The sequence below is a fragment of the Leptidea sinapis genome, chromosome 2, assembly GCF_905404315.1.
Source record: "Leptidea sinapis chromosome 2, ilLepSina1.1, whole genome shotgun sequence".
NCBI classification, from domain to species: Eukaryota; Metazoa; Arthropoda; class Insecta; order Lepidoptera; family Pieridae; genus Leptidea; species Leptidea sinapis.
Window position 1 is genome coordinate 24,418,789 of NC_066266.1, and position 72,089 is coordinate 24,490,877.

The 72,089-nt window shown below is 34.6% G+C and overlaps 2 protein-coding genes and 1 pseudogene across 2 annotated transcripts; 1 reads left to right on the plus strand and 2 right to left on the minus strand.

Moving 5' to 3' along the window:
• Positions 1–20,068: 20,068 nt before the first annotated feature.
• Positions 20,069–38,135, plus strand: LOC126973946 (gelsolin-like). The gene is made up of 9 exons (XM_050821314.1): positions 20,069–20,074; positions 25,644–25,833; positions 26,609–26,724; positions 30,671–30,848; positions 32,487–32,587; positions 34,051–34,167; positions 35,565–35,630; positions 35,767–35,829; positions 37,695–38,135. Exons 1-9 carry the CDS (start codon positions 20,069–20,071, stop codon positions 37,764–37,766), a joined length of 909 nt encoding a protein of 302 aa, XP_050677271.1. The 3' UTR covers positions 37,767–38,135.
• LOC126975041 (inactive peptidyl-prolyl cis-trans isomerase shutdown-like) lies at positions 34,185–41,905 on the minus strand. Its single transcript, XM_050822829.1, has one exon. The coding sequence runs from the start codon at positions 41,873–41,875 to the stop codon at positions 41,138–41,140; it is 738 nt and encodes a 245-aa protein (XP_050678786.1). The 5' UTR covers positions 41,876–41,905; the 3' UTR covers positions 34,185–41,137.
• Positions 41,906–65,294: 23,389 nt separating this feature from the next.
• The window catches only part of LOC126973961 (importin subunit alpha-1-like), a 14,507-nt pseudogene continuing 7,712 nt past the window's right edge, over positions 65,295–72,089 (minus strand).

A 72,089-nucleotide genomic window follows, 5' to 3' on the forward strand; every position in this document is an offset into this window, starting at 1 on the left:
CATCAAAAAAATATATTTACAAAGTAATATTGTACAATTAATTAATTTAATAGCCTGAGTGCGGTCGCTCCATTCCCAATGTGTGGTATCATTAAGAAAGTCATTTATGGTATATATATAGTAACCTTTACCACGCAAACGTTTTTTAACCATTTTTTTTGAATAACGTAATACTTTTGTTTTGAACATTTTCTGGGATCTTGTTGTAAAAGCATATACATCGCCCCACAAAAGACGTACTAACTCGACTTAGCCGAGTAGTATGCATCATAAGTTTATGTCTGTTCCTGGTGTTAACATGTAATAATTATGACAGTTTCTGCCAAATTCACTTATGTGTCTATGAACATACATTACAATAATTATTATTGCGACGATGTATAATCCGGCTATGTTTGAAATTCAACAGTTGCTTAAAACGTGGATTTCGGCTATCTCCGTTTTTCACAAGATTATAGCCGTCATCTGTCAATCTATCAATGACTACACGTTTCATACAATCGAGTGAATCGCTTATTCTTAGAGTTCTCCGAATTGGTACTTACAACTTATTTTTTTTATATTGACGGAACAGCGTTTGTCGGTATAATAAAAAGTTTCAACAAAACTTTATTTTAATTTGTAGTTGCGCCATCTATGAGAACACAGGAAAATGATGTGTGTCGCTCGTGTCTGCCACTGCACTACATTTTGTAGTTTGAAATTAAATTGAGTACAGTTCTTGATGCAAACTGTAAATGTACAAGTACCACTAAAGTTGACGAGATGGCGCTGTACAATATATTATAATACCACAAAGTAGGGATGGGAACTCATGTATTAAATAATTATTGAAATTATTAGTATATTAAATAACTTTATTATGGTTTAATTAGACGTTGTTTTAATTTAAAAAAAATTATGACATGATAACGCTTGAAGCGCCGCCGTTAAACCCAAAAGAAGCAGCCGGGTACTAATTTTAATCATTTTCATTTCTACGCAGTGAAATTCGTAGGATATTTATCTTTAATCATATTGTTATACTATATCTATTAATCTATATAAAGGTTAGGTAAGTGGTTTAGGCGTGAAAGAGCCTCAAACAAAGACCATTTTCATTACATATAGGTATATAGATTACATACTAAATTACAAATATTTATTTATTTGATGTGTTGACGATGGGAATATTTTTTGTTTGTAAACCAATAAAATAATAATTTTCATCGTCAAAACAACAATTAGTAATTACATAAAATATCACTTATTATAAATAAATCTAAACTTAAATGTTATTGAACTTACAGACATAATAAGAAATACTTACATTAAATTTTAATTACAATACTGTAAAATTTAAATTCATTATAATTTATAAAAATAATTTTATCAACAACATAACATAAGAAGAATACAATCATGTGTAATAAAATTATAAAACCAAAGAGGTTTTTATTTGTATGACACGCTAATGTTTGTATCCCCAGATAATTTATACGTAGACTAACGGCCGTTCCCAATATACTATCTACAGATAGAGATAAATTACTACCTTGTACTGTCAGTAATTAGCTGTCAATAATCTGAAACTGTCCCATTAAACCCGATAAGTCATTCTTATGCGCCTTATATTGGGACGCGTGAATTGCAATTTCCATATAAACTGTTGTTGTCCCATTGACAGACAGCGTGTACGAATAAGGTGAGTTACCGTCCATTAGTTTATTGGGATAGAAAAGTCAACGATAGTTACGATTTTTATCTCAAGTAAAATATAGACTTAATATTGGGAACGGCCGTAAGTAGTGGACCCGACAGACGATTTCCTGTACACACATCTTAAATGTGAAAAATCAGTCCAGCCGTTAGGAGGAGTTCACTAACATACACATGAGCAGGAGAATTATATTTTATGGACGGAATTGGGAATCTAAGCCAATCTCAAATTCATTGGAACACACAAAAAAAATCATCAAAATAGGTCCAACCGTTTACTTTTTTTTTTACCAGGAGGTAATTGAACCGTGAATCTAAACCATTCTCGAATCCACCTGAAGACACACATAAAGTTTTACGCAATCCCGTATACTGTCAGCCGCATTTTTGACGCAGCATTCAAATGAGTGTATCAAAGTTTTCTAGTCCATTAAAAAAAAACTGTTGTTGGAGTACTGTCAAACTAAAAATATTTTAATTAATATTTTAGGCCTCGAGTGGTTTTGACTGATCACGTGATCAAAGTACTGCGAGTACCTTACCTCGAAAACGCCAGTGCTCACAGTAGAATATGGCAGCGATTATTGATGTCATATATTTCCCTAAGGTACCGCGGCAGTATACTAGCAGTCCATAACGGAACGAATTTTTCTACAGTGCTCGCAGTGCATATCGGAACACACCCTAAGAGTATCTAGAGTGAGTCATTCTAGATTCTCTCAGTGGTTCCCAACCTTTTATTGGCCATGGACCACTTCCATTTTTTTATTGTTAGCAGGGACCACCATGTACAAGGAATATAAACTGATTCAATCCGAAAATAAACTATAATCAAAGGGTAGAATTTAAAAGCATTTAGAAAGAGTCTTCGAAGCTAACGCCTGACGGTGTATGATGCAATGCCAATTGTTGTTGCTTTAGGATTCTTCTGTTTTACGAACGTTGCAAGACCGGTGCATGATCCCAACATTGCTGGCCAGAGCGCCATCCGTATAGAAACCAACGAGTTTCTCTCAGCTAATGTTATGTTTCTGAAAATATTCCGATATCGTGTTCATGACGTCGATCCCATTTGAAGTTGCTTCCAATTCTCGTGAAATTGGTTCGCGGTCCTCGAACCATATTCTGACGCCTGCTGACCACTGGTGGTACGTGGACTACTGGTTAGGAACCACTAGATGTGTGCGTGACAAGCTACGTTTTACACTCGCGATTTGTATGACACTTTGTATACGTGTGCGTGAATTTCTCAAAATAGATGTTAGTTCTAATGTATGTTTATATATATATATAAAAGATCTAAGGTGGGGATGGTATACTTTATTTGTGGCGTGGCAGGAATCAGGTGAAACAGTTCTTCGGAACACTCCCCGTGATAAATGCGGTAGAAGGCACAATAAGTGACCTCTGTACGCAATGCCAATTAAGTTGGTTAAGGTGCAATTATGCGGGTACTTACAAAATAAGATTTTCCTTGAACATAGAGGAAGGAAGGAGGAAGTTACATTATTCGCTTATTTAAATTCATCATTTTAATAGTTACTGTCTTTTATTTGTATATTTTGAAAGGTTGCAGAAATCGAAAGAGCTTACCAATTAGTATGAAATTTTTCTATAATTAGTACCTCAGATCTCCGTCCTTTGCGAAATGATTTGGATTTTTTTCACTGGAATGAGGGCATGCGTCAAGTGTACTAGCATCTATCAAAAGTGAAAACTTTTTAAACAACAATATTTTTCGTTTTATTTAGGCATATGTCAGAATGATGAATGATTAATACTGCCATAAAATTTTATTTAAAGCACTATTTAACATTAAAATAATGATTTTTGGGTATAGAATACCAAAAACATAACAATTGTATAAAATTAAATCAATTGGATGTTCATAATTGTTTACTGTGCTATCTATCCATATGTCGATCCACAGATAGGCATATCGTGATCAATTTATATCTTAGTTCATACATTTGAAGTTAACTTACTAAGTTAATACTTAGTGCAGTTAATACTTAGGTATGACAAATTTCTTGTTTTAAGGGATTTTTCATTTACAAATAACATGAAACGCAGTCGGTAATTTTAGTTTTTAAATAACTATTATTTTTGTATGTGAACTAATTGGAATGATTTTAACACTAGCTAAATGTTACGACAAGTATATCGCAATTGGAACGCTAAAATATCGATTAATTTCCATATTTAAGCTAAATTTACGCAGACACAGTCGCGCAGCCGTACCTATCTTGTAATACAAGCTTTGGAGTAATTTAAATTAGATTTTAACATATAAAACTATTTTCGGAACCGAAAACCAGATTCTACATAAAAAAAGACGTGAAGCGCGACCGATCTTGGCAATGATATTTTTCCTGCAAAAAGTTTGTTGCAGTGCAAATGTTATTTCGGAAATAAATTGATACGGCTAGATGAGTCCTTTGCGCCTTTCAATATTTAATGCAATTTCACCTTTAAATTGACGAATCCTATGGCCCAGTGGTTAGTGATCCTGTTAGTGAACCAGAGCCAGAGGTCCCGGGTTCGAATCCCGGTATGTGCAAACACTTATATGACGAATATGAATGTTTGTTTCCGAATCATGGATGTTTATTAGTATTTGTAAATAATATTGTGACTATATCGTTTTATTTGTAAAGTAAATTATAAATCTATCGTTGTCCCAAGCCCATAGTACAGGCTATGCCTAGTTTGGGATAAGATAATTTGTGTAGAAGTGTGTCAATGTTATAAATAGGAAACATTTGAGTTTTCGTAAGTATGCTTGTAATGTTTTCACACAAAAACTACTGGACCGATTTAAAAAATTCTTTGACCATTAGAAAGCTGCATCTTCACTGAGTGACATAGGCTATATTACATTAAAAAAAATAGGGGTTCCTAATAAAAATGCACAACCCAAGGTGTGAAAAAAAAAGACGGACAACGCGGGCAGCAGCTAGTTATAAATATTTTTTTACGCAATCGCCATAACACTACAGCGCATCGGTATCAGCATAAGCGGTGTACATGCCTGTTGCGCAGGGTTCGGGCTAGCCCCAATGGTATTCTGACAGCATTTACGTACAGGTTCGATTGTAACAAATCGTTGCTGTCCTAGGTTACGAGTAGGAAGGTGTATATTTTAAGATATCTTATAGTAACACTAGATTTTAAGTTACATTGCTACTAACACATTATGATCCTTTGTAGGTCGAAATAAAGAATGTATTATTAAATTCGAATTGTCGGATCCAGTGCTTTGTGAACTGTTTAATCGCATTGTGTAGAGACGTCATTATGTGTCTTGAATAAAATAAAAAAAAAATACTAAAATTGAAAATGATAAATAATTTATTTTCTATTTTTGATCCTTCAACTAATTTATTTAACTTATCATTTAATTGAATTAGAACTTTTTTAGGATTATTATTTATCCCTTTATCATTTTGATTAATCCCTAATCGACATATCATTATATGAAAATTTATAATAATTAAATTAAATAATTTTAATTTAATAATAATAAAATTTAAAATATTAATTAACCAAAGTAATAATAATAATAATAAATATATAATAATAATATATAAATTTCATAATTCGATCCACGGAGCTATTTGACTTGATTATCTGCAGAATTCCAGTATCGGACCACTCGCCATAAGCTGAAATATCATCCGTACTATAGATTTAAAGTATACTAGCTAGAGAAAAAATACTATACGAGGAGAAGACCATCTCTATCGGAGTGTATTTCAAGATAGAAATATGAAAGCAAATAAATTGTTACTGCAACTGATTATTATTGACAAGGCTTAAACAGTCAGCCGCTTGGAAAAAAGTGTGTGTGTATGCACTTATGTATGCACGCAAGATGTTATACTTCTTTGGCCTCGTTAGGCCAAAAAAGTAAAATGACTTATTTCTTGTGCTATTCTAAGTTTTTAGTAAGATCAATTTTGTAAAAATCTTGCAAAGATGGCTTTAACAATTAATTATTAAGTAATGAATACGGCTGCATGGGCTTGAACCCTTTGCCTGTCCTTTCAGGTCATCTTTACCCTAGTATATTATAAGTCTATGATGCTCACCATCAGGATTTTGTAGCTTTCCTCCACAGTGCAGTTTTAAACGAACTTTCTTATTAATAAACCAGTTGGAGGCACCTTTGCATAGGATATATATATATATATATTGTTTCGGTCAAAAGGGCGCCGTAGCCAGTGAAATTACTGGGCAAATGAGACTTAACATCTTATGTCTCAAGGTGACAAGCGCAATTGTAGTGCCGCTCAGAATTTTTTGTTTTAAGAATCCTGAGCGGGACTGCATTCTAATGGGTAGGGCGTATCAATTACCATCAGCTGAACGTGCTGCTCGTCGCCTCCCTTATTTTCATAAAAAATATATTAAATATATAATATTTAGGCTTAACAACTAGATACACGAATTAACATGTATGAATAATATTAAAGTCATTATGAGTATTACTTTTTACATGTCGAACTTAAGGATATCTTTCTAAACAACGATTATATAATAATATACTAGCATAGATCAAGGATTGGCCGCTGCGCTCCAACTAGATACCACAGGCGTAGTCGCAAAGTGCGGCAACTAATACTACGCCCAGCTGGGCGTACTCGTGCCAGTCTCAAACAATGTGTAACGTCGACGTGCCACATGTTCTGTTAAACCTTGCTAATTATTGAAACAAGAATGTCAGGTTGCGTAGTAAAACTTGGTAAAAATAAAACTACAAGAAATAATAAAGACACTGAGATCACATACAATCAGTAAGTATTTTGTGTTTTATTAATTTCAATGTAAAATAACACGAAGCGTATAATATAAGTTACAAAAATTTGAAAGATGCCATTGAGTGTTAAGCCAATACCCACTACAGTATAACGTTGCCGTAATAAAAAAGCTTTTGTTCTTAGGTAGTCAATAATCTAAGATACATAATATGATTTATTTACTCATTCACAATTAATTTTGTATGCCACTGCTCGTTGGCCGTGAGATAAGGCAATTATCTATATTTAGACAAATTAGCGACTGCCTTATTATCAAAGTTTACCCGCAACACAAACAAAATGAGTCATGCCTCACAACATTTATTCGCGTTCAGTTTACGACTGAGAGTCATCCGCAGAGGACAACATGTAAGTAAACAATTTTATTTATACAAGAACAATATCGACTATTTTCGTTATTTTCAAATGCATTCTTGTGCCAAAAGAAATCAATTGAAAGTATTGTTTATTTATACAGATATTGTGTCATGTTTTAGTTAAGTGTCAACATCTTTGTACAACAAATAGAAAATAAAAAGAATACATATTTAAAACATATAGGAAAATGTATAAACAATGAATGTAATTATTATTGTACCTAATTAAAACTAATTGGTATTTTAACAAGGCTATGGTATGGTATTATGAGTAGAGACAAGAAAATTTCGCAATTAATACCAATATTTAGTATTTTTAACCGACTTCAAAAGGAGAATGTTATCAATTCGATGGGTATTTTTTTTATGTATGTACACCGATTACTCTGAGATTTATGATCCGATTTACGTAATTTTTAGTTCGATGCAGAATAGATGCCATTTGGTCCCATAAAAATTTTACATAGTTTGGCCCAGTAGTTTTCATTTTATGAAAATTTTTGTTTACCTCGATAATTAGTCGAGTAATAAGCCTTCAGTACTTAATTATGTACCTACTTGTTAATAACCTAGCTGTAAGTTTTACTGAAAGAATAAAAACATCCCTATTATCACGGACTAGTAAAAAAATAAGGACTCCGTGTCACCTTACATAACAGTGAGGCAACAAAACAAGCCGATTAACGTGTAGATACATAGCGCCACGCATACACTTACACTACTACAGGCCGATAGGCGGCCATTATGAGAATGCGTTGTGAAAAAATGTAAAAACGATACTATATAAGTATTTGTGGCCACATATGATTATTTAAGGGAGAAAAAATTGTGTAACTAGTATCCCCCGTAACTGCACACACACTAGCATAAAGGTGCTTCACTTGCTAATATCACGGCGCGGAGTCCTTCTTTTTTTACTCGTCCGTGCCTATTATATGTCTTGTTCCCTAGTATGCACGACTAGGTTTGTAAGGCGTGGTAAGTTTAGATCAATATCACCCTAACCTTGATACGACCTTCAGGGAACACTTATGGAGCACTTACTAACATAACATTTACACCGAATACAGAGTTATTAACTGTATAACTATTAACAACTTTTATAACAGATATGTTTGAAACTTTATTTATTTTAAATTTAATAAAACACTTTTAACTTATTGATTTATTATCTTATAATTTTTAACGGCTTTTCAAATAAAATTGATATATAGTTATAACTAATTATAAACCAAGAAAATGCAAAATGTTTACAAATAGACATTTCGCTTACGAATGGTTTGTTCGGACGTATAACGTTTCCCGCGTTTATTTGCAAGGCAGCTTGTCATTCGGAAAACTTCAGAATTATAAATGTATTGACAGTGTTGTCAACGATATTGTAAACATTTTGCATATTCTTTGTTTATCATCAGTTATAACTTTATACCACGTTTATTTGTTTATGTTTAAAATTATTTATGTACGTTTATAAGAATTTATGTATGTTTAAGTAAGTATATTGTATTAAATATATCATTGTCTTGTAACCCATAACTCAGGCTATATATGCTTAACTTGGGTCAAGATAATTTGTGTAAAAAGTGTGTCAATATTATTATTATTATTATTTGTAAGGCCGTAACAGTTTGTTGGCAAGTTAATGCTCTTAAAAACATTTAATTATATGTACATACTTAACTACTAATTACTTTAAACTAAACTATTAAGACTTAAAACTAAACATTATTAGAATTATGACTATTGGACAAAAGAAAAGATTAACCTAAGCTATCCTTAAATTAGCATATAGCATTGTTGTGTAAAATTTAACAACAGTTATTCAATGTTATTCAACAGCGAATTTTTCATTTTAAATTTAACTGCTATTTTATTTAGTTTGGGAACACTTCTCAGCCACGCTATCTCGTTGCATATGAATGGCACCACATGTTCGTTTAATATATAAAATTACCTTGACTGTCCCACGGCACTATTATTGATTGAGGCAGCCGTATTATTAATAGGAAAACGTTGAGTCCTTGAGTACCCTCAACACGCACAAATTATGGTCAACATTTTAGTTTATATCGCATTTGTTCTCTGTATAATGAAGTCTGTCAGAAGGTAGACATATTCAATTAGTCAGTCCCTAGGTTCAGAAGACTTCTGCTAGAAAAAGCGGATTACTGGCTTGGGGACTGTGGGGTTGAATTGTGTTAATGTTTTTAGTTTTATATAAAATCTGGAACACATTTAAAAGCATTCTGTGTTCACTTCCAGAAGAAGGCACTCGCCCCTACATGTTAACATATTTTTTTGTTTTATACAACATTAAGAGTGTATCCCGTTTAGTGAACCTAATTTAAAAAAAAATCTTTTGCCGTAGTAATTTTTTATCTTTGGAACCATTAACTATTCCCGCCTCTCGCTTCTGGAGTTATATTTATTTGTTATTAGCTAACCCGACAGACGTTGTTCTGTACGTAATAAAAATAAAAAAAACTGCGTTCAGAGAAACCGACTTCAAAAACCCCAAAAGTATAAAATAAATTAACAGAGATTTAATTTAATACACCTCTTATGGAAATCTTATACCTAATATTAATAAATTTGTATGTGCTACCTATTGATAGGCTTTTAGTCTATAATATACATAGAAAAAAATACAAATAAATAAAAATTCTAATAAGTTATTCATAGTAAACTATTCTTTCAATTTGATTTCTGAACGACGGGGTACACAATGAAATCCAAAATTGTTGTTTCTATTTAATCCCCAGCATTTTTTTATTTATTCACCTTTTAAACCATATCTGGGCTTCCACAAACAATTCAAGACCAAAATTAGCAAAATCGGTCCAGTCGTTCTCGAGTTTTAGCGAGACTAACGAACAGCAATTCATTTTTATATATATAGATAGATATATATACTAGCTGACCCGGCAGACTTCGTACTGCCTCAAGCAAACGCTACTTCCCGCAATTTTTAAATCTGTAATATCTTCGAAAGTTTTTTTAAATTTTTTAAAATTTAAATCATATGCTGTAAAGGGCCATATAGATCTATATTAAATCAACAATGTATTTAATTAGATGAATAATAATAATTAGAAAGTAAATGACAAAAAAATGTTATTATAATATATGGGATATCCATAGATAGACATATACCATAGAGGAGTTTTCTGTAGACCTTTTCAATGTGTACAATACTTACGTACATTATTTTGATAAATCTCGTAGGGTTTGACGTGCGTTTGCAATGTAAACGTAAAAATGTAATTATTTACAACATCAGAAACCTCAAAAATAACAGTATTTCTCCACTATTTAATGGATGTTATTATATATATAAACCTTCCTCTTCAATCACTCTATCTATTAAAAAAAACCGCATCAAAATCCGTTGCTTAGTTTTAAAGATTTAAGTATACATAGGGATATAATTCAAATTCAAAAACACTTTATTTATGTAGGTCACGGAAATGACACTTATTAATGTCAAAAAAAAATTAAAATTATTGTTTCTTATTGAATTTACCGCTACTTCGTAAAGGGTTGAGCTAATGAGAAGAAGTAGCAAGAAAGTCACTGCCACTCTTTTAAGTCAAGATTTACATTTTAATTGTTTTACAAATCATTTCAATTACAATATATGCAAAGTGACGCAACAAAAAAACTCAAATGTCAAAAACTGAAAGGCTTACAGGAGTAAGTCGAAAATAGAAAAAAAAAGTAAATTAATACTTATAAACACAAGAGTTATTGAGTATAGTAGATGCATCAATCCACACATACCGTAAATAAATAGAGGCATTATGTGAGCATTTCACACACACACACACACACACACATACTCACGCCTTATTCCCGTCGGGGTAGGCAGAGACAATAGAATGCCATTTGCTTCTATCCTTACAAACCTCACGCGCTTCCTCTACATTCATTACTCTTTTCATACATGCTCGCCGGTTGCGGGTGCTTCGGACCTCTCCTTTTCTCAAAACGTCCCCAATTTGATCGACGAATGTTCTACGAGGTTTCCCGCGACCGACTTGCCCACATACACTTGCCTTATATATTTGATGCGTCATTCTTTCTTCACTCATTCGCTCCACGTGTGCAAACCATTTAAGCGTGAACCATGTGAGCATTTCATAAATTATAATATAGGGAGAGAGAAAGAGACTTTGTTTTATACGAAGTAGTGATAGGAACTTTCAAACTATCATTATAAATCTATTGCTGTTTGGAATTTGGTTTAAAATCAACAGTAGTTTAGTTACTTGCTGTTACGGCACCCTTCATGGGCGCGTCCGACTGGCATTTGGCCGCTTTTTAGTATTATTTTAGTTAAACCGACGTTTCGTAACCTTTCCAGATCGCAGACCACTGATAATGTGATCTAGAAAATGCATCAAACAAAGTACTATGTATATTAATTGTAAATAGTTATTGGAATAGTACTTGAGAATAATCTAATACCCACATACTCAAAGTAGGTACTTCACTGTGTTCTACTAACAATGTAAATTAACTGTTTTTTGTTACAAAGACATTTGTAACACAGATTTCATATTAAAAATTATCAAAAACATCAAATTATAGATAAAACATTCTTATTCATTTAAAAAAAATCTTTCCCGGCAATATACTTCGGCTATTCAAACGCGCCATTTTGCGCGGGGTTTCTGTGACGTCAGAGTCTATCACAAGAATCTATATTGTACTAATAAATGTATGGCCGGTTTTTTCCTTCGGTTATACTGCGAAAACTACTGAACCGATCAGAATAATTCTTGTACCATTAGAGGCAGCGTGTTTCGGAGAAGATTTTTGTATATAATATATTGGTGATTACTTATTTAGAACCTATTTTTTTACCTAGAAATGATTCATATATCGTGCGTATTTATTGCACTTTTGTATATTTAATATTTATTATTCAGCACAAATTTAATAAAAAAAAAACTATTTAAGATAAAATAAATAATAATCAGATTAGAAACAATAATATTTCAACTAAATATAAGTTATATGCATATATGGTGGATGGTAGAGATACTAAAATTCTGAGCGGCGGCACTACAACTGTGCTCGTCACCTTGAGACATAAGATGCTATCTCTTTTTCCCAGTAATTTCACTAGCTACGGCGCCCTTCAGACCAAAACACAGCAATGTTTACCCATTACTGCTTCACGGCAGAAATAGGCGCCGATGTGGTACCCATAATCTAGCTGGCATCCCGAGCAAAAGAGCCTCCCACTGTTTTGTTACAAAGACTAACAGATTTTTGATACTTTTTATTAAGTAAATACTAACTGATTCACGCGACTTCGTTTGCGTACACATAATATGAATGAGGACATAGCGCTTTTCAAAATATTCGTTGTAAGTTTATATCAAATGAAGATATCGCATTTTTTTTATAGAGGCGGTGTCAAACGGCCGTTCCCAATATTCTGTCTATCTCTTACTTGAGATAAAAATCGTGACTATCGTTGACTTTTCTGTCCCAATGAACTTATCGACGGTAACTCACCTTATTATGTGTCTGTCAATGGGACGACGCGTAGCTTACCAGCGATAGAAGTTTGTATGGAAATTGCAATTCACGGGTCCCAATATAAGGCGATAAGAATGACTTATTTTGACTGACAGACAGCGTGTACGGATAAGGTGAGTTACCGTCGATAAGTTTATTGGGACAGAAAAGTCAACGATAGTTACGAATTTTTATGTCAAGTAGGCCACAGCTGGATATATACTGAATATTGGGAACGGCCCTTAAACGGCCCGTCGTCTTATTGACAGAGAGGGTGTACGGATAAGGTGAATTACCGTCGATAAGTTTATTGAGACAGAAAAGTCAACTATAGTTACGATTTTTATCTCAAGTAAGTGAACTGAATATTGGGAACAGCCGTTAGTTAGCATATTTAATATTACATCACTAGCTTACGCATATTTTGACAAATAAATTATGGTCTCAGGTTGTCTACACTTTAACATTTTACAACTAAGAAATTATAATTCGCTTGAGTAGGCAATTCTCGTTAAGGTTTTATTATAGTAATGTACATAAAAGTCCTTTATTGTAATAGTCAGATAGCGATCAGTAATTATGTGCACATTGATAACATTACTCACGGTGCGGTTCGATAAAAAAAATGGCGGACAAATGCGCGGGAAAATCAACTTACGTTCTTGAAATTTTTTATTTACTACACGGCTAGATTATTATTATTTTTCTTTAATTATTTAGGAGCTTTTATATGTATGTACATGTCAGCTCAATTATAATCTAAGTACATTAACACTAAAACAAAAGAAAAACAAAAATGTGAACTTAACAAACTAAAAAAAAGTTGATAAAAGGAAAAGTAAGTTACCTATACAGTCTTCAACAAATAAGACGTATGGATTCAAACAGACTTATATACAAGACGGGCAAGTATATTTACAAACATGCCCGTATCAAATCTGTTCAAACCCATAAGTCCTACAATTTCATCTCTATTAGACTGAAATCGGACACATTAATTTAATAAGTGTTCAACATCCACAATTCTTCCACATAAATCACATAGAGGTGACTCCGTAATTTTCATGAAAAATTTAAACTTATTCAAAGGCATGTGTCCGGATCTCAGTCTGTGAGCAATAACAATCAACCTCCTTTTAATCTTTACATTAAAAAACCACGGTATATGAGGAGGCTGAGACTGTTCAAAGTTCTATACCAAGGTCTGTGGACCTCGCAAAACAATATATAATAGTACCTACAAGTACAGAAGTTTCTCTGCAATATCAATTAAAGAAATAGGGACTCTTGCGGTCGTACAATAAGGTGTAATTCAGATCACACAGCGCTACTAACATACATTTTTATTTACCTAGAAATTGCCTCTCTTTCTACGCGTGGCTCTTACCTATTCTGACGACATTAGGGTTGTCTTCTTTAGCCAAAACTGTTCCTACCTAGTATAAGGTCATCTTTTAAAATTTGCTTAGTTTCTTTACAATAGAAATAGGTATGTAATCGTAAATTTAAAAGCTAGCTATCATGAATAATTTCATTACAGTACTAATCACTTTCAATTAGTTTGTTTCAGGGTCTTTAGGAAACTTTAGGAAATTAACACATGACCCTGAACATGCTCTATTTTTTTATGTTTACCGATTTTTAACAGATCGGTTGGACCGGTAAATAGGTAACAACAGAGCTCGCGCGTGCATCACTGCTCGCTCGTGAGTCCCTACTGACTGGCCTACTCTGTAGAGGCCGCCGCACGTACTTACGTTGTCGATACCTACACGGGGAGTGAGGTAGGCCGGACCTCGCTGGAAAGTGAAGCCCCTTCCCTTTTCTCCTTTCATTCCCCCCCCCCCCCCCCGCGCTCGTCCTGTTGAGGTTTCCATTTTCATTGCCGTTAGGTACATGCCGTGATATTTTCGTACTATCACTGCTTTGTTTTTGAAGTGTTTATTTTACGTTTTGACTCTTATTGTTAATAGTTATGTAATTTCTGTTGTTCTGTGTCGCTATAATAGTAGTACGACTGCATAAATACTTTTTTTTACATAACCCAAGGAATCTGGGTTCATTCATTTTTCATCATATAATAATAATAATCAGAAATTGTGTTGTGAACACAACACCTTTACAGCAATCTATTATAACTACAAAATAAATCGTTATTTATTTATCTATTTAAATAAAAATGAATTGCTGTTCGTTAGTCTCGCTAAAACTCGAGAACGGCTGGACTGATTTGGCTAATTTTGGTCTTTGAATTATTTGTGGAAGTCCAGAGAAGGTTTAAAAGGTGAATAAATATGAAAATGCTCGAAATCAAATTAATTTAACAAATTTGTTTTTCCTTTGATGCGTAACCCGTCGAATTTATTGACGCAACGGTTTGACAGTTATGCTGTGAAACAATTTCATTGCAACAACAGGGTGCATTTTTACGAAGCAATTATTGATGTTATGAAATATTACTGACAAATTCATAAAAAAAAATATTTTCTTTATTATATACAGAACAACGTCTGTCTGGTCAGCGAGTCTATATAAAAAAATGTATTGCTCTCCGTTAGTCTCGCTAAAACTCGGGAACGGCTAGACTGATTTGACTAATTTTTGTCTTGAATTATTTGTTGAAGTCCAGAGAAGGTTTAAAACGTGAATAAATATGAAAATGCTCGGAATTAAATAAAAACAACGATTTTGATTTTTCTTTGATGTGTCCCCCGTCGTTCAGAAATCAAATTTAAATAATAGTTTAAAATGAAAAACTAATTAGAATTTTTAATTCTTTCTAACTTTCTCAGGAGGTAAAAATTAATTTAATTTTAGGTAACTGTAGTAGGTAGATTAACTACAGTTGTTAACTATATATCAGATTATTTTTATGTAGATTGATAAATCTTAAGTTTTGTCCAAAAATAAAATTTCTGAACCTAACCGCACCAACAAACAAAATGTTTATCAGAAAGCTTTGAATTGATTAACAGACTGTATCATAACTGTGTGTGTCTATCAATATCAAATTGAAACCTTATAAATAGTCAGTATTTCAGGAAAACTCTGTTTTGTAAGTAAACAACATCATGTGTAAGTAATCGAAAATAATAATAAAATTTAAATAATACCGAGCATTCCTTTTATTTGTTTTAATAAAAAAGGATTCCTTTTGTTTGTTTTAAGTTTATTCTATACAAAAGTTTAGGTATTTTATTTATCGATTGAGGCAGTACGAAGTCTGCCGGGTCAGCTAGTTTATAATAATATTCTAGTGATGCTTGTTTTGGACACCGTAACATAGCGACGATGTGACGTCATCGACGTCAGAACCAGATAATGTAAGCGGGTATTAATTATTATGTACACATTGATAACATCACTCACGGTCAGTTCGATAGAAAAATGGCGGACAGTTGCGCGGGAAAATGAGCGCGTGTTCTTGGAATTTTTTATTTATTTTCTTCAATGTCAGTCACGCCTTAGGGAAATATGTAACATTTATGTAGAAATACTGTTTTTACAGTTAGTTCAATTACATTGACAATGACGCGGTATTAAAATACAAATTCAAATATTTTTATTCAAAATAGAATATGATATCATTTATTGAAAGTCAGAAACTACCAACCATTCGAAACTCAGCGGGTTGCTTTTTTTTTGCATAAAAATATAGTTACAAAGTAATATCGTACCATAATCTTATTATGTACCTAATGTCTAAGGGTGGTCGCTCCATTCCCAATCTGTGATATCATTAAGAAATTCATTTAAGTTATAGTAACCACACAAACGTTTTTTAACAATAATTTGAATTTCGAAATAACTACATTTGTTTTGAATATTTTCTGGGTTCTTGTTGTAAAAGAATATCATAATATTCTTGGTTTATTCTCAGGTATAACTTAATCCAAATTTGTAAGGCTTATTGTGTAATATTTCCAGAATGCCGGAAGCGCATCCCGCCTTTGTCAACTCTGGAAAGAAAGCTGGACTGGAAATCTGGAGAGTAGAGGTATGTACTGAATTTACACCGATACCCCGCGACGTCGTTCGCGTACTTTTTGTTACACCTTGGGTTACATTACTGGACTTTTATTAGGGATCCCTATTTTTTTTTTAATGTAATATAGCCTATAACACTCGGGGTCAATGTAGCTTCCCAGCAGTGAAAGAATTATTCAAATCGGTTCTGTAGTTGCGGAGCCTATTCAATGCAAACAAACAAACAATCAAAATTTTTCCTCTTTATAATAGTTGTATAGATAATGGATGGGAGTATGCTCTTTTCTTGAAGGTCCCTAAGTCGTATCGGTTCAGGGAAACAGCAGCCGGTACTTGATTCTACAAACTGCACAAGGCACTTTTTTCAAATAACAAGTTATTGCCCAGAACGTTAGGGAACACCTTATAATAAAAAACATAGAAATTACAAAACCATCGATATAATTTTAATACACAATTCACATACAACAGTTAAAAAAATAGCATAGCCTTATCAGTTACGATTGATTTAATACTAGTTTCTCCCACCGATTCTTCTGTGTTCAAGATAATAAATAACCTTTATCTAAACCTATGCTTTACATCATTACAGATTCTACAACAGTTAGCTTATTGCCAACATTAAAACACATAATGTCCTAATAACCATTATATCATCCAAGCGAGTGTTGTAATGAAATTCAGTACAACATCCATTTTCATAATAACACTCTTTTAGATGATAGTATGGTTACTAGGACTGGCTTTTTTAATGTTAGCAGTAAGCTAACTGTTTCAGAATCTTTTATAGAGGTTTCATATTATGGGCGTAGATAAAGTCTTGTATGCAACTGTTGAATAACTATTACAGTAAGGTAAACAAAGTGTTGTCAATTTACCACCTCAACTAAATGCAAGCTTATCTTGAAAGAGTGGTTACAGAAATTGGAATAACCTCCACTGAAAACCTTCTACACTGATTGTAACTGAGAGTATAGTATACTCACACACACACAATTTTGAGATTCAATAAGTGATTTTAAATCATATTTTGCACTGACATCTACTATATACCACTGGACGCGGCTGTCAAAGTGCTTTTGTGCCTGTTTGATATTCGCCATTTTGGCGCTGTTGGCCATGTAGCGAGAGTCTGCGGAACTAAAACTAGTGATGACAACCTCAGAAAACATCGATAGATGGTGGGAAACAATTTACAAAAATAAATGGAGTCCTTTATTACGTTGATTCTTGAAATTGAACAAAAAATTTGCTGTCAAACATATAGAACAGCCTGTCCAGTGGTATTTATACAGGTCAGTGCTATTTTGTATAGAAATATTTGAATAACATCGATTGTCTTTGTCGTTTGTTTACAATTTTGAGTTTTACAAGCCTTCAATTACACTCATGTCAAAATTTGTCTCTCTGGTAGTTTTTAATTACAGCGCTTTACGCAGCATTTACCTTAAATTAAAGATTGGTCTCCGCTGCGCTCCAACTAGATACCGCACTACCTAAGAACAATAGCTTTATATTAAAATATTATATTTTAATATTATTGCAATTATTAGATGCTTGTGTGGATACGTCTTGACGCTCGAATCTTTCAAATTTTGTAACGTACGCTTCGTGTTATTTTACATTGAAATTAATAAAATACAAAATACTTACTGATGATATGTGATCCCAGTGTCTTTCTTATATCTTGAAGTATTATTTTTACAAAGTTCTACTACGCAACCCGGCATTTAAGCTTCAATTATCAGCGAAATTTAACATGTGGCAAGTCAACGTCACACGTTGTTCGAGACTGGCTCAATACGCCCACTTGGGCGAAGTTGCCGCACTTTGCGACTACGCCTGCGGTATCTAGTTGGAGCGCAGCGGAGACCAATCATTTAACTAAGTGCTCAACGTTGAATATTCCAACTATAGCAACGCTTCACACAATCGAGTACTCTAAAAAGCAGTATTTTTTTTGAATAATGCGTGCTATTTATACTAACTCAAACAATTCACATTGTTAAAACACTTGTTTTCCTTAAGTTAGCATTGATCGAAATTTTATATATATATATTATCATTAGTAATATTGTTTATTGTTGAAAATATATTCAAAGATTTCGTTTCATCGTAGTTTTTTGGAAAAAATAGAAGTTAATTCAGACTGCGATAAAAATAAATATAAGTATAGATGAAGGTATAAACTTTGACTATTTTTTTATATTCCACATCTATATATAAATTAAATGGCTCTGTCGTAAATCCTTATACTCCACAGTTGAATATCTAAGTGAACCCACAGCCTGGGACTAGATTATGATTATTTTATATAGCAATGACAGTACGATATTATATATTTTAAGTAAAAAGAGCGCAAAATAACGGAATGCTGGGAGAGTTTCTTGCGCCGCTATTCTCTCTCAGAGCGCCATTTGTTTTCGAAGAGGTAGTAGTGTCTAGTATATTAGAAATGACATCAAAAAGAATTCTAAAAGAATTAATTTTGAGAAAATAAATGCCTTTTATGTCTTTATGCCTCCATGCAGGCTCTGCAAAGTGGACTGTATATTAAACAGATGCTTGTTAAAAGGGCCGTGACCCGTTAATACATGAGTTATTTTACATAACTTTGGTCGTGGGAGTTTTAACAGTTTACCAGAGAGCTTGGAGTCTATTTAAGGCAGAGATGCTTTTTCTTGTCTACACCCACTCACTTCCATCCAGAATTTAGTAGTTCCTTAAACTTAGTTGCAGACCATCTATAGGGGAGAGGGAACTATAATAGTATCCCGGTTATCTAATACCTCATGCGAACATCTCCCAATGCACTATCGTTATATTTATGATCGCAGTACAAAGGAAATTCCTTCAACATTTATTTCCAGCTTTATGTATGACACAGATACGGAAATAAACACACTGTCTGTTGCTGTACAGATTTAACAAGGTACCGAAGTATCTGAAATGTTTACGTTAGAATTATGTACTGGACTCAATCGAACATATCAATAAATTTCAATTGAACGAAAACATATATAATATTGTAGCGCGTGAGTCATCCCTCACACTCGGGATTGTTCTATAATAAAACAATCTTCTTCTTTAAAATCTTAATATATATAAATAACGTGACACGTTATTTGTCCGCGATGGACTCCTAAACTAATAAACGGATTTAAACGGGGATTACTTCACGGAGTGCAGTTTGGTCCAACTTGAGAGATAGGATAGTTTTTATTTCGATTTGAGACCCATAATTATTTTTAATTTCAATATTTGTTTTGTATATATGTCCACATATATTTTTTCTATGAGAGAATTTATTGACGCACTGTTTGACTGTTCTGCTGTGAAACAATTTCATTATAACAACAGGAAGCGTATTTTACGAAATAATTCTTGTTGTTATGAAATATTATTGACAAATTCATAAAAAAAAAAAAAAAAAATTTATTAAGCTAGTATAAAAATATATAATTATTTATACATTCACTTTCTATTATATATTGGACGAAGGCCGACCGTTCTTACTTAGTTCGCTCTCTTTTCTCTTTTATTCGATTATTTTCTCATCCGCGTCACTATTTAAATTTAAAATAAAATATTCTTTAACTTAAGGCCAACCTTATATTAAAAAGTTCTTATGTACGGATAAGAACTCCTTGTTACATCATCTTCATGGGGAGGGGGACGATGGAAGTATTTTATATTAAATAATGTAATGTAATATATTAAAAGATAATAGAAGAATATACGTATTAAAAGAAGATTGTTTTATTTTGCAACGATCTCGCGTGTGAGCGAAGATACACGCGCTCCAATATAAATGTTGTTATTATGTGCATGAGAAGACCTTCGCACGACACGCCACAAGTTAGGATATCATCCCCAACATCTGGATGTGTGGCGGTCCTCCACAGTGCGATTTTCAAGGAGCTTTCTTCCACTTAGTACAAAGATGTGGAATGAGCTTCCTTGTGCGGTGTTTCCGGGACGATACCACATGGGTACCTTCAAAAACAGCGCGTACACCTTCCTTAAAGGCCGGAAACGCTCTTGTGATTCCTCTGGTGTTGCAAGAGAATGTGGGTGGCGGTGATCACTTAACACCAGGTGACCCGTACGCTCGTTTGTCCTCCTATTCCATTAAAAAAAAAGAAATAAAGAAATTCATTATTTTATCATTGAAGTTTTTATGCGCGATTTCCAAAGAGAATATAAGTAATATGTAATCTATTGGGGACTAAAATTTTTGAATAATATCAGTATTGCTTCAAGATAAATACTTATTGACTAGTATACTTTAGTTATTTTCATAGTATTATCTAATATATAAAATTCTCATGTCACGGTGTTTGTAGTTAGACTCCTTCGAAACAGCTTGACCGATTCTCATGAAATTTTGAGTGCATATTGGGTAGGTCTGAGAATCGGACAACATCTATTTTTCAGACATATTTTTAAATTTGTTTGATTATGAGTCAGCGTTAAAAAATACATACAACTTCATTTTTTTTACCCACCTACGATCAACAGTTACTTTTGTATCGCGATTTTAATATCGGCAATACAACGTTTGCTGGGTCAGCTAGTGTCCTAATAGTAGATATATTGTTATGGGGCAGTGCGGCCGATATTAATACAATATTTGTGCTGCAGAAGAGGGCTGTTCGCGCTATTTATAATCTAGGTCCTAAAGAATCATTAAGAGAAAAAATTTAAAGCAATAATAATTTTTACTGTTGCTTCTCAATATATTCTTGATAATGTTCTATATGTTCATAAGCACATTGAGGAATTTGCTAGGAACTGTGACATTCATGATGTTAACACGAGGAACAAACATAAACTTGTTATGCCTACTACTGTGTTAAGTTGGTTTAGTAAGTCTTTTATTGGGCGATGTATATGCTTCTACAATATGATCCCAGAAAATGTACAAAACAAATGTGTTGCGAAATTTAAAAGACTTGTTAAATAACGAGTTTCTTGCGCCCATTCTTCTCAGGTCTGAGGCAGTCTCTTTAGAATGGGTGGAGTTTTTGATGTTCAATAAGTGATTTTGAATAAAAATATTTGAATTTGAATTGAAAGTCATAAACTACCATCTATTCGAAAAAGTATGCCTTAGACCTGAGAAGAACATGTGCTAGAAACTCAGCGGGCTTCTTTTTTCAATAAAAAATCGATAAAATCATAATTATAATTTAAATAGCCTGACGATGGTCGCTCTATGGTATTATTAAGAAAGTCATTTATGTTATAGTAACGTTTACCACACAAACGTTTTTCAACAATTCTTTTGAATTTCGTAACACATTTGTTTTGAACATTTTCTGGGGTCTTGTTGTAAAAGTATATACAACGCCACACAAAAGAGCTACTAACTCGACTTGGCCGAGTAGTAGGCATAAAAAGTTTGTTTATTGCTGGTGTTAACATTATGATTATGACAGTTTCTAGAAAATTCAGTTATGTGTCTATTTAGATTATATTATTTGCCGAGAGGCGCCGAGAATGTACAGTGTACTCTCTAAGTATCTACGCGCCTCAATAGCAAACCCAAGCACTGGCAGCTTGTCAGTCAACGGATCAGCCTAGCTATCCAACGTGGAAATGCTGCCAGTATTATTGGTACGCTCCCACGTAATGATAGATTTAATTCAATGTAATCATAGAATTGTAATAACCAATGTATTGTTGTAACCAAAGTTACCGACATAGTCCAAATGATTGCGAAACTGAAGTGGCAGTGGTCAGGGCACATAGTTCGACGGACAAATGGCCTTTGGGGCAGTAAAGTCCTCGAATGGCGACCACGTACCGGAAGACGTAATGTTGGTAGACCCCCCACAAGATGGACCGACGATCTGGTCAAGATCGCCGGAACACGTTGGATGAGGGCAGCGCAAGACCGATTGTCGTGGAAATCTTTGGGGGAGGACATTGTCCAGCTGTGGACGTCATCCGGCTGATGCTGATGATAATAGTATTGTAAATATAATTATAAAAATTGTTTTATTGTCAAGAAAATTTAATAAATATATCACTTTTCAGGATTTTGAACCTGTTCCGGTTCCCTCTTATCAATATGGCAACTTTTACTCAGGAGATTCTTACATTGTACTAAAGGTTTGTATGAACACTTTGATTGATTTGAGAATTAAGCCAAGCATAAGTCGCGTGGAATAAACCGAATTAATAATTTATTATGATAAGTATTATTATAAACTAGGATGCCGCAAATTCAAGGCTTGATATACCGGTATTTATGGGAACCGATACCAGTGATCTTAAGCGATACCTGTATCAGACAATTTTTAAATTACTAGTACCGGTACTAACCAAATACTTCAAAGTCAGAGTGAGAAATCAGATTTAGTGAAAAAGATGACGAAAATAACTTCATCAGTCTTAATCACTCGGACAACATCAACGCGTATTGTCATATATCGTGTAATTAAGTGTTGAGGCACCGGTTGTATTTTTTATATCTACTGTTGATTGAAAATGAGTAAAGTTATGTGTGTTTTGATCTATTTATGCTGAATTTTTACAACATGCTGATTAAGTAACACAAAACCTCTTAATTGGTGATAGTACTCATGTATTATGTATTTACGATCAACTTTTAATATGACGCCAACTCTGTATCTCGAAAAATAATCAGCTGTTTTATACATTTCAATCGAATAGGCATTGACGATTTGAATGAAATATTTCATATTATTTTGAGATACAAAGTTAGTAAAAGTTGATCTTGTTTGTGAGTACTATCACCACCTAAGAGGTTTTGTGTTATTCAATTAACACGTTGTATACCTACACAAATTTAAATTACCCGAGAACTTTGAAGGATTATTCCAACCATGAATATGAACAACAACAACGACGGGCGGCCCGGAATCGCTCGTTGTACCGCTTCGCTGCGGCGTATATTGGAGCGAAGCGAGGTAAACTAAGTCTGTGTACAAAAACAAAACAAAAGTCATCAAGCAAGATTTGATCAATCGGCTCAATTTTTATATAAATATAAATAGCGCGTGCTAGTTTAGAATAATTTGTAAATCATGTTTGTTTTTAAATTAAATAATTGAATCAAGTCTAAATTCATATTTCTGTCTCGACAATAACCTAGAATATTTAGAAAGGTTTCTATGATTTCAATTTTTTTTTTTAAATCGGTCCATAAATGGCCGAGAAACAATTTAACACAGAAATCAATTGGAGTCACACGGTGGGAGCTTCGCTTCGCTCAATTAAGTTAATATTACTTTTATAATATATATTATTTAATATTTGTACTTACTTGTATTCTAAGAAAATATTATGCAGATAATATCACACACGCTACTAGCGCCCCCATTTGATCTCCGTTTGAGACTAGACAAGGTTTCAAACCTTATTATTTATCTCATTATCTCAAGTTTAATTGCATATTTATAACATGCTAACACGAAACGGAAACCATTTTTGTCTATACAGATTAAATTTGTAACCAACATTTATGAACGATGCGGAAATCGAACCCACACCTCTCGGGTTACGTCCAAGTGCTCTTACCAACTGAGCCAACCGTGCAAGTGACGCTTGGTTCGTAAATCTTGGTATGTCCTGTCCAACTCTCGCGTTGTGGCTCCATCTACAGGATCTACTTTACGGTTGATAATCTCCTCAAGCCCATATCATGAAGCTGCATATCAAGAAGTTGACTTGAGATATAGCTTTTTCAAATCTAAACAATTTGTTATTTTAATGTGATATCCCTCACTTCAGGGATTAATATTATACAAATTGATAATTTGTACAGTTCAGTTGGTAACAAGTTTATTTTATAACAAATACCCATCTAATAACAATTGACGTTCGATCTTGTTACAAGAATACGCATCATACGATTCCCCTAAATCGTGTCGTAAGTTCCGCTCAGAATTTTTGGGTTTTTCAAGAATCCTGATCGGCACTGCAATGTAATGGACAGGGCGAATCAATTACCATCAGCTGAACGTCCTGCTTGTCTCATCCCTAATTGTCATAAAAAAAAGTTCATCACAAGTGGAGCTGAACCGTCAACTTTTTGACATTAGGTCGCTTTGACTCTATTATCATTTTGATACGAGAATAGGGGTACAGACCAATTATTGGATTAAACTTTTCAGTTGGTACGAGGACTTAGTTGTGATATTCGTATTCACACTTGTCCACTTTTTTGTTAATTAGCGCGATCCTATGAAGCACAACAACAAATTAAAGGACGATAGGCGTCAAGCCTTATCCCCAGCTTATTAGCTGACATTGACAATCAAACGTCAAATACGAAACAGTTGACCGACGTCGGCCATCTTGTTATCGGGTCCGTAGGTGTATGCTTTCCAGTGATAGACCAAGTATTTGTAACTAGACATCGGTTTGACGTGGCCTATATGAGACAGATAATACCCTATATATACAGTTACATAATATAACACAAGTGTTCTTTCACTATCACTTTTACATCGTAAAACACAACATCGCACCATATTTCCTTCGATTCTACCTAAAATTGTCACTGATGTTGAATAAATAGTGGATATTTCACACGTTTCACAACAATAATAGCTAATTTTTATAGACGCAAATAAAAGTAAACAAAATATCTGTGCAGCGCTGTCGAGTTTGTTTAGCACACTGGGTGTGCTGACCTTGAAAAAACCGACACGTATGGCGAAACAAAAAATCTAAACACTCTATCTCATTTCTTTACATAAGACTCGCTATAAGGTTTTCTTTTTCACGTGTGAGTGAGACGGAAGTCATCAATTAGTCTAGTTACTATACTTGGTCTATGTTTCTAGATGGTTCCTACTTCCTAGCTTCTATTGGTCACGTGCAGCCATGCGAAACACTATAAGAAAAAAGGGATTCACTCGATTATATGAAACGTGTAGTCATTGATAGAAGACGGCTATAATCTTGTGAAAAACAGAGATAGCCGAAATCCACTATGTTTTAAGCAACTGTTCGCTTTTAAACTTAGCTGGACTATACTTCGTCGCCATAGTATTAGTAAATACAATTTCAAACGTATGTCAAATCACTGCCGTGTCATACTAAACTAAATTTCAATTTTTACTCAGGCACTCCCGCCACTTATTACGTAGTATTTACATTCTCTTTGGTCATGTAAACTTTCTCCACGAGGTAATGAGTGTTTCAGATCTGATATGCAATTGCATAATTTTTTAAAAAGCGCATACCAACGACCTAATTCTCCAAATCTTTTTAACAGACTACGGGGTCTTCGTCGTTGTCATGGGATATCCACTTCTGGCTCGGTTCGAAGACCAGCCAGGACGAAGCTGGGGCAGCTGCAATCCTCACGGTCAACCTGGATGACGAGCAGTTCCACGGAGACGCTGTCCAACACCGCGAGTCGCAGGGCTACGAATCGAAGCAATTTTTGGGATATTTTGAACCAGGTGAACACTTTTATCTATCTATATATATATAAAAATGAATTGCTGTTCATTAGTCTCGTTAAAACTCGAGAACGGCTGGACCGCTTTGGCTAATTTTGGTCTTGAATTATTTGTGGAAGTCCAGGGAAGGTTTAAAAGGTGAATAAATATGAAAACACTCGGAATAAAAAAAACAATTTTGATTTTCCTTTGATGTGTCCCCCGTCGTACAGAAATCAAATAAAAATAATAATTTAAAATCAATAACTCATAAGAATTTTTATATCTTTCTAACATTCTCAGGAGGTAAACTTAAAAAAAGATTCCTTTTGTTTGTTTTAAGTTTTTTTTTATTATCTTATATATAAAATTCTCGTGTCACAATGTTCGTTCCCGTACTCCTCCGAAACGGCTTGAAAGATTCTCATGAAATTTTGTGAGCATATTGAGTAGGTCTGAGAATCGGCCAACATCTATTTTTCATACTCCTAAATGTTAAGGGTGGTCCGCACGAAATTTTTTTTTTTAATTTTTTTTTAAATTTGTTTGATTATGAGTCAGCATTAAAAAATACATACAACTTTAAATTTTCACCCATCTACGATCAACAGTTACTTTTGTATCGCGATTTTAATATCGGCAATACAACGTTTGCTGGGTCAGCTAGTTTTATACATAAATTTAGTCTTTTATCGATTGAGGCAGTAGGAAGTCTGCCGGATCAGCTAGTCACAAATAAATCGAAATATCTATTGCTAATGTAACGCCATTGTGAAGAATTATTACCTCTCCTCAGCAATCCGGTACCTCGAAGGTGGACATGCTTCAGGCTTCAATCATGTGACAGTCAATCCTGGTGCTGAGAAGCGTCTCTTCCAGATCAAGGGAAAGAGGAACGTAAGAGTCAGACAGGTATGGAAACACTATCATGTCTTATATTTAAGTTAAAACTTCCTTAACCGCGCTGGGCACTCATGACTAGCGCACGCGATATTTAAATAAAAATAATATAATAATAAATTACTGGGCAAATGACACTTAACACCTTATGTCTCAAGGTGACGAGCGCAAGAATTGTAGTGCCCAGAATTTTTGGGTTTTTCAAGAATCCTGAGCGGCACTGCATTGTAATGGGTAGGGCGTATAACTATCAGCTGAACGTCCTACTCATCTCGTCCCTTATTTTCATAAAAAAAATGATATTAGATAGTTGGACACTTTTGGGATGGCTGAAATCTCGTTAGCGTCACCGAAATACTTAAAGCAGTATATCTGTAGCTATACAGCTGACGTATTGTGCAACATTAGTGCTGTGTATAACTTATAAGTGAAATTAAATGGATTTAAGGAAAGTACAATGTATTATCGAAATTGTGTTTTTGTTTGATTAACATATTATTTAAAATAAGTTTTAAAAATAAATTTAATTAATGTCATTCTGTAATGTCAAATTTTAATACTTAGAGTTCTAAGTTTTCATTTCTATTGGCAGTCTTTACTACTGCCAATTTTTTATATTGTGCTTAGTATGTACTAACTAAAGTAGTAGTAAGTAATATTAGTTTTCACTGTACTCTCAAAAGGAAAACATCCAACTGGATGTATGGCGTTCTTCTGCTGTATTCCAGGAACTTATCTCCACGTACAACCAAGCTGTGGAATGAGCTTCCTTGTGCGATCCAGGACGATACGACATGAATACCTTCAAAAAAAGCGCGTACACGTTCCTTAAAGGCCGGCAACGCTCGTGTGTTTCTTCTGGTGTTGCAAAAGAATGTGGGCGGCGGTGATCACTTAAAGTCAGGTGACACTTCGACACATAATGACTAAAGGTTCTGAGTTTTATTACAATACTATTAGGTATTAATTTTACTAGCGTAACCCTGATTTTTGAGTTTTCACCACGTTTTTAAATCGGATTCATCATTAAAAAGTGCAGTAGATGCATTAATTCGCATTCACAGTAAATAAGTAAAGGTATTATACAAGGTGAAACTTAATGGGTATACTATGCTTTGAACCAGACATTCCTTAGGTCATCTCTAATGACTATGTGAAGTCAGAAATGAATTACCATTATATTTTAATACAATATTTAAAGTGCTAAGTTTTCGCAAAAACTATGATTCCCTCAACCCTAATCAGCTGTTTTTTTGAGCTCTCTTTGACCTAAAACAGATGAAAAATGTAGATGTGACATAATATCAGATAATAGTAAAATGCCTACTATTCATTGCAGCTGTGAAGCAATTTGTGTTCTCATTTTGCCATGAAGACAAAGTTATTTTGTATGTGCATTTGCTTTAGCTGACATTGAAAATACTTCTAAATTTGTATTTACTGTAGTTATGTATTACCCAATAAAGATAGTTAATTCTAATCTAATTATGAAACTATGTTATGTTAGTATTTACTCTGATTTCCGCGAGTGTTACACATTTAAATAAAACACGTTTAAAAGATAAAAACTAGTGTAATTGTAACTGTGTTTTTACATTTTGTGTTTATTTAAATATGTTAGGTTGAAAAGATTGGCCTGTCTGCGTTAATATTCTTTGAATTGTGCTTTGAATTTTGAAACACGATATTTACTGCTCTGTGTGTGTGTAAATGTCTGTCTAAAGGCCCTACACACTGCACCATTTTTAATTCAAGATTTGTTTATTATGTTCGAAATTAAATGAGTTCACGTTTTTGATAAGTTATTACGTAAGCACTTCAATGTAGAATTATTTGAAGTTTTCTTCAAGTTACATTGAAAATAATTCCAAATTTGTAATTGTAGATTATGGGTACCACAACAGCACCTTTTTCTGCCGTGAAGCAAAAATGTGTAAGCATTATTATGGTTTGGTCTGAATGGCACTGTAGCTGTTGTTATTACTGGGCAAATGAGACTTGACATTTTAATTCAAAAATGTTTTATCCAATAAAGATAACTCCAATAGACTCCTATTAATAAATTGTTCTTCACGATTTTTTTTTGTCAAATATGGATATCTTTGACCATCCTCGTATTAATAATTGGTACTCCATTCCCGAACCGGGTTTCCTACCCGGCCTGGGTATGGAATGGGGCAGTTATTGAGTTTTTCGTAGGAAATTTCTCACTAGCAGCCCATATTTCAGAAATGTAGATGCTCGCACCCTATTACGTGGGAATTAAACATAGTGAAACGTGGGTGGAAAAAATACACCTTTAACCCATCAGGAATACAGATGAGAAACGGTGTAATGTTATGTAATTTCTTATTTTGTTTATTTGTTTCGCAATAACAGGAAGTAAAAAAATAAATGAATAAATACATAGGCACAAGCCACATTTCATGTAGTGTGCATACTCCTTAATCATAGATTATTGTTTATGTTTAAGTCCATAGGTAGGTGACCTCATTCTGTTTATAAACAAAGGACCCGCCTAAAACTGGCAGTCTTTTTAAAAGTTAGGGTTGTCTAAGAAAATAAATTGAAAAATAATATTTTTATTTCGTAGGGAAGTTTTTTCTTTTTTTTTTATTTATTTATTAAAACTTAAACATCACCATACTATTGCATATGACCCAAATAACGTACCATTGAAGGGATGTTATACCCTTTCTGGTTCACGTTGTATATTCAGATTAACACTTTTTTTGTTATTCGACCAAATTTGTAATTTTTTTTATTCCATTTATTTCCTCTCCTGTCTCTCTGTGAATAATTAACTATAAATATACAATTCCATTCTAAAACCCATATATATATGGATATATGGCATTCAGATATGGTAAGTCGCCAGCAAAAGAAATGTTGTCTGCCGGAAAAGGGCGCAGAGCAGCTCGAATTGTCGGGGACCGAGTGCTCTATGAACAAATAGATCACATGGCGTTGCGTAGAGGCGTCGCTTCATAGTGCGAATTCCACCTTCGCGCTAAACGCCATAAGTTATGAAATCTACCATCTGGATGTGTGGCGGTCCTCCACAGTGCGATTTTGAAGGAGCTCTCTTACACATACTAAAAAGCTGTGGAATGAACTTCTTGTACGGTATTTCCGGGACAATACGACATGGGTACCTTCAATAAAAGCGCGTACACCTTTCGTAAAGGCCGGCCACACTCCTGTGATTCCTCTAGTGTTGCAAGGAAATGTGGTCGGCAGTGATCACTTAACACTATATATATCGTGTAACGGTCTTAAATCTGACGCTCTCATGTAACGCTAAAATCTGACGCTTCAGATAGAGCCTGCGGGGCGAGCCGGCCATACGTCCTTAATTCTTTTTATGAAAATAAGGGACAAGATGAGCAGGACAATCAATTTTTTTGGGACTTTGACGACCTGTATAGCCGAGTGGTTAGCGATCCTACCTACTAAGCTAGATCCCGGGTTCGAATCCCGGTAGGTGCAAGCATTTATATGATGAATATGGATGTTTGTTTCCGAGTCATGGATGTTTAAATGTATTTATGTATGTTTATATGAATTTATGTATGTTTAAGTAAGTATATTGTATTAAATATATCGTTGTCTTGTAACCCATAACACAGGCTATATATGCTTAGCTTGGGGCAAGATAATTTGTGTAAAAAGTGTGTCCATATTATTAATTGATATTGACTGACACTCAGTATTCTTGAAGAGCCCAAATATTCTGAGCGGCACTACAAAAACGCTCGTCACCTTGAGACATAAGATGTTAAGTCTCATTTGCCCAGTAATTTCACTAGCTACAGCGCCATTCAGACCGAAACACAATAAAGTTTACACATTACTGGTTCAACCCATAATCTAGCCGGAAACCTGTGCAAAGGAGCATCCCGCTGGTAAAAATAAGCTTCGCTTCAAAATAAACATGTATTTCAAATCATGGTTTCAGGTGGAGGCCGCTGCTTCGTCGCTAAACAAAGGAGACTGCTTCATCCTGGACGTAGGCCATGAGATAATGCTGTATGTGGGAGATAAGGCCAAAAGCGTGGAGAGGCTCAAGGCTATATCGGTAGCCAATCAGATCAGGGACCAGGATCACAGCGGCAGAGGAAACATTGATATCATTGGTGGGTAATTGTAATTTTTTAATCCCCTCGCGTCAAAACAAAATATTAGTAACAAAAAAAGGCATTTATTTACTCAAAATTGATTCCTTTAGAATTCTTTTTGATGTCATTTCTAATATACTAGATACTACAACCGCTTCTGAGAGAGAAGAAGCGGCGCAAGGTACTCTCCCAGCATTATTTTGTGCGCTCTTTTCAATAAAAATATACAATATTGTACAGTAATTTCTATCGCTATAAAACAATCATAATCTAGTCCCAGTCTGTCCCTTAGATATCACTTAGAATTCAGCAATTCAATTCAGAATCACTTAGATATTCAGCTGTGGAGTAGTAGGATTTACGACAGAGCCATTTTTTAATAAAAGATTCAAATTTATTTATAGATAATGCCTGAACAGTGGCTGGGACTTTAATAAATTTATAAAAGTGTATAAGTGACGTGCGTCAGCGGACCAACGCACGTCGTCGTACTGAAGACGTTCATAATGTTTTCATAGTTATATCTACGCTCGACCGCAGGGGTGGGACAGACGCCTGAAAGTGACGTTTTCAGAAGACTGTAGTGCCATCTGTTAGTTGGCCCGAAAATGAAAGCTTTGTCAGCTGTCACTCGCTTTGAAACCTTTCAACTTTCCTTTAGTTGTGTTACTGCCCACTGGTCATAAAATGGCGGCTACGCCTAGCGTTTGCACATGTGTGTAGCTCTCGTGTTCCATTTTGCATATTTACACTACTAAATCTATCCTTTATGTTCTATGTTGTGACAAAATTATATAACTAACTCTACGCGCAATTTCAACATGGTAAAAAATTGCAATACCTACATGAAAAAGTAGAGTTAGTTATTTAATTGCGTCACAACATTTAAAATGAATTTTATTATTTTGAGCTTATATACAGTTATTTTCGGGGCCAATCTGCAGATGGCGCCAGCTTTCAAATAGACAGCTCATAATGCGTAGATAGGGCTCTCTTTTCCTTATATATTATTATACTCTTTGCTCGACCGACATCAGCGCTGACCGTCGGTCGAGCACTAAATCAGGGGGTTGCAAGTCCCTACATTGGCACATGATAAAAATTTGCATTAAAAGTGCTGCCATCTATTCTATTAGGTACGCTGCAAATTCATCACGATGGCGATCATTGTACATACATTATAGATGGATAGATAGAGCTAGTGATAGCAAAAACACACTTAAGTTACTTATTACTTGTCTATCGTGTGGTAATCAAAGTAATAAACACCATTTTTCACCACCAAGATTCCATAATCTCAAATAAAGAACAAACTACAATGTTAATCGATTTCGCAATACGCAATCAATACGGGCTACAACAATAGAAAAAGTATAAACATAATGAGCGCCATCTAGCGAAGGTAGTCGGTACACTGCGGGCGTAAAATATTTTTACTAAAAAATAACGCAACGCCATCTCTTAGCCTTGGTTCACTGATTTTACATAATAAAAACATCAGTGGCACATCTATCTCTGGTATATAGTGTTTTATCTATGCACTAAATGCAGCCATACACTTGCAATTGTGTGCGACGTTTTCACAGCTGTCACAGTCTATCTAGGCGTATAAATTATATAAGCATTGTTGTTCCAAGAGGGATCAATATGTTTCAGATCCGTACTCAAACGAAGGCGACGTTGCTAAGTTCTTCACAGCCCTGGGCTCCGGTGATCAGGATTCCGTATCTGATGCTGAAGAAGGTGGTGATGATGAGGTACGTCTTAGCAGAATGTTTCTATATATCAACTATATAATATTAAAATAGATGTGTATACGCGTTATTCTCTGGAGCTACAATATCAAACATCGAATTGGCTTTTTTTTTAAAAGAAAATAAGGGACGAGACTAGCAGGAAGTTCAGCTGATGGTAATTGATACGCCGTACCTATTACAATGCAGTGCCGCTCAGAATTCTTGAAAAGCCCAAAAATCCTAAGCGGCACTACAATTGCGCTCGTCACCTTGACACATAAGATGTTAAGTCTCATTTGCCCAGTAATTTCACTAGCTACGGCGCCCTTCAGACCGAAAAACAGTAATGTTAACACGTTACTGCTTCACGGCAGAAATAGGTGCCGTTGTGGTATCCATAATCTAGCCGGCTTCCTGTGCAAAGGAGCCTCCCACTGGTAAGACTTTCCCACGGCTATAAACGTGTGGTAAAGTTTACTATAACATAAATGACTAGAGTATGTCATGTTTTACTTTGGGAAGTTTAGCCATAATCTTAATCGCTTGGCGAGCGCAGTAGATGTTGATGCTTCTCGGAAGGATACTACTGCCCATCCTTCGTGATCTAAGCCTTCGATTCGAAGGTGATCACCTAACATCAGATGACCCACTACGCCCGTTTGTCCAATAATAATAATAAAAAATAAAATAAAAAGCCTTTTATTTCTTGCTTCAATCTAGTAATTTTTCAAAAAACAATGTGCATGCAAAGTTGTTAGTAGATACAATTTATTAAGCTTATGTTAATGCATTTAAAAATAACGTTAAAAAATAATAAGGTTAAGGTCAAGGTGTTTTAAAAATATTAGTAAGGTGCACAACTTGGTATAAAAATAATATATAAATAACGTGATATATAGATACTTAGATGAATGTTAGATTTAAATTAAAAATATTAATATATATAATATATATTATACTGATATAGTTGGCAAGAACCCTCTCAATGAAAGGTAAAGGCCTACTCCAGAGATGACCAGTGTTCTCTGAGTACTATTCTCTGCCGCTCGCGGCCATTGAATACCTGCTACTTTTATTATGTCGTCTGCCCAGCGTGTGTTTGGTCTTCCTCTTTTTCTATGTCCTAGTGGACCTGCCCATGTTGCTGTCTTTTTAGTCCATCGATTATCGCTAAGTCTCGCAACATGTCCAGCCCATCGCCATTTAAGCTTTTTTGAATAGTAATAATAATATAAGCCTTTATACAGACAAGTTATACAAAGTGCTTTTACTTAACCTAGAATATCTATATTTAAAATGAAATTTAAACTCCCTCAACAACCTTGGCTGTTTGCCTATTGTTGGCAAAGACCTCCTCCAGTTTCCTCCATAAACTTCTATGCCCCGCATGTGTCCATGTGCCACCTGCCACAGTTCTTATTTTTTCCAATAATGTAACCTGCTCCTGTTTTCTCGATTGTCCAACAATGAATCATAATTTCCAGGAGTTCGAACGTGGTGCCTCCAAAGAGGTGGTTCTCAATGAAATATCTGACAGCTCTGGTGCTATGCAGATCAGGAAACTATCTGGCCCCTATACCAAGGAAGTACTGGATACAAAGGTAAATATGAAAACAAATTCGCAGTGGCGTATCTCCATATATTTATCGTAAACCTTATTCATAAGTATAATAATCATATAGCGGTTTTTATAAAACACAACAATATTTATATGAGTTCCCATAATACTAAACCAAAAGTTGTAACGCGTTCTAGAATGTTCATGATTTTGCCGGTACGCCATCAAATGACGAATCCACTATTGGTGATAAATTATACATTAACAGTAATATATAATTATTGTATAATGGAAACTATATAAATATGTATCAAAGGATATACCCTTCAGACATTTCAAGTGAAAGCAAATCAAAAACCCCGAAAGTCTGTAACTAAATACTAAAGAAAGAAACAATCAAAGTAATTAATTCACAGAACGCATGAAGGACGCAACGCTCTGATCAATTCACAAATGAATTACTCAATAAAAAAGGAGACAAAAGCGATTATTTGTCGAATATATATAAAGAAAATTAAAAAATTATATTAATTCGCATCTCAACTACACTTGACGAAAATTAGCCAAAAGAACGAGCTGATTTCCGAAACAATTTTTCGACGATAGATCACATGCATATGCTGCAAAAATACAAACACGTAGACGTAGACATGTTAGAAAACATTCAGCAAAAGTTTTTAAAATGTTTAAATAAGAGATTTAGTTCATTTAATGCCAGTAAATTAGTTTCCCTGGAACTCCGAAGGGAACAAAAAGTTCTAATATTTCTGTATAAAATTGTAAACGGTTTAATTAATTCACCGTACATATCAAGCAAATTACATACTATGTAACCAGATTGTTTACGCGTAAAATAAAAGCTTTTGCTCTGCCAAAAGTTAATACTAGATATGGTAGTAACAGATTTTCAATAAGAGCTTGTGAATTATACAATAGAAAGTATGGAGATTTAGACCACTTTTGGCATAATATCAGTAAATTTAAATCAAATTTATTAAATATAGGTGAAATTTTTATACATTAGGGTATCTGTGCATTTGTGAAATATTATTTATTTTTAGTTTTTGTTTTGGTGTGTACTTAATAATAACTCAATAAATATTAGTAATTAATATACCCGCAAAATTTAATAAATCATGTAATCTGTGAAAACTAAATTGGCTCATGTAAAAAGTAGACGAAATTAAACACATGAGTATTTATTTAAAAAAAAAGTAATAAAATCCAATAATAAATTGTAAAAAATCCAATAATAAAATTGAAATTTATTGTATGCAGTTTTTTTTCCGAATAAATAAATAATAAAAAAATTCATTAATTTTGTTTGTTAATTTAATTTGTGTTCTATTTATCTTGCTAGATGTTATGGAAAAATACAAAAGAACTATTGACCGATTTGTTAAATCAAAATTAATATTATTACACGCAACTTATTTTCAGGAATGCTACATTCTGGACACAGGAAGCAGTATTTACGTTTGGATTGGAAAACAGTCAAATGGAAAGGTGAGTTATATTTTTAGAAGATTTAATTCAGACAACAAGAACCAAAGTCTTCGGCAGTTGTAACAGCAGCCCCAGCACCAACTGAAGTAGGTTGGACATGAGAAGGAGATTTTTAATTACATATTTTCCTTTTCAGGAAAAGTCTGAAGCTATGAAGAAGGCCCAACACTACTTGGAGGCTAACAACTATCCCAACTGGGTAAGAGACATTAAAAAAGACAATAACTGCATAACAACTGACCTAAAGAAACTGTCTGTAAGGTGTAGTGGTATAAGATGATACGGCTATATTTAGATAATATTTACACGATTTCACAAATTATCCTGCCACAAACTAGTCATACCTATTTTATTATAGTCAGTAATGATAGTTTGGTCTCATATTGAAGATAAAGATGTGACAAAGCATTTATTTTGTCAGCTACAATTTCCTAAGTATATTTAATTGTTTCATGAGGATTTGGCTTTTTTATAAGAATATAACATGAAACATGCAATTTAAAAAAAATCCCCAGTGATTGACATAAATTACTATCTTGCCAAATTCTTTTGAGGTACTGTAGGCATTTAAGAACAGATTAGATTAGTGGAGCTAAGTTATTTATTTCCATATAGCGGAACTTAATCTATGCAAACCAACTATAAAAGTATGTATATTTATGTGGGCATATTTAGCTAAGCCTCCATAATTTTTTTCATCTATGTTGATGTGTGAAGTTGTACATGTAACATACAGTTATGGGATGATTGATATGTACAAAACAGAAATAGCTTGTACTATGGGTGCAAGACAACGATATACTTAGTTGTAAAGTAGTCAGGGAGATTAAAATAGTATTCTATCACAACCCACTATTTTACATATTTTACAATTACACTACTAATCATTTTTTACCTCTAAATATATAGGTACTCTCGTTATTATTTAAAAACACTTTAACACTGCAGAATAATTAATTTAATTCCGAGCAAGACATTATATACCCTTCGCCACACCTCTCCTCGCCTCGCCTCACACTTCACACCGCTACAGTAGCGCCACCTCTCCGACACCCGCTCCTAACTTCACTTTTCACTTTATATAACACAATATAAACATCCATGACTCGGAAGCAAACATCCATATTTATCGTTTAAATGTTTGCAGCTACCGGGATTCGAATTCAGGCTATCAATATCTACCCTAAACGGGGTTCTTTTATAAAAAATTTAAATATCAACTACTAAAATTTAACAAACAAACTAGCATCTAAAGAATTAACTGAAAAAATTAAGAAGAAGAAAAGTTACCAGTTAAATTCACCTTCTAAGAATAATAACACTGCCGGCAGAGCAACGACCTGAGGTAGTGTAGTTAGTGAACGTACCTCGTCAATAGTTGTAGTGGAAGTGTGTCTAATTCAAATTCAAATATTTTTATTCAAAATAGGATGTGACATCACTTATTGAAAGTCAAAAAAACTACCACCCATTCCAAAATGAATGCCTCAGGACTGAGAAGAATGGGCGCAACAAACTCAGCGGGCTTTTTTTTAATATGTTTTACAATTAAAGTAACATTGTACAATTAAACTTATTATTTAATAGACTGAGGGCGATCACTCCATTCCCAATCTGTGGTATCATTAAGAAAGTCATTTATGTTATAGTAACCTTTACCACACAAACGTTTTTTAAAAATTCTTTTGAGCAACGTAATACTTTTGTTTTGAACATTTTCTGGGATCCTGTTGTAAAAGCATATACATCGCCCCGCAAAAGACTTGCTAACTCGACTTAGCCGAATAGTAGGCATTATAAGCTTATGTCTGTTCCTGTTGTTAACATTATGGTTATGACAGTTTCTCGCAAATTCACTAAGCCAGGGCCAGACAGCGCCTTTCATAGAAAACTACACCCTGTCCTCCTCTACATATTAATACAATAATATTTGATTTGTTGCATTAGGTTTCGCTATAACAAAAAAAATTAACGTTTTAGCTCGCTACTCGCGACAATAAAGTTAATATCATTGTGTCAATTTTAATCAAAAAGAATTCATTCATTTTTATATCCCAATTTCAGGTACACATATCGAAGGTAGTGGAGGGAATCGAACCTACTGCGTTCAAACAACACTTCCAAGACTGGAATTAGGTTTACTTACTAATGTTTATATTATATTTTAGTATTAACATGCAACAAATAATTAACCTTTCATAATACTAGAAAATAAATATCATATTGTCAAACTTTCGCAAAGAATCGATAAAAACACAAGTTGCGTTTGACAACACCTGCGTGGCGCGTACCATTAACTCGATGAGCGACGCCGCTTCGTACAGATTGCGATAATGAAGCGACAGGCGTTCATAATACTTATCAATTCTCGGTGAAAATGTTTTTTAATTTAAGCACTTTAACATTATATTATAAGTTAAGTTTGCTTGTACTATTCGAATATTAATATTATTTTTATCTATTAGCGCTGTAGAACTTCGCACAATTAAATTTTTTTAATTTTTATCGAGTTTTATTATTTTGGCCTGCATATTTGACACGTAAGTTATGCATAAACATCTAATGATATAGTTATTAATTATACTAGATGGCGTTAGTTGAAGCACGCTCGATGAGAAGTTTCCACTGAGGACTTTATGAGAGATTGAGTAATGGTTTCTTCACAATATGTTTCTATGGAAAATGACCACTAATGAGTACTGACAGTTTACCTACGGGTAGAGGTGGTCGTTAAATCAATAAACTGTCTTTATAAACAGTTTTATATTCGTTAACGAATTAACTGTTTTACTTCAACGAAAAAACCTGTAGATCATAATAAGCTAATAAATTCAAACAACGTCTTCGCCCGTAACTCGCAATAAATGAAGACATTGAATGCCTCACTAAAACAGCTTAATTCAAAACAGTTGACGAATTTGCGAACGAAAACGTTGACTTGATATTATATTGACGAAATAGGTACTACGTTAAAAATAGATTTAGCAATGTTATTAATATAATGTGAAGTATGAACCTAATAAAAACCTAAATTATTAATAAATGCATTAACCGATTTTTAAAACCCGTTGACGATTTAACAGTTTTTTCAACCTGTTGACCATTGACAAAAAACAGTTAAATTAATTTAAAAACCTTCAATGACACACCTCTGCCTACGGGTCGCCTGATGCTTGGTCTTTGCGGCGCATACTATCTTGTAATTATAAGGATTCTGTAACCTAATCAATTAAAGACACTAAGTAATTTTCTAAACTATAGATATTTTTTATTTATTTTGACTACAGCGTGGAGAAACTTTTGCGACATTAAATGAACCATCACTTCTGGGATTAATTAAATTAAATTTGTAACGAAAATTTATGAACGATGTGGGTCTCAAACTCGCAACCTCTCGGGTTCCTTCCGAGCCGGTTCATAAATCTTGTTGTTCAACACTCAGGTTGTGACTGAATGTCTGAATATCATTGTTATTTGATAACTGACAATCAAGTGATCCAAATTCAAAATAGGATGTGACATCACTTATTGAAAGTCAAAAACTACCACCCATTCCAAAATGAATGCCTCCAACCTGAGAAGAATGGAGAACTTCCTGCTGAGATTGAATTATAGTATTGTTAATTGATAAATTGTATTCAATGTTGCGGTCTATCACTCTTCCAGATTCCCAGTTAATCACATTCAAAGTCATCTGTATTTCATTCGGTGCATTTTTAATTATCTGTCTGATATGCATAGATTTTGAAATAGAACAAACACTTTTAAATAATTTAGAGTATTTTCAACATACTCGAGAAAAGATGTATCATGATTATATAATGATCTCTCACTATATAGTTCATATAGCCTTTGTCTGCTCCTATGAATGCCAGCTGTTGCCCAGTCATTAAATGACAGGAGACCACCTGATTTGACTGTCTTTGAAGTAAATATAGAAGCAAACTCTGTTTTAATTATTTTAAATAACATATCATACATTTCATTGGGATAAATATGACGACCTGTATAGCCGAGTGGTTAGCGATCCTACCTACTAAGCTAGAGGTCCCGGGTTCGAATCCCGGTAGGTGCAAGCATTTATATGATGAATGGATGGATGTTTGTTGCCGAATCATGGATGTTTATATGTATTTATGTATGTTTAAGTAAGTATATTGTATTAAATATCGTTGTCTTGCAACCCATAAAACAGGCTATATATGACTAATTTGGGGCAAGATAATTTGTGTAAAAAGTGTGTCAATATTATATATATATATATATATGTCACATTAACTCTATATTTCTCCATTCGCCTATTATTCACAAGAGCACACGTAAACTTTTTAATTTTAGTAAATTTATTGATCTGGTTAACCCACCAGAGTGGTCTTAACTTTGTTTGTTTATTATTATTATCCTTCGCTCGTCTCTTGATAACTTACATAAAATAAATTAAAATAAATTACATAAAAATTTAAAACTTACAATAATAAATGCTAGGTTCTTACTGAGTACCTACTTACCTACTTATGTTAGTAAAAATACTTAATTATAAAGTGGTTCAAAATATTTCGTCTTAAGCTCGACCTCTACGAATATTTAGTAAATCTTTGCTTTAATATAGGCAACGCTGAGTCCGAAATTATGAAATAAATGTGTTCGCTAGGGGTTTTTTTATGTTATTAAGAGATAATATAGTGAATACCGAATAATCACTCTTTAAAGTTTTCATCATAAAATTAAGAAACATGATGCATTTTCAGTTTCTCGATAGAAAATCAATCCAAAGATGTATCAAAGAAATCTAATTAAGCCTGAGTATTAAAAGTACAAATACCTCACTCGATAACGTATACATTTACATTCAACAACAGATGTTTAATATAAAAAGACGGAAATTCTAATTCGCATGTTAAATTGGGAATTAGCGTTTTGCCTATACGTTTCCCCCGCCTTGTTATTGTCTTGCTGTCGTTTATCGTTTGAACAGAAACATGTCTATCAATTGCACATCAAAACGTTTATAATTTGTATATTATGAAGGACCTTATACCATACGACCAGTCATTACTTATCCGAAAACTATATTTTTTGACATAGAAATACCTATATATTCGCATAGCAAATGATTCAGTCAATGATAATTCATACAATGAGCGGGCGCGAGGTATTTAAATTTTATTGCAAAACAAACGTTGTGTGAAACTAAAACATAATAAGTTACCTTAGAGATGACTTATTAGAAAACTGACAGTAACTGTGACAGATTTGTTGTGCAATGACGTAACAAAGAACTTTTCCCAGCGTTTTCCCTGAAATATTTTTATCAAAAACGAATTGAAATATTATACAAATACATTCAAATCAGCTAAAAGTTTTTAAAAAATAAACCAAATTTTTTTAATCGGTGTCGTACACGATACAAAATACACCAATCAAAAATGATTCTATATACTTGAACGTTAACTGTTAAAATATTCTACTTTTCGCTTTCCAAGCCTTGGTTAATACTAAATTAAAAACTAATCAACCACAGGCCCCTGTTTTATAATCGAAAACGTTTTCTTCTTACCTTCACCATTCTCCTGGAGTACCACACCTTCGAACTCAGCGCACAAATCCCGAATAAAGCCAACCCCATCAGACGAAATGCTCTCCGGCAAATTGTGCTTCATATACTCTTCGCTGTCCGCAAAATATTGACACATCTCACGAGCTGCCACCTGAAACTCTGCGTCAACGTTATAGTTGCTTATTTTCGTCTGCGGCTCCAACTTGAAGGCCTTCTGCCACAAGTCTTTCTCGGTTGCCGCGGATTTTTTGATATAACGATCCATATCGGCGAGCGCCTTGCCAATCTCGCAATTCTTCGGCTCGAGACGTTTCGCCATTTTGTAATATTTAATTGCGTCCTCGGTTTTACCTAACATTTCGTACGCGCGACCATAATAGAACAATGCCTTACAGTGTTTATTTATATCCGTAATATAATCGAGATTCTCACACATGTTAATAACATGCTTTGGTTTATTTATTTTATAATAACACACAGCTAGATTGACGTATGTTTTGATGCGTAACATTTTAATTTCGTTCTCTTCGTTCTTGTCTTTTGGCAGTGACATATTAAGCACTGTCATAGATTGCTGATAGTTTTTTATAGATTTGTTGAATTTCTGTTTGGCGAAATAGTGTTTGGCTTGCGTGTGGAGAGAGTTGACCGTGCGAGTGGTGACTTCGAATTTACTTTGCTCTGCCATTGGTAGGTCGTTGAACCTGGTAAATAAAAATAATGTATTTTGAGCTATCTTATATATAATATATCGTGTCCCGGTGTTTCTTACCAAACTCCTCCGAAACGGCTGAACCAATCTGTTTGAAAATATGTGCGTATATCGGGTAAGTCTGAGAATCGGCCCACGTCTTTTTATCATACCCTAAATATTTTTTTACACAATTGTTTTGATTATGATTCATCATTAAAAAATACATACAACTTCAAATTTTCACCCGTCTACGATCAACACCTATGTTTGTATCGACATTTTGATATTATTCTATTCCATTCACAAATCCGCTATAGAGTTGCAAGATGGCAATCGAATATAATGATTATTGTAGTACGCTTCCATCAACAATAGCATCGTAACATAATTGCTATTGTTAGTATAATCCCGAAAAGGATCCCAAGAGGCGATCCCGGTCAGACTAGAGTTGGTTAGGGGGATCGGTAAGGGATCCGGGGATAATCAGACACATTTAGATTCACCTGTAGTTTGTGATCATCCTTCTGATGTCACTAGTCCCAATTAGATAGCACCTTCTGTGCTATATCTCAGCGGGTACTCCATAGAGAGTGCAGCTTGCGCGTCTCCCTCCGCAAGAGAAGGTCGCCTTTGATGAAGGCTTAGAGGGCACCTGCCCAAAGCCAACCTCGCGTGGTGTTAAATGGGTAGGCACCTAGGTTTTACGTGAGACCCACATAACCAACGCAGACTTAGGCTGCGATGATATGCATGAGCATTCACCACCTCCCTCCCGTCGTTATCCCGAAGGGTAGCCCTTTGTTTGGGCGCAAAAAAAAAGGATCCCGATATAGAATGACCTTCACCTAACTGGTTACTGGATGAAACTTACCTTTACTAGCTAACACGGCAAACGTTGTTGTGCCAAAAAAAATATTATTAGAGTATGACCGTTTCTTGGACATTGCAACATTACTTTATATTTATAAAATAAAAGATTTTTTTCTATAATAAGCTTCCTTCAAAATCGGTAAAGCCATTTCAGAGATTAGCCGGAACAAACAGACAGACAGACAGACAGATCACTCCAATTTTATTTATATGTATAGATATAAAAAATATTGTATCATATATTACCTCACTGGGGACGGGGTATCGTTCACAGAGTACAAAATAATAACGAACAGGGCCGGCTCGGGCTTGATCCTTGGCAGGGCCCCGTGCGGGCCCCACGCTAGTGCCGGCTGCAACAACAGCAAGAACCGGGCTTTGGGGCCCCGGATAGAAGTTAGGCCTATTTCCAGTCCGGGCAGTATTTTACCTTCGCCGAGTTTTATTTTCTGAAAATGAAAGCGATTAGTTATACAGCGTGACATTAAATTAACACAAGGGTAAAGAAATATATCATAAACCTAAATTAATTGATGTAAAAAAATAATTCAAAAATTTAAATTAATCAAACCTAGCTGATACCCGCGACTTCGTCCGCGTACACACATGACTAAGCACGTAATACTTATAAAAATCTTTGTTTCTCAAATTTTATTAACTTTATTTTAAATGAAGATATCACATTATTTTTTTTTCTAGATTAGGGCTAACTGTCTTATTCATAATGACTTAGCGGAGATTTAAAACATCGCTAATATACGCTTGTTAAAAAACGGTATTCATAATCGCATATTAGAGCTAAAACGCTCATTATCTCTTCGATAAATCTGACGTGACTTATAGTAGCTAGGACCCTTATATAAACCTATTTTAAGCACTTGAACGCAAAAAAACATGGCCGACATCGATCAGCTGTTCGTTAAATAATGTGATAAATAGCTTCCCGCTCAAAGTTGTTGGATATCCGTCATAGATTGACAACCGACAGACTTCAAAACTTTGATTTTTGAAGTTTGAAATTATTTTGACAACTGACAAACCATTGATAAAGATGTCTGTTTCCATTGACAGTTCCTCAGTAAATTAGTTAAAATCATGTTTTTTGTACGAAATGGCAACATTGCGCACTATAGAGACGTATTAGTTATGGGAGATTTATCTAACGAATATGAATAAGGAATTTTATCGAACGTTCGATAGGCTTAAAACACGTTTTAACTAATATAGCTTTATAACTCTGAAAAGCGTTTTATTATGAATAAGGCAGCAAGTGTTTAATGAATAAAACTTAGAAGAAATCATTATTTAAATATATCCAATAGTTTTTCTATGATGAGCACACAAATGAAAACCTCTATCATTTTATTTATCTATCTCTTCTAATATATAAAATTCTCGTGTCATGGTGTTAAACTTTGAACTCCTCCGAAACGGCTTGACCGATTCTCATGAAATTTTGAGTGCATATTGGGTAGGTCTGAGAATCGGACAACATCTATTTTTCATCCCCCTAAATGTTAAGGGAGGTCCACACGAATTTTTATTTTTTATTTTTTTTAACATTTCTTTTAAATTTGTTTGATTATGAGTCGGCATTAAAAAATACATACAACTTCAAATTTTTACCGATCTACGATCAACAGTTACTTTTGTATCGTGATTTTAATATCGACAATACAACATTTGCTGGGTCAGCTAGTGTTTATATATATAACTTGGTTATTTTTTTTTTTTGTTTGAATGGAAAAGAATCATATGACAGTAACAGCTATGAAGATGTTTGTCGTTCATTTAATATCTCAATTCGATTCGATAATTCAAATATCTTCGAAGGGCTGGTGGTTGGGTCGTGGGGCGGGTCATTCTGGTCTTTGTGCGTGAAGGGTTGCTGCTTTGTGTGCCTTTTTGTTATTAAAATGCGTGACATTAGGTTTTTTTTTTATTAATTCAAATGTTGATACAACGTGGTTCCGACTTGGCCATCACCGCCCATAACTTAAACTAATCTAAGTAGAACTATTTAATATTGAAATTGTTTAACTAGAGAGAGACTTAGTTTATTATATTTGTATGTCGCCGCGAGCTTCCATCAAGAACTAACATTTAAATTTAAGATGATATGTTTTAGGATTAAACTTCAAATTACTTATCATCGTTTGCATTCAAAACCGTTATTAAACTAGGAGACGATGGTTTTTGCCTATTGTTATTAGAATCAGCGCCACCTATCGGAGGTTTCATTTACGTCGAATTAATTATAACGCCATCTGTATGATTGCATGTGCAACTGCAGGCAATGCTCCCACCGCTGGTAATTTTCCATGACTTAGCGTGCGGTGGTGGGGCAAGCGCTTGGGAAAGGTAGGGCTTTGAGCCGGGCAGGGGGGTGAAACTTCCCTACATTGGCACATGATAAAAAATTGCATTGAAAGTGCTACCATCTATTCTATTAGGTAAGCTGCTTCATTACCATGGCGATCATTTTACATACATGATAGAGCTAGTGATAGTAAAAAACTTACTTAAGTTATTTATTTAATAAGACAACAAAATAAGAAAACAAGACTTGACTATCGTGTGGCAATTAAAGTAATATAAAATAATACCAAAAAAACACAGATCACTTAAACACTTTTAAGTTGTAAGAATTTCCATCCATACATAAAGAACAAATTACATTATTAATCAATGTCGCAATATGGTTAAATCAATACGGTCTACAACAATAGAATGAGCGCCATCTAACGACGGTAGTCGGAACACTGCGGGCGTAAAAAAATTTTATATTTTAAAATAATATAACGCAGCGCCATCTCTTAGCCTGGGTACACTGATTTTACATAACAAAAACATCAGTGGCACATCTATTTCTGGTATATAGTGTATTATCTATGGAGTCGGGGACTCACTTTGGCTCGAGGTGTAGGAGAGAAAACAAGTAGAAGCTGTGTCGGTTTTAACTAAAAACTGTAATTAATTTTGTGAACTTGCTTTAAATTATGTGATTATCTTGTTAAACTAGCTGCTCGATACTTTACTTTAAGCTTCTAACCCCCTTATTCATAATAGTCTGCTAACTTAAAGCATTGCTAATTCGCACTCTGTCTTCTTCTATTGACCTAAGTCAGAATGAGAAAAAACACTCCTTAGCGGCTGTTTAAAGTTAGCAGACCATTATGAATAATGGGGTTAAATTATAATTTGTATATCTGGTTAGCTTTCTTGCTGGCTTATTAGTATTAATTTAATCCCTAACTCATTTTCTATCCTATATTATTCTTTGATTACATTAGCTGAGTAAAAGTTAGTGCAGTGCCCTTAGATCAAAGACATGTATATTAATATGATAATATAAGGAAAAAAAGATCTTTTATTGATTAAAAAATATATTTGTTATTAAAAAAATATTAAATACTAGCTGACCCGGCAAACGTTGTTTTACCATATAAATTATAATTGTATTGATCTTGTGCTTGCTAGTTGATAAGAGATGGCGCTAGTTGTATTCATTAGTAACAATCACACTTCTTTTATATTTTGTATAATTCACACTATAGTTTTATAAATTATAGCCTATGTGTTATTCTGGTGTGTTAGCTATATTATTGTTAAGTTTCATCGAAATCTATTCAGTAGATTTTGCGTTAAAGAAGTTCAAACATACAAACTTTCACATTTATAATATTATTAGGATTAAAAATATATTAACATTGTATCTTGTTTATTTATGTACATTAAAATTATCATTATTTAATCCTATAAAAGTAATTGGCGACAGTGAGAGAGTTATAATTTATTTCATACTTTAGTTACCTTAAGCCTCTTGTATTATTTATCGAAAGAAGATAATAAGGGACGATACGAGTAGGACGTTCAGCTGATGGTAATTGATGCGACCTGCCCATTACAATGCAGTGCCGCTCAGGATTCTTGAAAAACTCAAAAATTCTGAGCGGCACTACAACTGCGCTAATCACCTCGGGACGTAAAATGTTAAGTTTCATTTGCCCAGTTAATTTCACTAGATACGGCGCCCTTCAGACCGAAACACAGTAACACATTACTGCTTCACGACAAAAATAGGCGCCGTTGTGGTACCCATAATCTAGCCGGCATCCTGTGCAAAGGAGCCTCCCACTGGTGTAAGCTCTGAGCCTGAATAAATCTATGTAATATATACGAATAAAATCTATATATATAAAAATGAGTTGCTGTTCGTTAGCCTCGCTAAAACTCGATAACGGCTGGTCCGATTTGACTAATTTTGGTCTTCAATTATTTGTGGAAGTCCAGGGAAGGTTTAAAAGATGAATTGCTGCTAAATTAAATAAAAACAACAATTTTGTTTTTCCTTTGATGTGTCCATACAAAATTTCTATGAGTGAATTTATTGACGCACGATTTGACAGTTCTGCTGTAAAACAATTTCATTACAACAACAGAGAGCATACTTTACGAAATAATTCTTCATGTTATGATATTATATTATTGACAAATTCATATAAAAACATTATTTTATTTATTATATATAGAACAACGTCTGTCGGGTCAACTAGTGTAATATAATTATCAAACTTTGTATCACTAAGATCATTACTAAAACCTACAATTATCCTCTTTCACCTTTCACCACATTTTTCATTATCTTGAAGCCAAAATTTTTGAACATCTTCTACCAAGTGTGAATTACATGTTGCTTTGTTTTTTTTAAAAGTTCTAACTTACCATAGGTTGGCCGGAATTCGACGTGAGGGTTGAATCGAACGGTATTGTCGCCTGCTCCCAATAAGCTGCATAGTGTATCGATACTACAGCGTCTTCTGGAACCAGTGGTCCATCACCTGTCATGGAAATGAAGACTGTATTAACAAATCAAAGAATAAATCTTACAAAATTACATGAACGATGCGGGACTCAAACCCACGACCTCTGGCGTTCCGTGCCAGTGCTCTAAACACCTGAGCTAACCGTTCGAGTGACGTAACGTCATGAAATCTTGTATGCTTTGTTCAACTCTCAGGTTGTGGGTTCATCTACATCTGAGACTTGAACAAAGCATACAAGATTTTATGACGATACGTCACTCGAACGTTTAGCTGTCCCGCGTCGTTCATAAAAATTTTTTTTTCAATTTTTTTTTTGTGTTAATTTTAGAAATGCGGGTTATCATATTAAAAAAAAACATTGCGTGCGTACAAAGTACACATGTCAGAAATGAAACCTGCATGGTGCATGATCCTCTAAACTGCATATGAATTCCTGGTACGTGTTGCTAGGATGACACATGATTTCAACCGCTATGAAAGAAATTCCTACCACCACTAATATATATAATAATATGTTCTCCTGGTGTCTATGTAGTAATACGTCGTGCGCTTGGAGTCAGAATATATTAAAGTATACTCGCGCCATACTTAAGACAATCTCTTCTTTAACTATGATCGCCTGGTACCAAAACATTGTACATATTATGCTTCCTATCTCATTATCTCCCATGTTAAATATTATGAATTTATGTGACTGCTTTTTTTACTGCCTTGCTCGTTTCATCGACTTTCAAATCACAACGATGATAAAGAAGTTTTCACTTCAATAGTATGCATATTTCTGTCTCATTCTTCATACTATACATTTTTGTGTTTGTGTCTCTTACCTGTCGTTTTTTCCGTTGCATCCCGGTTTGAAATCACAACGATTCCAAAGAAGTTTCACTTCAAAAAAACATAATAAATGGCAGGTAATTTTAAATGAAACAAACTCGAACTGTCGAACATCGCAATGAGTGACGTCACTATCGTTTTTGGACCTACTTATACGACGTGTGGCATACAATATTTTTTCTACGACTTGATAATTTAATTCATTATAAAAACAAATAGCACTTGTTTTCAATTTGCCACTTAAATGAGCGGGTAATGTAATGTAACCTGGATTGTGGCAACAAAAAAAACTGTGCTTTTATGGCGATATTGACTTATATTGTAAACAATGTTTTGTTTTTAAAGTGATAACCCTCACTTCTAGGATTAATACACAAATGAAATTTGAAAAACGAAATTTTATGAACGATGCGGGATTCGAACCCACGACAGGCGTTTCGTGCCGGTGCTCTAATCAACTGAGCTAACCGTTCGAGTACCGCCTCGTTATAAAACTCTGTTTGCTTTGTTCAACTCTCAGGTTGTGGCTTCATCTGCAGGATCTACTTTACAGTTGATAACCTGCTCAACCCCAATATTTGCATATTAGGAAATTGACTTGAGATGTCGCTCTTGTAAATCTAAACAATATGTTTTGTTTTTAAAGTTCACTTTATATCGATCATAAAATTTTGTTTTTCAAATTTTATTTGTGAACTTATGATTTATCAATGCTTTTATAGGCCATACATAGAGTGTATACTTTTACAAAGACTAATAAAGTATGTAAATTTTTGAAGTTATACTTCTTTTGGCGCGATGGAGAAAAATGATGAAAGTGGTTTTTTACGATGCGCGCGCACACGACACCTGAATTCTACATCGTGAAGTTAGTTCTAGGTGGCATGAAAATCGATAACTATGTTCAAGTTGTATATTCTAGTATTTTTATATTTAGAACACGTGTTTCGTAACAGTACAATTAAACAGTGTGAATAAATAAATATTATTTTGGTGTTTTTATTAAATCAATTTCATATAGGACGGTGATAGTATTTTCTAATAATTTATTAGTATATCTATATATATATATATATTGAATATTAGTGATAAAACTGATTTGAATAAACTGTTTTGAGTGCATTTATAGATTTGAGATTAATTGTCGGTATATATAATTTATTTACGTCGTTAATTAAAAATTATTACATTATCATCTAAAAAAATATATAAATTTTATGTATAAATAAAAATAAAAAAATCTATAATTTTTTTTTATTGAATTAGGCGTTACTTTGCGGATATCTATAATTACACAGATGATTTAAGTTTTGTTTAGTGTAAATTCCGCCAATATTTGTTTTTAAAACAATTCGACCCGTGTCACGAGACTTAAGTCTCGTGCCAGATTTTGGCGAGACAACACGTCCTGAGGATGCTTCGTGTAGAGGCGAAATACGTGTCGAATTGTTTTAAAAACAAATATTGGCGGAATTAACACTAAAGAAAACTTAAATCATTTGTATAACTTTCTATACTTGTTTATATTAACCTTAAATGCTGAGTGTTTATACTATCTTTGATCTTAACTATTTGTTAAAATTTGATTTATTTTTCCATACGCCAAAGAAGTATAACTTCTAACGCGTGTACATAAGTACACATACTTTTTTTTTATTTATTTATTATATAAAGACACTTTATCACATAATATTACATCATATTTGGTCCCTACACTAGGCGTAGCCTGTCATGTAGGCAACCAATTTACATTATATGGTTAAAAATAGGAACCGAAAGGTCAAAAGTGCACTCTTTATGTGTGCGTTTGTGTGTTTCTGGGGCTGTGTGTGTGTGTGTGGGTGTGAGTGAGTGTGAGTATCTGATTATACATATTACAAAGTATTAACATTATATGATTCCTAATCTATCACTTTAAGAATAGCTTCAATGTATGTTCATAGGCACACAAGTGAATTTGCGAGAAACTGTCATAACCATAATGTTCACACCAGGAACAGACATAAGCTTATGATGCCAACTACTCGGCTAAGTCGAGTTAGCAAGTCTTTTGTGGGGCGATGTATATGCTTTTACAATAGGATCCCAGAAAATGTTTGAAACAAAAGTATTACGTTATTCAAAAGAATTGTTAAAAAACGTTTGTGTGGTAAAGGTTACTATAGCATCACCGCCCTCAGGCTATTAAATACTAAGTTTAATTGTACAATGTTACTTTGTAAATGTTACTTTAATTGTAAAACACATTTTTGATTAAAATAAAAAGCCCGCTGAGTTTGTTGCGCCCATTCTTCTCAGGCCTGAGGCATTCATTTTGGAATGGGTGGTAGTTTTTTGACTTTCAATAAGTGATGTCACATCCTATTTTGAATAAAAATATTTGAATTTGTATTGTCTGCATAAGTGAGTGTGTGTAACCATCTCTGTATTTTAAATTTGACCTGATGGACCGAGCAATTTTTAATAGAACACTTTAAATTTACCTTGTCGTATATATATGTATGTAAGAATGGGAACAATATATTAGTGATCCTGGCTATTTAATAATAATTATATTGACACACTTACACATACTATCTCGCTCCAAACTAGGCTAAGCCTGTACTATGGGTACAAGACAACATTCCATTTAATACAATATACTTACTTAAACATACATAAATACTTATAAACATCCATGACTCGGAAACAAACATTCATATTCATCATATAAGTGACTGATAAAAGTAGGGGTAGTAGAAAAGAGCATATTATTGACATAACAAATTGTCAAATGTCAACAAACCAAATGAGCCAACCGTTCGAGTCACGAATCGTTCATAAATCTTGGTGTGTATTGCTCAACTCTTAGGTTGTGGCGCCATCTACAAACCTTCCTCGAGTTTTAACATTTTGACATCTCCGGAGGACACGCAGTCAACCATTTTGCTCTCCAGGCTCCGAAACGTGAGGTATTCGGGACACGACAGCTTCATCTTCGACGTTAACTCCTCGATGTTCTTGAACACATCTTCGGAATCACTGTAACATTTATCATAGGTTACTTACGGCTGTTCCCAATAGTCAGTCTATCTCCGGTTGTCGCCTACTTGAGATAAAAATCGTAACTATCATTGACTTTTCTGTCCCAATAAACTTATCGACGGTAACTCACCTTATCCGTACACGCTGTCTGACAATGGGAGGACGTATAGTTTACCAGCGATAGAAGTTTGTATGAATATTGCAATTCACGCGTCCCAATAAAACGACCGTCCCCAATATACTATCCACAGATAGAAATAACTACCTTCTACTGTCAGTAATTAGCTGTGAATAATCTGAAGCTGTCCCAATATACCCGATAAGTCATTCTTATCGCCTTATATTGGTACGCGTGAATTGCAATTTCCATACAAATTTTATATCGCTGGTAAGCTATACGTCGCCCATTGACAGACAGTGTGGAAACCACAACGGCGCCTATTTCTTCCGTGCAGCAGTAATGTGTAAGCATTATTGTGTTTCGGTCTGAAGGGCGCCATAGCTAGTGAAATTACTGGGCAAATGAGACTTACCATCTTATGTGTGGAATGAGCTTCCTTGAGCAGTGTTTCGCGACTATACGACATAGGTACCATCAAAAAGAAGCGCATACACATTCCTTAAGACCGACAACGCTCCTGTGATTCCTCTGCTGTTGCAAGAGAATGTGGGCGGCGGTGATCACTTAACACCAGGTGACTTGTACGCTCATTTGTCCTATTCCATAAAAAAAATATTATACCTGTCATCACCATCCTCATCTTCATCAAGAATGCCATCATCTTCCAAGTCAAAACACTTTTGCTTCTGGAATTCCATATCAATCTGAAATTCACTTTCGCCTGATAGCAAATCCCTGAAAGCATTAAAATTAAAAGATTAAAAGCTAAATTAAGGAAACTTATTTTTGAGCACCAAAAAAAAGGAGGAACTGTTAACTACAGACACCAGTGCAATCTAGTTTCAATGAATGATTCATTCAAAAATTTCAACAAGCATTTCATTCATCTTGTTTGAACTATAGTTACACTAGAGGCCCGCTCCGGCTTCGCACGGGTATAAAATATATAGCCTATGTCATTCACTGAAAAAAAATGATTAAAATCGATCCAGTAGTTTTGATTTATTCATTACTGCCCGTGGCACGCTCCCGCACCCGGCCGGCCGGAACCGCCACAAACGCTACGTCCCGCTATTTTTAAATCTGTATTATCTTCGAAAATATTCATTTAAATCATATGCTGTAAAGCGCCATATAGATCTATATTAAATAAATAATGTATTTAAGGTATTGAATTAGATAAGGATTAATGCTATCTTGGTTAAAATCGCTTCGATTATTAGCCATTATTTGTCGTAAAAAGTAAATGACAAAAAAATGTTATTGTGGGATATTCATAAGAGATAAGACATATACCATATAGGAGTTTTCTGTGGACCTTTTCAATGTGTATAATACTTACGTACATTATTTTGATAAATCTCGTAGGGTTTGACGTGCGTTTGCAATGTAAACGTAAAAATGTAATTATTTACGACATCACATTAGAAACCTTCCTCTTCAATCACTCTATCTATTAAAAAACCGCAAAAAAATCCGTTGCGTAGTTTTAAAGATTTAAGCATACATAGTGATATAGGGACAGAGAAAGCGACTTTGTTTTATTCTATGCAGTGATGAGGTAAGGTTAATGAAGAAAGTTACGAAGTAGTTTGCTAACGAAGATATGACGTGTAAGAAGTGTAATTAAAAAGGCGAAAATACTATAAGTATTATCAAACATTTGTATGATGATAATTCATGTTTAAATTGTAGAAATGGACGGGTCATATAATCAGAGGCCCACAAGTGGTCACAGAAACTAACCCGAGAGATGCTAAAAGAATGAGAGGCAGACAGATACTAAAGTGGGAGGATGATATAAAGAAGGTTACTGGACCAGTTTGGAGAAGAGAATCGCGGGAGAGAGACCACTGGAAGGACCTAGAGGAGGCCTCTGTCAGTGGACAAGCTAGAAGCTGTTGTTAAAACATAGAGGAAATAAAAAATAAGCATGTACTCTACATCACTAATATCTATAAATAAAGGCTATATTTATCTTTAATACATGTTTGTTTCCAGGATGGATTATTGGAAATCATTCAGATTCAGTTATGTTATCAGTTGTTTAAGAGTAATTAGGCCAATTCGGTTGTGGCGTTGTGATTATGTTAATTTGTTTTTGGGACCTACTAGTGAACAAGGGGCCAATTCGTTTCAATATCAATAGGTTGATTACACTAATGCATAACTAAAAGTTAATGTAAACAATATGTTATGTTTTTAAAGTGATAACCCTCACTTCTAGGATAAATACACAAATAAAATTTTGTTTTTCAAATTTTATTTGTGTATAAATTAACAATCATTACTTTGTCTACCTATACCTGCCGAATCATTTTTATGAATAGGTAATAAAGACTTATATATGCTTACCCTGATTTTAAGCGGTTGTTAAATTGTATCTCAATAATGCAAAAATACTATACATGATTCTTAAAATATATTTGGTGTTCGTCTACTGAAAGAAATTTTGTCTACGATTTAAAACTATGCACCAAAATTTGCAAACCCTAAATTCGCTATTATATTTTAAAACTCTGCATGCATTGCTCAAAGTAAAGGCATAAAACACATTTATTTTATCAAAATTGATTCCTTGAGAATTCTTTTTGATGGCATTTTTAACACTACCACTGCTTCTGAATTAAATGGTGCTCTGACAGAGAAGAAGTAGAGCAAGAAACTCTCCCAACATTCTTTTAAATAAAATATACAACATTGTACTGTCATTGCTATTGCTATAAAACAATCATAATCTAGTCCCAGGCTGTCCAATCACTTAGATATGGTCTGTCAACCTAAATTCTTTTCACCGTTTTCATGGCTGACACAGTCTATCTAGACATATAAGTGATCTAACTAACTTTCTATCTAACATTCTCTCAGAAAAGTTATTCTTATAGCTTTTACTTTTTTGTGTAGGTTCATTTATTCAGATTAGTAGTGAATAACGAGGATTGTAAGCATATAAACTGTTTTCCACCCAAGAATTTGGAAAATATTGGCTTTGTTACATAGATCGCGGGCCGGCAGCCGTGAACTCATATCGCTCAAGGTCGCTGGCATTTAGTGTCACCTTAAGTGTTAAATACCTTTGATTATAACATTAAAATATTACATCAAGTCATCAATGACAGTTAAAAAGGCTTAGGTTGTCATTTTAAATAAAATAATTTTAAATAAAATAATGTACCTACTAGAAATATTGTTTGAAATCCAATACAATGAGTCTAAGACGAATTATGTGATATGTATTAATAATTATTTTAAAATAGGTAAAGTAAACTTTAAAGATAGTTAGAGTAGCGGATATATTGGCAAAAGTAATTGTTGGCGATGTTTGAATGTAAAATATATTTTATGGAGAATATCTCCTTCTAAAAGCTATACCTACCTACAGTTATTTAACCACTTTAAACGACATTCAGATCAATGTGATGATTAAAAACACAATTTAATACTCACTTTAATTTAATTCCTTTTGACAACTGCACCGGTTCACCAAAAGCATCTCCCATTTTTCGATTTTAACTACTGTGATGATTGTCAGAAATATAATATTAAGTACGAGCGGTCCAAACGACAAGCAACAATTTTGAAATCTTTCACTCCGCGATTTGTTAAAGGTGTATAACTTCTTTTTATTAGGATTGGGATTGGAAACCACAGTCCACAGCCAGACATACGTATCGATCACGTACCAAGTCCCCACACCGCGCGTTGTCGCGCAATGCGCATGCCTATCGTGTCTTACCGACGCCAATGTCAACGGCTCCCTTCATTATTGGCTCCCTACATTATTGTCCCCCTTTCAGAGGAAGGACACCGTATAGAAATTATAATAATATCCATGTCTACTGTCTTGCTATTAGCATACTGTCGGATCTGAGATCAATGTATGTAGTAACATGTACCTACTTAATTTTATAATCGTTAATGAACATCATCTTATTAGGTACTTACCTATATATTTTATTACTTTGAACCTAAATACCTATTATATTCGTCGGACTGTAATTATGTGATAGGTATTGTGATATTGTAGGCCTACCTAAGTCGATTTTAGTAACTAATCACTAATGACTTACGTCAAATAAACAATAATGTGATGTTTTTTGTTTCTAGATAATGATTTTTTTCCACCTTTGACATAAGTACGTAAATATTACACCATTTTTTTAAGTAAGTACTTCAGTGGTATCCTATGGTGCTAACCAAAACTTGAAAGTCTGTTCGAAGGTTGATAAAGAAAACTGAAAAAGCGACATTGGAACTGCGACATACATATTATCAACAAGGAGTCAAGTCAATAAACTAATAATAATTTCGGCAGTTTAAATGAATAAACATTCTATAATATTGTATGTTCTGTCATTTCGTTTAACTCTACATGGTTTAGACTTTTTAAAAATAGACTGCTTAATAATTATTACAAAAACGACACCTACACCAAGTTAACTGTTTGTTGGCGATGAATTGAAGCGCCATTATCGTGGCACTTGTGTCGTTCTAATGTCTAATAATATTATTTTCTGAGAATAAATCACCTAAAATAATTGTTAGCTATTTTAAATGAATGAATGAATTACACTAAAAGCCATAGCTTATTGATTTTGATTGATAATTCAGTATTTGTACAGGATGTATGCACCCCAGTATCAGCTCGATCCATTTGACCGCGTGCAACTCAGAGCAGCTCGAATTGTCGCGGACACAGTGCTCTGCGAACGGCTGGATCACTTGGCGTTGCGTAGAGACGTCGCTTCATTGTGTGTCTTCTACCGCATTTATCACGGGGAGTGTTTCGAAGAGCTGTTTAACCTGATTCCTGCCGCCGAATTCCACTTTCGCACGACTCGCCACAAGTTAAAATATCATCTCCACCATCTGGATGTGTGGCGGTCCTCCACAGTGCGCTTTTCAAGGAGCTTTCTTCCGCGTAATGCTGTGGAATGAGCTTCCTTGTGCGGTGATTCCGGGACGATACGACATGGGTACCTTCAAAAAAAGCGCGTACACCTTCCTTAAAGGCCGGCAACGCTCTTGTGATTAATCTGGTGTTGCAAGAGAATGTGGGCGGCGGTGATCACTTAACACCAGGTGACCCGTACGCTTGTTTGTTCTCCTATTCCATAAAAAAAAGAAAGGATCAAGGATGATGGTTATATTTCCTAAGGAATTTGACTTGGCATACTGAATAGCTTAATAAAATCAATGTCATTGTCATTTTCAATTGCTATTTTTTTTAATATTGTCTTCCATAAACAGGGACCGACAACGTATAGATTTCATACCTACCTATTCCTTAGCTCTATATTACTTGTAGTATTACTCTTTAGTAAGGGTAATGGGTATTCGTAAGTAATTCAACGTGGCATACCGACAGCTAAATAATTATGAATGTCAGTGTCATAATGATTATGCCATTTTGATTTGCCTATTTTTTTTATATTGTCTCCCTTACACAGGGACGGACCCCGTATATAATTTATACCTATGACTTAGGGGCCGTTCATAAAATACGTCACACTGCAATCAGCTTTTTTTGACCCCCTCCCCCTATTGTCACGCTGTGTCACACTTTCTGTGACCCCCCCTAGAAATATTTCGTCACAAAAACTAACGAGAGCGCAGGGTACGTGGAAACGTTACTCTCTCAAATTGGAAAAACAAAGAAACCAGTTGTGACGGATCCCAACGCCGCTAGAGTCGGGCCACAGAGCGCTCATGTCAAAAAATAAAAAACGGCGAACGTCACGTTGCCGTATACCCCCCGTCCCCTCTTGTCACACACAGCCAGACCCCCCCCCTGTATGCGAACGTATTTTATGAACGGGTAGCAGCTCTTAATGTTAGCATACTTAAGTGCCGGTCTTAACTGTCTATCTGAGATCGAAGTGAAATGTACCTGCTTTGCTCACCTTTAAATCGTCAATGAACCTATCACTACATATTATAAGTTAGTAGAATCCAGTGTTTAAGCGCTGGATCTCTGTTCACATGGACAAAAACAAAAAATTTATATAGTTTTAGATACTCTCATTTAACTTTTAACTTGGCACCCCTTTACAGTGTCTAAATTTTTTTGTAACAGCTCTGGGTTTTATTATGCCTGAAATGAGGATAGTGCGGTGCTCGAGGATGGTTTTAGTATATTTAGGTTTTTGTATGCGATATTTATTGGAAGTGTCGGAAAAAATTGGCCGTCTGGGCGCTTTCAACGAAAACGCTATCTCAGCCCTTTGAAAAATAATAAAATCATGTATGGTGGAATTATGCATCTTGCATAGGCCTACACAAAAGCCCGTTAACTCTTAAGAATAACATACTTAACACATCTTAATACTTAAAAAAAAAACCATTATAAAGCGGTAATATAAAGCTGTTTACACAAATAGTTAGTCATTTTAAATAAATTAGATAGTTTACTCTTTTACTGTTTACACCTTCTAGTTATTTGATGCGATACCCTCCCCTCGCACCGTCTTGTCTACACACTACAAACAAGGAATGGTAGTTGAAAGGTATGATCATTCAGAAATAGTTATTCTTTCATTTTTAACTAATTAAATAAGACTTCACATTTCAGATGGACTACATAACTCACGAACACTTACTTACATATTTTTTTTTCTATTGACAGTACAGTGTTTATCGGGTCAGCTAGTCCTACTAATAATATTATAAATGTGAAAGTTTGTATGTTTGAACTTCTTTATCGCAAAATCTACTGAATAGATTTTGATGAAACTTTACAATAATATAGCTTACACACCAGAATAACAAATAGGCAATAATTTATAATACTATAGTGTGAATTATACAAGATATGAAAGAAGTGTGATTGTTACTAATGAATACAACTAGCGCCATCTCTTATCAACTAGCAAGGTCAATACAATTTACATAGCAAAACAACGTTTGCCGGGTCAGCTAGTAAATTTGTTTTTTTATTGTATAGGAGGACAAACGAGCGTACGGGTCACCTGGTGTTAAGTGATCACCGCCGCCCACACTCTCTTGCAACACCAGAGGAATCACAAGAGCGTTGCCGGCCTTTAAGTAAGGTGTACGCGCTTTTCTTGAAGGTACCCATGTCGTATCGTCCCGGAAACACTGCACAAGGAAGCTCATTCCACAGCTTCGTAGAACGAGGAAGAAAGCTCCTTGAAAACCGCACTGTGGAGGACCGCCACACATTCAGATGGTGGGGATGATATCGTAACTTGTGGCGTGTCGTGCGACGGTGAAATTCGGCGGCAGGAATCAGGTTGAACAGCTCTTCGGAACACTCCCCGTGATAAATGCGGTAGAAGACACACAATGAAGCGACATCTCTACGCAACGCCAAGTGATCCAGCCGTTCACAGAGCGCTAGGTCCCCGACAATTCATTATCATTTTTTATTCATTAATATATATAATTATTATTATTATATAATTATTATATTTGTCGGACTGTAATTATGTGATAGGTATTGTGATATTGTAGGTACAAGTCGATTTTGGTAATAATTTACGTCGAAAAAAAAAAAAACGAAACTGTGATGTATTTGGTTTTATTTCACCTTTGACATATTTACCTGAATATTACTCCATTTTTAGGGTTCCGTAGCCAAATGTATAAAATATATTCGTCATATCTGTCTGTCTGTCCGTCCGAATGTCACATCCCCTTTTTTCAGAAATTATAAGAACTACACTGTTGAAACTAAGTAAGTAGATGTATTCTGTGAACCGCATTAAGATTTTAACACTAAAATAGAAAAAAAGAACATTAAATTTTGGGATTTCCCCATACTTAGAACTGAATCTTAAAAATATTTTTTCATCAAACCCATACGTGTACATAACCCATATCTGTGGATAGGTCTTAAAAATGATATTGAAGTTTCCAATATAATTTTTTTCTAAACTGAATAGTTTGCGCGAGAGACAATTCAAAGTGATAAAATGTGTCCCCCTCCACCCCCAATATTATGATTTACATTACCATGCAAACTTCCAGCGGAAATTGGTGTGAACGAGATGTCGTAAGTAGTTTTTTTTAATACGTCATAAATCGAAATTCCATAATTTAATTGAAAAAAAAAACACTATTATTAAAACATCGATCAAACAGACAAACGAACTACAAGAACTTTTATATTCTGTTACCTGCTGCTACGGAACCCTTCATGGGCGAGTCCAACTCTGACTTGGCCACTTATTTTTATGAGTATAGGTGCGGAGCCTTCGGTGGGCGAATTCGACTCGCACTTGTCCGGTTTTTTTAAGTACCTACCTACTTCAATGGCATCCTAAGGCTAGGGTTACTATGGATGCGAGTTCTGACAAAAATTTGTTCTGACGAGTATGTCCGAAATCCTCATCAGAACGAGGCGTTTACACTGTGCGCGTTTTCTGTTATTCTGATAGTCAGTTCTTTTCTGCCGTCCAGCGAAATGGACGAATTTGATGAATTTGATTTGACATCGATAAAGAAGGTCTTACTTCCGTTGATATTCCCGAGGTGGACTTTGAGTCCCTACACAATGTGCCAGTTTCACGATATATATATATTCAGGAGATATAATCACTACGGAAGAAGCGCGAATGAGACTAGAGAAACCTTGAAAAATTATTTTGTTAGTCCAGCAGGTGAAATTCCGTTTCAATGCAACCTACTGTAATAATCTATAGCTCTACAAGTCATGTTCTTGATAGATAAAATGTAAACACTAATTCTAATTGCTTATGTACCTAATTAATGTAAACACCACATCAAAATAAAAAATTGTACTTACTGCTAGTGTTGAGTTCTGGACAAATTTCGTCCACTTTTGCCGAGAAATATCTCTGTTGTGATAATTTTTGTCTCTCATATCGCACAAACACCTGTTCTCGTACACGAGACCGATCAATTTATCGTTATCCATGGTGGAAACCAAATTACTCGAAATTCGCAGACGCAGGTCGTGCGAAAAAATCAAAGTCGTTTGAACGCTCGAGCGGTTCTGACGACGTCGTGCATGTTCGGACGCGTTCGTCGTTGCCAGTGTAAACACTGTCATTGGATACCAGGCGTTCGTTTCTTCTGACGAATCCGTCAGAACTCGTCAGAACAATTTTTCGTCAGAACTCGCATCCATAGTAACCCTAGCCTAAGGTTTAACACCAAATCTTGATAGACTGTTTCTTCGAAGGTTGCTAGAAAAAGCAAAAAGGGACATTGGAACCGCAACAGCCATATCAACAAGAAGCCAGATGCTGGGGCTGCTGCTTCGATTGTGTTTTGTTATTTGTCCTCAAAACTGATGCAATAGTTTTTAGCCAGTGGGCAACAGTTGAATTGAACAAAAACAGGCAAAAATTTTACGATTTATATGCGGAGCGACAATATAACAGTAGTGATGACTTGAAAAGATATGTTCAACAGTTCTCTAAAAATTTGAAAAAGATTGTATTATTGCCAAGTTAAGATGTATACGAGACAAAATAATCAATAGTTCTAACGTGATAAAAACGACTTGGAAAATAATAAATGAAGAAGCCGGAAGGGTGAAATTAGATATAGTTGGTACCGCTGTTTTTCTTCGAATAACGCTAGATGCCAAACTCCAATGGGGCCCTCATATAGAAAACTTATCGAGTAGACTAAGTTCTCCTGCATACGCAGTAAAAAAGTTTCATTCCATAACAGACATTGAAACAGTAAGATTGGTTTATTTTAGTTACTTTCACAGCATTATGTATTACAGATATTCCAAAGTAACATGCCAACAAATATCAAAACAAATATAATGATGTCATGCCTCCTACCATGTCTAACCTACGCATGTCAAACTTGGAAATTCACATCCAAATTAAAAAGTAAAATCACTACCTGCCAACGGGGAATAGAACGAAGTATGCTCAACATTAAAAAGATGCAAAATATTCGTCACACAAAAATAAGAGAAACCACCAAAGCGACGGATGCTCTAACTTACGCTAAAAAACTTAAATGGAAGTGGGCTGGACACGTTGCGAGGCTAAAGGACGAGAGATGGACCAACAGGGTAACAACGTGGAAGGGACCAATCGGTAAACATTGCAAAGGCAGATCCCACACGAGATGGGCAGACGAGTTGGTAAAAATAGGTGGTACCTGCTGGTCGCACATAGCTCAAGATAGAGACACATGGTATTCTTTAAAGGAGGCCTTCACCCTCACTTGAAGAGGGGTTCATGCAAGCAAACTTATATTATTATTATCCAGACCTAAGCAAATACTTGTAAATAACATCATAAACTTTCTTTTAATTATTTTTTCTTTTATAAACTATGTATGTATTTTACTTTTTTGGATGAAATAAAAGGCTTATTATTATTATAATATGACGATATTTATTTTTATTTAAGAAAACAATGTGACTATCAGATATAAAAAAATCGGATTTACAAGTACCGTGGCTGTATAATACTAGGACTAATAACGGGAAAATATTTTTGTTATCTGGTATCCCCCGCAACTGTATACACTATCGTAATGTTGCTTCACTTCACTTTCCGCATCGGACGTGCCCGCGGGCACTGGTAATTCAAAAAACAATGAGAGCGGCTGTGCCGCGGGGCACTCTTTTACCTCATCCAGTTTTCACCCTTATTAGGTGTACAAGATGGTTTATTTGCCTACGCAGTTATGAACGAGTGAAGTCCCATACACATTTCAATCCGATACCATTCAAAGCCACCAATATTCGACGTCATAGCTTTACGGACAAAGCACTTATGTGTTCACTTGTTCCCGGGCAGCGCAGCGAGCGGTCATTATCAAGACTGCACGAAGATTGTTCTTTGTGGAGAGTTTGGCTTTATTTTATAATGAACATATAATGTTCATTACAATAACATAAAAGGAAATAAATAAAACAAGTAATTAACAATAATAACAATATTTATTTAAAAATATACCTATTTTTACACTTATTGTCGAATGAAAAAACTGTGAAATAAAAAAGAAAGACAATATGAATAATTTTTACATAGTCTTATAGCTTGTTTCAATAGCTTTCAGCGACAGTCACTGAAATCACCCTAGTTATAAGCATTTTATAACTACACGTAAAATAATACGCACGGGTAAAACGCTGCGCAAACGCCGAACACTTGCCGATCTAAGGTGTACATCGAGCGGCGGAGCGCGCCGATCCGGAAAGGTTAATATCATGGCGCGGAGTCCTTCTTTTTTTAATCGTCTGTGAATATTGTATGTTCTGTTGTTTCGTTTAAGTTTATAATTTTTTATATTCATAATACCTACTAAAATAACAATTATTAATTGAGGAATGATGTAGGTATACCTAATGTAGTTTTCCCAATCAAAATCTGAATATTTTTTGTGTTTAATATGATCCCAGTTAGGCAAACTGAGATTCGAAAAATTCAAATTTAAATATTTTCATTCAAAATAGGATATGAAATCACTTACTGAAAGTCAAAAACTATCATCCATTCGAAGAAGTATGCCTCAGACATAAAAAGAACGGGTGCTTCTTTTTTTAAAGTGAAAACATCTTTACCGGCATTGAGAACTTTTCTTAGGATGGATATAAAATGTTAAACTCGCGTAAGGACACGTGACCTGATCGAAAATTCGTAAGACGGTCGTTGAAATTTATTTTATACAGTGTTTTTGTACTAGGCGATCATAGTTAAAGAAGAGATCGCACGACGTACTACTAAACAAAGATCATAAATTTGGCAGTGGTGATGGTCACGTCTTTTATGGCGGTTGAAATTATTTTTATCATTAAGAAAGTCGTTTATGTTTTAGTAACATTTAACACACAAACATTTTTTAACAAATGTATTGGATTATACATTTGTTTTGAAAATATTCTGGGAACATAAAAACATATATACATCGCCCCACAAAAGACTTACTAACTCGACATGTCTGTTCCTGGTGTTAGCATTATGGTTGACATTTTCAAACAAATTCACTTATGTGCCTATGAACAAACATAACATTACCAAGAATATATTGAGAAGCAACAGTCAATGTGTTAATTTCTTTAAATTTTGCTCTCAATGATTCTTTAGGACCTAGGTTATAAATAATCAATATAACTATAGTGATCAAAATTTGCCCATCCTCACCGGTCATTGTCACCCGCATGACGATAAATGTGTGAGTGTGGCTGACTGTCTACGACTTGTCAATCAATATCAGTCACAGTCTTAGATCATTTATACCTCTAGATAGACTGTGACAGCTGTGAAAACGTAAAGAAAATTAGGTTAACAGTTATCTTCTATTTTGAGCATTGCACGCACACTAACATAAAGTGACATACAAATCGGGAGTGTAAGACTTAGCTTGTCACGCACACGCACGACTTTTCATCGGTTGTCTAACAGCAAGAAGCTCTATCGAATAAAGTAAAACAAAAAATTAAAAAACATGCTATTTAATCATAAAACTTATAAAAATACAAAAATGATTAACAATAACAATTAACAACCCTGTATTTCGCTACTTGTTATCAACATTTATCTTAAAGCCTTAAAAATTTAGGAATCCAGCCTTTTTTTATTATAACTAAGAAACAAGGCACCACTGAAACACAAAAGAACTGCTTTTTGTTTAGTTTTTTACTTTTAAATTATCTAATATATTTAATTTTACACAAGAAATAGGTACATTTTAACTATCTATTATAAAATACTGACATTGTTTACATAATATCAAAATGCACTATCATAACACCCATCACAGATGTGTCACTTGAAGAGAGTGTCCGCCATTTTGTTTGTATAACCATAAATTAATTAACTAAAAATATTTTGTAACTACACTGTTTACTTATTCTTTTTATATTTTTTTAAATCATATTCTAAGAGAACTCATTCCTTAAACATATGTAAATTTTCCATCAACCTAGTATGCAGGATTCTTTTAAGGTTAGAATTTAGATACTGTCACTTGAAAAAAGTGTCCGCCATTTTGTTTGTATAACCATAAATATTAACCATAATTTATTTTATTTTTAAATAATTGTCCAAGATAAATTATTATTTAAAATATATGTAAACTTTTTTCATCCACCAAGTATTTTAAGATAAGAATTTCAGAAATAGTCTCAATACGCCAATAATCCAGGGTTAAATATATAGTTGTCTCGTTTATACTTATACTAAGGCCAGCGAGACTAGATTAAGAATGTAAACAAACGGACCGTTACGAGTTACATTGCGATGGCGAGCGATTATTATCTCTGTCCCTATCACTCGTACGCAGCAATGGCATCAGTTGGTCGACGACTGCTGTCGTTGCGTGTTTCATGGTAACTTAAAGGCAGGCAGGCAGTCTTTGCCGCAGTTGTCAACATTTGGTCCGCCATTTTGTCAAGAAGTTCATTAATGTATTTACTTAGTTTTTTACTATTATTAATCGGTTAGTTTTTTTGTTGATTTTTGATGTTATAGCGAGTACTTAGTTGTTGATTTTAATTATGGAATCGCTTGGCAGGTCTGGACAACATTTGAAAAATATCGATTCATTTCAATATTCAAAGATATAGATGCAAATGTTATAAACCCCAGAAACTTTGTTTATATTCTTTGACTCATCTTGTTGGCCTTACTATAGTAACATAGACAATGACAAAATAACGTGATAAAGTATTTATGACATCTGTATTTAGACTATTCTAACACATAATAATTAGAAACCTTAAAATTTCTTTATTATACTTCTTGATCCTTGTCTTTCATACCATATTTTAAATAATTTATTTTAGAAGTTCAATTTGGACGGATTGTTGACACCAAATGTAAATTGTTGAAAGAAGATGAAACAGCACAGCCCGAACATCTTCGCTGAGGTATGTATCCAAAATGAGCAGGGATTTCTTGTATACCTGAAAGAATATAATATGATATGGTTTAAATATATTGGTTTTGGCTTATTATTATTATTATTTGAAGAGGGTGGCTATTTCCTAGTCCTTATGATTCCTAGTAACACCGCGTCCAGAATTGAACTATTGTGTTCGCCACTCATACTAAAGCTCGTCGTCAAGCCCTGCCGCCTTTACGAACCGCAGTAGTTCCTTGACGCGAGTGTTGCAAACACTATCTGGTGGCACGAAGTAGTCGCCAAAGATTGTGATACGCTTATGCATTAGTGGGCCGCAGTCGCAGAGTAGATGAATAGGCGTTTCATCATCCTCAAGGCAGAACCTGCAAGTTTTGTCGCTTTTGATGCCGACCACACTGAGGTGCTTGTTTAGGCAACAGTGCCCGGTTAGCATCCTAGTGAGTATGCATAGATTTTTCCTGTTCAAAGATAGGGCTTCATTCGCATAGCTACTGTTGAATGCCCTTATCAGTGCTTTAGAGTGGTTTAAACCTGAAGAGTTGTTCCAGCGTTTAAGTGCTTCTTGTTTACATTGGTTACTCAGGGTGTGTCGGATGGCGCTCTTAGGCAGTCCACAAATGGGTTCCGGACCATATTGGACTGCTTTAGCCCCAGCTCTTGCGAGCTCATCGGCCATTTCATTGCCTATGATTCCGGCATGCCCTGGGACCCATCTGAGAATCACTCTGTTTTTCATGCCTAATGAATTCAGGCATTCAACACAATTATTGACTAACTTAGACGTCGTCAAGTCAGCGTCTAAAGCCAACAATGCTGCTTGACTATCAGAGTGAATGTATATGTTATGATTGAAGTAGCCTTTTTGGATATTGGTTTCCGCGCATTCCAAGATGGCGTACACCTCTGCTTGAAATATGGAGGTAAAGCTCCCCAGGTTTGTGCTGGATTTAAACCTGGGGCGTTCACCATAGACCCCACAGCCAACAACGGTTATGGCTTGGTTATCAATATCAATTTCAGCTGGAAGACATGCACTGCTTTACAAAGGCCACCCCAAAGATCTTCATGACAATAGGTCCTGGGTGGTCCTCATCCAACGTTTTCCAATGATATTGACCAGATCCGCGTCTACCAACACTGCGTCTTCCGGTACGTGGTCGCCATTTGAGGAATTCTACTGCCACAACATAATGCGAAAGTTTACCTAGCACAATGTACATAATAAAAAACCATAATAAATATTGGTAGGGAGTATAAAATTTGTCACACACTAAGAATTATTATTGGTTTGGACACAAATATTTATAAGATGTAAAAACACGAAATTTACTGCCGACAAAATGCTGCGCACCTTGGCAGAATAGTATTTATGTATCGCAATGTAATTTATTCTCTGAAATAAATGAAAAAAAAAGATATACAGTTATAACGAACATGTGTGTTATAAATACTTGACGACCCCTTAGCCCAGTAGTTGCCTACTGAGTTAAAGGTTTCGGGTTCGAATCGTTGTGTCGTAAAGGTTACTATAACATAAATGACTTTCTTAATGATACCACACATTGGGAATGGAGCGACCGCCCTCAGGCTATTAAATAATAAGTTTAATTGTACAATATTACTTTGTAAATGTTACTTTAATTGTAAAACATATTTTTGATGAAAAAAAAAAAAGCCCGCTGAGTTTGTTGCGCCCATTCTTCTCAGGCCTGAGGCATTCATTTAGGAATGGGTGGTAGTTTTTTTGACTTTCAATAAGTGATTTCACATCCCATTTTGAATAAAAATATTTTAATTTGAATTTGAATCCCGGTGATATTATATGAATATGTATGTTTGTTTCCGAGTCATGGATGTTTATTTGTATTTATGTATGTTTAAGTAAATATATTGTATTAAATATATCGTTGTCTTATACCCATAGTACAGGCTATGCCTAGTTTGAGGCGAGATAACTTGTATAAAAATGTGTAAATACTATATATTATTAAATACCTCTTCGTTTTCATGTTCTTGCAAGGATTCAATTTTATCTAAAGCACCAATCTCCTCCAGGGTGAGACATACATTTTCCACCTCGCTGTATCGAGCAGCGGCCTGAAACGTATTCATATATTAAACCAAAGAGTATATAAAAGCACAAGCACATAAGTCTCACACCGCAAAATCAATTAAAGAAATAGGGACTCTCGCGGCCTTACAAAAAGGTGTAATTCAGATCGCATAGCGCTATTAATCAACTTTTTTATACAATAATTAGAAGTTGCCTCTCTTTCTATCCCGTGACACTTATTTCTTCAACGTTAGGGTTGAACTGCACCTGCATTATATAAGGTCACCTTATAAAAATAGCTCAATTTTTTCGATAATAAAAATAGGTTCGTAATTTAAAAATCAATATTCTTTTGTCAAACCTACATTACTTGCAGATAGTAATTATGCGTTGGAAGATCACGACATAGTCAAACGTATAGGAAATAAATAGGTAGCTATCATGAATGGTAATTTCATAATAATTAGATTGTTTCAGCGTCTTTAGGAAGCTTAAAATATTTTTTTTTAGATCGCAATGCCCTTTAAGCGCTTTGCTTTTAAACTTTTGTCATCGCGGAACCTTAATATTGTAATTACGATTTATTAATTAATAAGATATTTCGATCCAATTGCATGAATCTTGCGCTAGTTTAGAAACTTTTAAGATATAGCAATCGACTAGAGTCGAAAATAACGATCTTAAAACACTTGCTTAAAACCGGTATCAACCGCTGGATGGAGCTGCACAGCCCACGAGTGATTTCTACTGAACGAACCAATACATACCATAATTTGTAAGAAAAGCCATAGAACTTAAAAAGCAACCTAACAATTATAGTAGGGAGAATGGTTTTAGACTAAAGCAAGCATGGAATCCCGTGGTCTCACTCTGCAGTACAAATGAAACAAAAGCATCCGAAAGTATGGACGTCGTCAGTAGTGTGTCCTAAATAAGGGTATCAAAGACAAAAACGAACTAGGATTACTTAATTATTTAATTGTTTGTTAAAAATTATAAAATTTCAAATTATACTAAAAGTTCTAAGTTTTCACACTTCTTTTAATTCGGTAATTTTTTTATATATTTGTATACATAGGTAATACCAGTTGGAGGCTCCTTTGCACAGGCTGCCGGCTAGATTATGGGTACCACAACGACGCCTTTTTGTGCCGTGAAGCAGTAATGTGTAAACATTTTTGAGTTTCGGTCTGAAGGGCGCCGTAGCTAGTAAAATGGCTGCGCAAATAAGACTTAACATCATATGTCTCAAGGTGACGAGCGCAATTGTAGAGTATTTTTAAGAATCCCGAGCGGTACTGCATTGTTATAGGCAGGATGTATCAGTTACCATAAGCTGAACGCCCTGCTCGTCTCGTCCCTAATTTTCAAAAAATATATATTTCCCCATAAATGAGTGATTTTGTATCTTCCGCCCACCTGAAGTAAACGCGTCAGTCCTTCGAGTACTACACTGATGGCACGATGGTCGGGTGAACCTAGTAAAGCGCAATAGGGCTCCAGGAACCCTGAGACCACGAGGGCATCAAGCTGCGGGGCTGTGCCCCCCAGGCATAGATTGGTCACAGCCCACGCTGCTTCTTTCTGAGATATGAAAAATTCATCTTTAAAGGTACTTTTTTTTATTTATGAAAATGGAGGACAAAAAGCGTACTGTACCTGATGTTATGTGATCACCGACGCCCACATTTGCGTTCAACATCAGAGGTATCGCAAGGAAGGATTACGCTCTTTTTTTTTGAAGGTACCAATGTCGTATTGTCCCGGAAACACCGCACAAGTAAGCTCATGCCACAGTTTTGTGTTTCATGTGCGTGGAATAAAGTTCCTTGAAAACCGCACTGTGGAAGACCGCCATACATCCAGATGGTGGGGATGATATCCTAATTTGTGACATGTCGTGCGAAGGTGGAACTCAGCGGAAGGAATCAGGTAAAAACAGTTCTATATATATGGTATATCTTCACGTCATTTATGGCAATGTCAAACGGGACGTATACAAATTGAATTTGCATCAAAATTTATGAACGATGCGGAACTCGAACCCACACCTCTCGGGTTCCGTCCGAGCGCTCTAACCAACTGAGCCAACAGTCCGAGTGACGCATCGACCGTAAATCTTGGTATGTCTTGTTCAAGACTCAGGTTGTGGCTCCATCTACAGGATCTACTTTACAATTGATAACCAGCTACAAGAAATTGATAGATGTGATATCGCTCTTTCACATCTCAACTGTTTGTTACTTTTAAGTATTAATTTAGGACTGATAAAGCGACATCTCACGTCAGTCAGAGAAAATTACTAAAAAATAACTAACAGGACTAGAGGGGTGAGACGTATTTATCGTCACAGGTATTAAAATATCACCGGCTGTCACTGTGACAAGATATCGAAAATAACAGTGACAATTATTAGGATTATTTTATAACAACTAGTATTTTAGTAACGACTATTATTTGAGTAACAACTGTTACTGAGCAAGTATTAAATAACAACTAGTATTTGAGTAACGTCTGATATTTGAGTAACAGCTGTTACTGAACAAGTATTAAATAACAACTAGTATTTGAGTAACGTCTGATATTTGAGTAACAGCTGTTACTGAACAAGTATTTAATAACAACTAGTATTTTAGTAACGACTGATATTTGAGTAACAACTGTTACTGAACAAGTATTAATTAACAACTAGTATTCTAGTAACAACATAGGATGACTTCTTTTGGCCCACCTGTATATTAAATTCCTTTAAAATAGTGACGGGAACTTTGAAATGTTTGTTTTTAAACTTTGTCCGTTGAAGTTTTACTTCTTCTATGCGTCCCAGCACACATTTAATTTTTTTCTTTAAATTATTCTCTTAATGACTTACTTGATATCGTCTGTCTTCAGTACGTGCAAAAGGTGTGCCAACATCCCCGCGTCTATCGCCATCTGGATCTGTTCTGTGGTACCCGCAAGCACGTTACTCAGGGCCCAGGCAGCTTCCTTCCTTCACGAGGAACGGCTGGCCACATCTCGTCAGATACGCTATTTGCTCCAAGCAACCGCAGCGCAGGCAGCGATCCGTCTGCGACGATTACTGTCACAATTAGTAATTGCATCCAACACATACAATGTTTCAGTAACTATAACAGGCCCCACAAGCAGCAACCGTTCACGAGTTTATACTAAGATAATATTAACACTACATTGACCTGTTCAAGACAACACCTCTTGAATATAGACAGCAAGCAAATAAAACAATTTTATATACTTGAATATCATAAACCCTCGATCATGTGTTCAAGAACCGCAAATTATGACCACCATAAAATTGTGAATCAATTCACCTGTGTCGCGATTATGTAAAATTGTAAACGATTACAAATGTTTAGACCCATACAGTGATTCGTTGCCAAGGTTTCGGAAAAATTTTAAAAAATCTATATTTATATATAAAAATGAATTGCTGTTCGTTAGTCTCGCTAAAACTCGAGAACGGCTGGACCGATTTGGCCAATTTAGGTCTTGAATTATTTGTGGAAGTCCAGGGAAGGTTTAAAAGGTGAATAAATATGAAAATGCTGCTAAATTAAATAAAAACAACAAATTTGTTTTTCCTTTGATGTGTCCATACATAATTTCTATGAGAGAATTTATTGACGCACGGTTTGACAGTTCTCCTGTGAAACAATTTCATTAGGACAGGAGGGTGCATGTTTTACGAAGTAATTCTTGATGTTATGATATATTATTGACAAATTCATATAAAAACATTATTTTATTTATTATATACAGAACAACGTCTGTCGGGTCAGCTAGTACGAGATAAAATAATCAATAGTTCTAACGTGATAAAAACGACTTGGAAAATAATAATTGAAGAAGCCGGAAGGGTGAAATTAGATATAGTTGATACCGCTGTTTTTCTTCGAATAACGCTAGATGCCAAACTCCAATGGGGCCCTCATATAGAAAACTTATCGAGTAGACTAAGTTCTCCTGCATACGCAGTAAAAAAGTTTCGTTCCATAACTTAGTACGTTATCTTGACTTGATTGGTAGATTTTGTTAATTTCATTACATCATAGAATGGTTGTTTTATGACTTATACTTATTTTCAATGACTTATACATATGGACATATCATTCGCAGTCTGACAGTGGCACGGCAAAAGTGTGCTTAATGATAATGAGACAGATGACAGGACATAGTCAGAAATGAAAACAATAGAGTCGCTCTTTTTAACCGACTTCAAAAAAGGTGGAGGCTCTCAATTCGTCGGTATGTTTTTCTATGTTTGTTACTTTCGACTGGGTGAGCCGATTTTGATAATTATTTTTTTATTTGAAAGCTGGTGCTTCCATGTTCTATATTATGTACATGTACTACAATTAGATTGTATGAAAATACGCAATTATTTTTATACTTTTTAGTGTATATTATCTCTATTGGTTTGGAATAGTATTTTGAAGTCGATTGATCGGTCAATACTTATTTACATCACAAGTATGTAAAAGCTAATATTTTTCAGCATTCCCGTGCACGAGATATTGAAATATCACTAAAGGATTTAAGTTTTTTGGGTTTAACTACATTTAAAATTTGACAAAAGCTGTCATACAAAATAATGTTGATGTCCGCTTACGCTATATATACCAACAAGATACC

What these genes read in the sequence shown, in the direction of transcription:
- LOC126973946 (XM_050821314.1), top strand. An exon ending in TTTGGGATATTTTGAACCAG is followed by an intron (nt 25,834 to 26,608) that starts GTGAACACTTTT and finishes ACCTCTCCTCAG; the next exon opens with CAATCCGGTACCTCGAAGGT. An exon ending in GGAACGTAAGAGTCAGACAG is followed by an intron (nt 26,725 to 30,670) that starts GTATGGAAACAC and finishes TCATGGTTTCAG; the next exon opens with GTGGAGGCCGCTGCTTCGTC.
- LOC126975041 (XM_050822829.1), bottom strand. Translation starts at nt 41,875, where the DNA reads ATGGCAGAGCAAAGTAAATTCGAAGTCACCACTCGCACGGTCAACTCT.